Source organism: Dipteris shenzhenensis, chromosome 10 (genome assembly GCF_047967505.1).
Source record: "Dipteris shenzhenensis isolate YYH24624 ecotype China chromosome 10, Dip_SZ_1.0, whole genome shotgun sequence".
NCBI classification, from domain to species: Eukaryota; Viridiplantae; Streptophyta; class Polypodiopsida; order Gleicheniales; family Dipteridaceae; genus Dipteris; species Dipteris shenzhenensis.
This window is the reverse complement of record NC_141605.1, coordinates 19,177,025-19,249,113: the sequence shown is the minus strand read 5'-3', so window position 1 is coordinate 19,249,113 and position 72,089 is coordinate 19,177,025. Positions and strand designations below refer to the sequence as shown.

Genomic DNA, 72,089 nt, shown 5'->3' with positions numbered 1-72,089 from the left:
TAAGGGAAAAACATTGACTTACTTTTACAACTCAACTATCCTCGAGTACAAATGATGCAATTTATAGAGATAGCATGCCCTCATCTGGACAATACAAAGAAAATTTGAACATTGGCATGGTTCATGTACTTTATGTCAAATTTATTCATGGCATGTGTGTTCAAGATAGCAAAGAATTGGTTGCATTAAACATATTTGATCAGGCGACAAACAAAGTGCTTGATAAGGTTTTGATTGATTACATGCAGCCAATTCTAGATATAAAAGATCATAGTGGCATGGTCTAGTAGAGCAAGACTACTGGAAACTTAGTCACAAATGTACTCCACCAAGACCTAAAGTACTCATTAGCCATAGGGTTTTGGGCATTTGAGTGGGATTTGAGCAAGGACTATGGTAGTGTGAAGGCCATCCAGGCTTTGCTAGTGGTCGAATAGTGCAAGATCACAATGGAGGTGTAGCTACATAGAGGTTAAGGCAATCATGCAAAACTAGAAGGCCAACAATGTAGGCATGAGTTCAATCGTTTTAGCAATTTACAAATATCTAATGACGATTGACCAAGTGATATATAGGTAGATATTGGAGGCAAAGACCTTTGGGCTCGAAGCATGTGAAAGATCGCTACCACCTTTGGGCTTGAAGCATGTGAAAGATCACTACCACCTTTGACCAAGCTCACTTGGGAGCCAAGAAGGACTTGGTGAAGCAGAAAGAGAATTGCAAAGTCAAGGATAGACTTAGTATCTAGAGTAGCTTGGGCCTTCAGGATCAAAGGGGCCAATCATCATCTAGATGGAGGAAATGAGCGGTCACCCCCTCCACTTGTTATGTGACCAAGTTGACTAAGTGAGAAAAGTCCTTAAGGAGGAACGGGATCTATTCAAGCCATTGGCAACAAGGATTTCCCTCTTCACCAAGGTTTGAGATAGAGGAAGCTCCTCTATTCGCACCTAGTCATCCATCAAATCAAGGGGAGTTTGATCAAGAATCTTGCATCAAGATAGAGATTCACATTTCTTTATAGAGTCATTTTCCACTCTATCCAGAGATGAGAGTGCCACCAAATAACCCTTTAGAAGGTAAAATATTGGAGCATGGTGAGGAGGAAGAGGTGTAGGGAATTGGCATCAGGAGCCAATTCCTAGGAGGAAACTCGGGCTGGTGGCAATCGATCAAAGGCCAAGAGCCTATTGCCCCAATTTTTGACCGAGATCGACAACCAACAAAAACGATTCTTGGCTGTCAACAGATGGGAGAATGGTGTAGGGAGGACACATGTCAGATTTTGATTCATTAAATTGGAAGCGTGGGTGGAGTGCTCGCATCTATGGCAGGTGTGACACGTGTCTTAGTGTTGTCCTTGTGGTGGCAGGCCATTTATTGCTTGCACCCCCAAGCAGAGTTCAGAGGTCCAGACCTAGTCCACATGGTGAACAGATAGGCCCATGAAGGCATGGTGATCTCTAACAACTATCATGAGGCAATAATCATTGTAAGCCATTGGATCATCAGTTAGATTCTCTGCGAGTGTTTATTGCCCGGTCAATTTTATCGGTTCTGCATTATTTTGGTAGTAGACGTCTTGAGCACACATTCGAATGATGAAAAACTTTTGATCTAACGACTGGGATCACGATTTTGCCAACCCCAATCATTAACGATAGTGATGATCATCATTCTATGAGAATATGGATATGCTTTGGTAGTTGGAAGTAATGGTTGAAGACTATCCTTGAAGTTTCCATGATCTCAAATGGAAAGAGGTGAAGGAGAGGGCTTGGCGGGCACAAACATCAAAGATTGGATTTAGGTCTATTGAACTGCAGTTTTAGAAGACTAAATGGGAGCAAATGTTTAACTCTTTGGTTCCATCACCCAAGGCTATCTCCAAAAAAGTGCTCGGTTTTAACCCAACCCGATGCTGCAAACCTAAGGATGGAGTGCTTAGGTGCACCGAGTCGAGGTTAGCTATCATGGGAGAACCATGTGATGATGAGAGAACACCGATTCAAGCACACACTTAAGAATACTGAATGGAAATGTGCTCGATGTGCCGACTCACACCCATTGATTGGTGGTGACACCGCAATCTCTTGCACCTCCCCTTAAAAAATGGTGCTCAGTTAAGTCTCCACTGCTTCCTTTCAAGGTCGACACTCAGTGACCACACTTAGTCATGGGTCCATGTTAGCATAACCCAAGGGCTAACATTTCACCTCGGCTACCCTTGGCCGTGTCCTCATAAACTAGAGGGACTAGCCGCTACTTGAAACATAGAGGAGGCAAAGAGGCTACAAGGTTTAGGTTGTGTAGTCATCAATGATAATGCCTTCGTTGGAGTGGAGGTCGGGGATGAACTGGATGAGGAGAAGGGCCAACATCATCCATTATAGAATCTCGGGGAGGAGAACATGATTGCTCAGCCTCAAAATGGTGCCCCTTGGGTGGCCACATATATATTTCACTGATGTCCATAGGAGGCCACATGGGGTTGATAAGCCACTCCATGGTCCATGCCTTAGCTATAACTGGATCTTCATAGGGCTCGTTAATGTCCAGTTCCATTGCAAAATTGGTTGTGTAGCACTAGACGTGGCTCACCCGATCCTACCAGTTAGTACCACGATCTTTACATAGGTTGCCTATAGTATCCCACGTTGACTTTGTTTCGGTCACATGACTACTGACAAGCTTTTTGAGATCTTGAAAAAGGTTAGCATAGTATGTAGGAAGCTTGAAAATAGATGGCTTGGGAAGTTGGCAGATTTGAGTGACGATCAACCTGCACTTTTCTTAAAAATTTTGTGTTGAGGTTGAGCATGCTTGTCAAAGAAATGGTTGAATGCCTTGATTGCTTGGTCATTCACCGAGACCACTAGCTATACTAGCATGAGGACACCTTGATGCATTGAGTGTGGGGAGAAGACAACTCCATTTCATTGGTCTGTGGAAAAACCAGTAACTAATATGCAACTGCTCCTGACTCAAAACTTGATGCAAAACTTCCATAGTTGGAATTGCAATGAGGACACCATAAATGACCAAAATGGGCTCGGCTTCCTTCTTGTACACCCACCTCCCTTGTATCCACCAAAATGTTCACATGTATTGCAGCATCTTAAAAAATGTAGGGCATGCTGTAGTTGCATGTTCTCCCCTATGAGGTTCATCATCTCATCCTTGGCCTTGGTAGAGCGTGCTTCTAGCTGGTCCACCTTGCACTACAAGTTACCAAAATCTATCTTTATCTTAGTGTGGGCCTGCTATGGTTCAGAGTAATTCTGGAGCATCTTCTCATACATCATGTTTCTTCCATCCAACTTCTCTAACATGGACTTGCACTTGCACTCTGTAGACAAATCTGCCTTGGTCCATTGTTGCAAGCTTCGTATTTGTTCTTGAAAGAACCTAGAAATATCCTCCCGGTACCGCATTAGAAGAAATAGATTATGGTTGAGTACATAGGGAGGGATCTAGTGGTTTGCTAAAAAATCCAACTCCTGCATTGCATGCACCATGTTCTCCCTAAGCACCTGCCACTAGCTCTTGGTGGCAGCTCTATCTCGATGATTGTTCTTAGTTAACAAGGGGTCTAAGGGGGATGGTTTTGCATGGGGTAGGCTCTATAGAGGTGATGTGTGTGGAGGCATAGTGATGGTGGCCAAGGTGGTACCACCCTTCTATTGCTCATTTTTTTGTGAGGGCTTAGCATCATCCTTGTTCCGCTCTGTTGTCCCTGATGTAGACATGGCACCTCTTGGCATCTGCAAACTTTGTAGCTTTAGAACACTTCTTCATCTTAAAGGCCTTCTTTAGAAGCTTAGAACTAATCCATAGATGTGTGTCATTGATGAATAGCCTATGGTACTTTTCATCATAGGATTCCAAGATCTCCTGTGCTAGCTATTCATCCCAAAATTCTTTCCTTCATAGGCTAGAAAACTTTAGCAAATGATTCGTTAGCAAGATTCGTGTGAGGACATCCTTAGAGAAATCCTCAATAGGGTGTGGAAGAGATACACGAGAGGATCTCCTTCTCTTTTGGTGATGGTTGTGCTCTCCCCTCTCCATGACCATGAGGATAACGTAAGCACTCAGTGAGAAAGAAGAAGACGGAAGGAAAGGATGGGTAGTAGAGGAAACAAGCTTACACAGTAGAAAAAAAAGGAGTAGAAAGGGAAATAGAAAGCTTGGTTGTAGAAAATAACAAAGAGGTAGCTGTTGTAGATGATGACAAAGAGGTAGAGTAGTCGTATACTGAGAATGCAATTGAAGATGATAACTAGAGCCCCTAACCAAATGTAGTCGAATGAAATTTGCAACTAGACATCCCGCTATGATCCTCCATTTCTTTAGCATGATGATTTTGCATTAATATGCCTACCATGTTAATACTGCCACATGGTGGTATACAATACATCTCCTCTACTATGACCAAACAACTCATTGGCATTCTGTTTTCTATGAAATTCACCAAGGCATTGTCAACTCAGTGGTTTGTGTTCGAGTTTTGTCTTCTAAAGAACTCGCTTCTTGGAATGTATTTACTTTTGTTCCATTGTATAATTGAGAGAACACATTGCCTTGTAAATCTTTGAGCTGAACTATCCTATTGTCAAAAACTTCAACTAGCCGGTAGTGGTCCATTCCATCCCATCTTGACATTTTTTTTGATAGGCCGCAACTTAGAATTGTAGATTAACATGAGCATACCCTTCTTTCAAATGCTTAGGCACCATGTGCCTATCATGCCAGTCCTTTCTCCTGCATTGTATCACATTAGGAAAAAAGGGAGCTCATTTTGGGGCCTTTTACGGTTTGGAAAAATAAGCTCTCAACCAATCAATAGAGGGCCAATGTAACTTTGGAAATTCACGAAAATAAGAGAAAATAGAAAAAAGAAACAATACTTTATGTAGGTACAAGTGTGCTACATTAATGTGGAGATTGGTTTTTTATTCTCACAAGATCTTTGGACAAGAAGATAGAATCTAGTCTGACATTTTATCTGACAAGGGCCTTCCCACTTCCACCTTCCTTTGAACTTTGAAATGTTGTGCCGCCTTTCCTTCGAAAGGTCTACCATTCTACACCACTGCCTCATTGTGCATCAGCCTCTTCTTTTCCAAAACTGCTCCCTTGATCCTGTTTGGCATAGAGTAAGATGTTTCTTGTCAACTGTCTGTCTGCCCACTTTCTATTTCTTGAAACTTCAATTTGTTATCTTGTTTACATTACTTTGCTATTGTTAAAGATTCAAAAGGTCTCCATGGTGAATAAAAACCATGGCCGTTCTTGTGGAAGACGCTCTGTGAATGATAATGCTATGAAGGCACAATTATACCACACATCCTTACCCCGTCGACCTACTTCTTCTATTTCTTTGGTAGAGAATTCAAGTACAGTCAAAACGGAAGGAACTTGGGAAAGGTGTAGTGTTTCAAAAGGAGCATGGGTGCTCATGCAACCTAGCAAAAGAAAAAGACCCTAGACAAAAAACATTTTCTTAGCGTCATGGAAGGGAAGAGTACGAGATTTTAAAATCACCAGAGGGAAGATATCGGTGAAAGAAGTTTTGATTCAGCATGTGTACATGCATAAAGAACTTGTCTTGTGAGACTATCCAAATAATCTTCTGCAACACAGGCCTAATTGTATATTTTTCTATTGTGGTTTTTTTCTTTACGAGGTGTATGGATTTTTAAGATGAAGCTTTCTTTCTTTGCTTATTGACATTCTTGTGTTGTTTTATTTTAGATTTATACCCTTCATCGTATGAGACATGGCAAAACACATCGATTGTATTCTAGGATTTATAGATGTTTTGCATGGATCGATAGGAGAACAACAATACCAAAGTCGATGTGCAACAGAGCTAGCTCAATCGGGTATATTTTTTACTGATCATTTTTATCAGTTGCTAGACAATGCTAACACACATGGTGTGTTAAGGAAACAAGACCTTCCGGCATGGAATTCAGTGGATTGGTCTCAGCCACATTCTAGTGTTACAGAGGCATATAGGGACAAGCTTTTCAAAGAAGTACAGAAAGCTCTGAGGCCCAATATTGCCACAAGGATAATAAAAATTTCTTTATGCATGCCTCTCACAGTTTTTGTGGACTTGTTTAATACCTTTCCAGTGAAGGTTTCAAAAACAATGTTCACAGCTAAAGCAACAAGTTCGGCATGCATGCCACAATTTTTGGATAAAGGTTGGGATAAGAAGACATGTAGTTCAGTGTTTTGTGAGGTTGTCCAACCTTCTATGCAACTAAAGTACATGGTTGCATCACAAAATTTTATTTTTTCTTTTTATTATAAGCGCAGTTGAATGCTAGGCACAAAACTAGTCCCAATGGATCAAGATGAAGATTCTTTTGGTGCAGAAAATACACTTCTTGATATTGATGTTGTTGAGAATGGTGATGTGCTAGTCAATATCTCATTAAGAGAATGTTGCTCCCTAGCTCAATTGCACAATGACATTCTATTTGAGACAGAAGGTTCTATTTCAAACGACTTTTTATTTATCTACAACAATAAAAAGGTACACCATCTGATTTATCCTAGTCTCATTAAGCAGTCTCATTAAGCACTGCTATTAGTTTACTTTACCCTATTGATTCATATTGCTTTCTTGCAGGTGCTCAAAAGAAGAGAGAGCTCAATAAAATGCAAAGACATTGAAAATTTGAAAATTGAGATAACACAGACTCCATAAACAAAGGTTTTGTATTCAATCAAGTAAAATTTTGTACAGAAGTGTTTAGTTGTACATGTAGAACATATTCCTGACATCCATTTTCTATTTATGTACAACTTGATCCAGAGGCTGCTCTACATGGTCCAAGCTCTCCCTATCATCATTTTTTGGAGAATCTATTTTCTGCTGCTCCATCCTATCCTGTACAGTATGTTGGTGCTGCTCCATTGTCTCCTCTACTGCCCCTAGAGCATCTGTTTGCTGCTACTCCATCTTCTCCTCAACAACATCAGCAGTAGGTCCTTGCTCCTGTGGCTTCTCCTCATCAGCACTAGGTCCTTGTTCCTATGGCACCACATCAGCTTCATCTATGGCATCAAGGTGTATGACACCTTCTTGTACTTTAGAGCTCTCACCCAACTCGAAAGTAGCTGGTACAATAAGTTTGGGAGAGGCATAGCTCAAAAGCTTCCAAATCGTATGAGCTCTGAAATTATATACATAGTTTGAGCTGAAGCTATCTTCTTTCATCTGCAATGGCATATGATGATTTAGAACACTTTGTATCACTATCAATTATCTTCAAGCTAAATGAAAATTATTTTTTCTTACAAGGTCTGGCTGTTCTTTCTCAAAATAGCTTGAAAGTAGATATTTGGCACTGATCAGGACTTTCCATCTGCAGCTACTTGAATCATCTTGTTGTGGTGTCTGTACAAATGGAAAGATATGTTAGAATCTGTTAACATCTGAACAAAATAAAATTATTCAATAAGTTTAAAGGCATAGCATGAAATAGACATTAGTAGAGGGAATGGCTTTTTACCTCTAGATTTATTGGCTCTATTGAATCCAAAAGAGAGACATTAGGAGGACAGTCATCCAATGCATCTAGAAGCCTTCTAATACAACTGCAATACATATAATTTAGTTAGTATGATATCAAAATAATGAAGTTTTAAGTTCAAAAAGCACACACAACACTTACAATTTCAGCTCTCTGTGTGTGTTTTTAAGAGAGTTGAATATAAAGCATTGCTTCTGCTGGATGTCAATAGAAACAAAACTCCAGTGGTCACTGCGTAAGGAAAAAAGCATTAGGAAATCAAAGGCTACAAAAGTTCTCAATCTTAAAGAAGAATCTTAAAAGAAGCAGTCACCCACATACCTGTTATGGTATGGAAGTAGCAAAACATCGATAACTTCAAAATTGCAGTGTTTGAACCAGTTGGAAATACCGATGGGAGTAACCTTTACATCTCTTAACTTAGAAGAAATGGCAGGATCAATAATATGGACTGTATGCTGTATAGAGGGGTGAAGCCAGCTTCTCATCATGCTGCATAGGACCAAAAAATAATTAGGGTAGGGTATAAAGGAGGTACAAGGAGGATTTTTTCACAAAAAATGTAAAATAATAGACACTTACTAGAGCATTGCAAGAATGATACTATCTGAGCAATACTCATTCTTATGAGCCAATGCTACTAAGCATGGTTTTGTCAAGTCAAAATCATTCACTGAAAATTCATCCTCAATGTGGACAACTATATTAGGGCCCAGCTCCTACAACCTTCTACATATCTGCAGCTCCCTCTTTCCAGTCTCCACATCTATAACAGATTTTGTTTCTTTTATTTGCTACTTCAGTGACTCCTCATAAGCAGCCTACCCTCTGGTGTTCTTTGAGTGGGTTACTTCAACAACCTTAACCTCATCTACCTTCAACTTCCTTGTAGGTGGAATTAATAATATTTCTCTCATCTTTATGTCCTGCCATTCCACAAGATGAACAAGCTTATCATACCTCCATCTCACTCTGGACAAAGTGTTGAAGTCTTTGGCCATCACAGTCACCCTATGAGCATGGGCTGCTACCAGCATTGCATCTTCAAAATATTTTTCCAAGTAATCCTCTGCCATTTCCTGTCAGGAAAGAATGGCAGTCCTGTTCCACCTGAACCCAAGGTTTCAACTATCACATATTTCTTTCACCAGTCTTTGAAAAGGTGCCTTGGGGATTGCAAAGCCTATAGCTTTCTTTAGCTTCCTAATCTCCCTTAGCACACCTACACCATGATTCAATCTCTTGGCCTTTTGCTGGAGCAGGCTCATTGGCTTACCCTTCCTACCATGTGCAGCCCTTCCCTTTGGAGGCACACTAAATTTCTTGGTACCTGCCCCAACTACTGTTGTTGTAAGCACTGGCCCTTTGCCAGCTTTCCTTGCAGTTGACTTGGTTCTTGCCATCACTTTAACAAACTACATACAAAGCAATGGAAAGAGATTACAGCCATGGAGAACATGGTATGACACAAAAAGGCAATCACAGGGGTGGATGAAGCAACATTGAAAATTTTGCAATAAAACACGATATGGAGAGTTTGAAATTCCTAACAGGTCCAAATCACATTTTCCTGCAAATACCTAAAGTGACATGCTGGTGCATTTCTACAGTGATTTCTCTATCTTTACAACTAAATACAATATGAATGGAGTTTATGCAAGAAGAGTACAGCCATGGATAACTATGGAAGTCACAAAACCAAAATGACAGGGGTGGATGAAGCAACATTTCAATATTTGCAACAAAACACGATTTCGGCTGTTTGAAATTCCTAAGGCCTTCTCCTCGCGTTTTCCTGCAAATTCATGAGATAGCATGCTGGAATATGCCTTCAGTCATTTGAAGGTGTTTGCATGTCCATGCAGGATGGATTGAGTCTATGGAAGGCAAGAAGTGTGCACCGACTGAAGGAAGAACCCATAAGTACAATTTTACCCTCACATGCAATTATCACACTTGAAGATTTGCATTCCTACAGTGATTTCTCTGTCTTTATAACTAAATAAAATATGGACTGAGTCTATGCATTTCCATGCAGGATGGATTGTTTCTATGGTAGGCAAGAAGATTGCAGAGACTGAGGGAAGAACCCATTACAACTGACCTGAAATCTATATGTGGGTGTGCTGTGCTGCTGATGAGTACCCTGTGCTGGGGATGAACCTGTGCTGCTGGTCAGGATGCTGATGTTACAGAGTAGGGAGGTAGGGAGGCAAGAGAGCTGAGACTGGAGGGCAAGAGGGCTGAGACAGGATAGATTAGATAGGAGGGAAAAGATAAGTGCAAAATACAAATAAGGTAGCTACTAAATCCCACACGTGTGGAATGTAGTCATTTTTCACACGTGTGGAATGGGACCCAGATTTCTTGGAGTTTGAAACTTGGCACATGTGAAAGGTACACTTTATGCCTTGGAACTTGTGCCATTCATGATTTCATAATCAATTCCACAACCACTCTTCCCTCCCCTGCCTCCCAATCTTTCATCCCTGCCAAGACCCTCGCATCTTCCTTTTCCTTCTCTCTCTGATCCTTTCCTACCCAAGACACTCCATCCAGACTGCAACTTGCCTGAAGACTACTACCACTGCTAGATCTCCAGGTTACCTAGAGTGCAGAGTTCAAGCTAGTGAAAGAGCAGGAGATTCACCAGTGCAACAGCATGGAAAAGGAAAAAAAAGGTCAGAATTCTAGATTGTTTTCAATGTTTTGTGACATATATTTCTTCCATCCATTGGATTTTTGATGTCCAAATGTCTTCCTCAGCTCCCTTCTTGTTACATATTCAATTGATACTATCCAAGAATGTGGTAAATAACCCATGAATTTGATTGGAGATGGATTTGAATAGAACCTAGAAATTTGCAACAAAATGCGAGGAGAGTGCTTTATACATCTCTAGGTAGCCCATATCGCATTTTCCTGCAAATTCCTATTGTTGATACATTCCTCATGAAAAGCTTCACTTAGCTCCAGCCTTTCTCTTGCATATAAACTCATACTGTCCAAGAATCAATGAGATGAACCTAGCGTTTGATTTGACATGCATATCAACAGAACTGGAGAATTTGCAACAAAATGCGAGGAGAGTGCTTTATATTTTCCAAATGGTCCCCCATCGCATTTTCCTACAAATTCTTGTGTCTCTTTTGGTTATCACTTCTACCTCATTGTTTTGCTATCTTTGGCCCTGTGGAATTCTTCCTTGATGATGAGAAATGTCCAGGAATCAATGAGATGAACCTAGTGTTTGATTTGACATGCATATCAACAGAACTGGAGAATTTGCAACAAAATGCGATGAGAGTGCTTTATATTTTCTAAATGGTCCCCCATCGTGTTTTCTTGCAAATTCCTGTGTCTCTTTTGGTTCTCACTTCTACCTCATTGTTTTGCTATCTTTGGCCCTGTGGAATTCTTCCTTGATGATGAGAAATGTTTTTGCTTTGGAACAGTTGACTCCCAGGCCCCACCTTTCAAGAGGAAGCTGGACCTTTTGCTGCTATTATTAGACCACAACAATCACCAAGTGAGTCATGAGAGCTCATGAAGGAATTTTGTGGTGATATCCTATGCATTCAATGATTGCATATATCAGCATATAGAATTCAATGTATATGTATTTTGGAACAGGCAAAAGGAAGAGACTGGAGCATAATGCTGATTCTTCCATCACAAAACAAAAGGAACCAGAAGAGGACAAGTCTCCAGATTTGCTCCTATTTGAGTTTCTTCACAAATGCAAGGCAGAGTAACTTCCACATATACCACAATATTTTCAACATGGAGTTCACAATGAGCTCTATACTGGAGCATCACAAAGATTTTCTTTCAGACCATTGGGATACCTTCAAAGAACTGAGAGAGGCAGGAAGAATTGTGGAAGGTGAAAAGGTTTTTGTGCATATAAATCATATTGTCTCCATTGACAGGCTGAGGTACCATGTGAATAGAAGATTTGACAGCTTGCCTGATCAATATAAATTCAACTGTAACTTACACACCAGAAAGTGCAGAGTGCTTGAGGAAACCATGGCATTCCTTATGTACATTGTCTTTAGTCAGGACTCTTTGGATGAACAAGGGCAGGAGACTGAAGAAGAAGACACATCTAAAGTAGAGGAAAAAGAGGATGTTCCTTTGGTAATAGAAATGGCAGAGCAAGAAGAAGATATCAACCTTCAGTATGAGGGGCTGCAAGTGGCTGCTCTTGACCTTGTTCAACTGAGGACAAAAACTCTTAGGGGAGCACAACCAGTTGAAGATTTTGATGTTCAGAGCAGCAACTATGCAGTGCCCATGCTTCCAAGTGTCTTGATTGGTGGAAAAGATTATGTTTGCCTCCATGATATAGAGTGTATGTTCAATTTGAGGGAGGACTATGCCATTTCCCTTATTGCCCAGGCTTCAAGGCTTGACAAGGAGGTTGGCATAGAGGATGACCATTCACTACTGGCTTTGGAAACAATTTTTGATCCTGCAGAGGCCCTTACTTTTTATTTCAAAGAGGCTGAAAAGTTCCAAGAGCCAGATGAAGTTGCCTTCCAGCTCACACAGGAAGCTATGAATCTCTCAGCACTATACACGGAAAAGCTTAAAGAAGAGGCTGGATTGGAGGGGAGAGGAATAAATCTTTAGAAAGATGAACTGCTTGTTGCTAATGAAAATGAGAAGGTACTTCAAATCAAATACTTTGTCTTCTGCTTAAATGCTTTGTAGGTTGTGTATTGTCTCACTCCAATCTTTTGATATGTGGCATGTTAGAATCCAAGAGCATGTGCCTAGCGTGCCCCCCGCCAAGACCGCTAGCACCTCATGGAAGTGCACAACCTTCATGGCCACTACGGAGGCTCTGGCATGTGTGTATGGCAGGTCCCCACCCCTGCCATAAGGCACCCTTGCCTAGCCAGCCCTCCAACCTCCACAAAAGGCAAGCTTGGGGGAATTGAAGATAGGAGGGGCAACTTGGACTATTTATGTCCCTTCATCTTCCACACACCTTTGTATGTGGGATAATTCAACCCTTTCTCCTTCTTCTTATCCCCTTTGTCCATGAGAGATTTGCACCTCCAACACCCCCCTCCAATCGATCATGGAGAGAGGTGGCCGGGGATCAGACCCGGGCTCTGATACCATGTTAGAATCCAAGAGCATGTGCCTAGCGTGCCCCCCGCCAAGACCGCTAGCACCTCATGGAAGTGCACAACCTTCATGGCCACTACGGAGGCTCTGGCATGTGTGTATGGCGGGTCCCCACCCCTGCCATAAGGCACCCTTGCCTAGCCAGCCCTCCAACCTCCACAAAAGGCAAGCTTGGGGGAATTGAAGATAGGAGGGGCAACTTGGACTATTTATGTCCCTTCATCTTCCACACACCTTTGTATGTGGGATAATTCAACCCTTTCTCCTTCTTCTTATCCCATTTTTCCATGAGAGATTTGCACCTCCAACATGGCAGCTACAAATTGAGGATGACACATTCCTCTAGAGATCAAGTGGAAGCAGGCCGGTTGGGTTTCGCAAACTGTCAAGCCTAGCTCATTATATTCATGATCTAGGCAGTGCTAAGATCTTGATTTACCATAGGTAGTTGAGCAACAATGGAGAAGCCATTGTTTACTTCTTAAAATGTTTGTCCAGGGTTTTAGGTGGACATGATCTTTCATGGCAAAAGGAAAAGATCATTTTGATAGAGAGGTTGTCTGCCATAGATATATTTGGAGATTATGTGAATAAGCAGGCCTCTAGGGCCTCTTGCTTTTTGTCTTACACTTCTTATGCATTAGCATGTGGTGTTAAGGAGCCCAAATGTCAAGAGGGCTATGGAAAACACAAGCTCATAAGCTTTTGAGAGCCACCCATGATTGCATCAGGCGACAAAATCCAAGAAGAAGAACACGTGGAGACAGCTGAAGAAAAGGATACCCCTCCCAAACAAGCAACAGAGGAAAGCATTGATAAACAGATAGTCGACATCAAGCCAATAAAGAAGAAAAAGACTCCAATCAAGATCAAAAAGAGAGTTTCGATCGGCAAGCCCTAGGAGGAATAGGATTTAGTCATCAAATATAGCACAAACATTATATTGAAGTTGAACTGATTTGTACAAAGTCTTTGATGTCTGGTATGATCTTGTATAAATAAACAATAAGTTGAAGATGAAATGATTTGTACATTTAGATAGAGTGGTGTCGTTAAATATTAAACAAACAATATATTAAAATTGTGAACAAATTGTATTACGTTTAGATCATATGTTTCACAAAAGAAATACTGTTGATGGAGTCTCAAATCATATAGGCATAACACCAAGAGTCACTTGTTCCACAAAAAAAAATTCTACTGATTGAGTTTGAAAACATGTGGACATAACACCAATAAGTTACAAATGAGTCCTATTCATGTTTACTTGTCCATTTATGCTTTCTAAATATCTTTGATTCCCTCCATTGTCTATGTCTCTCTACTGCCATTGAATTGTCTAGAGTTTGTCTTCATCTTTGCTTTTGGGCTAGAAGAAAAGCAAGCTTGATTTTGGAGCTAGCAACTTTTCTTTTAGCATGCAACCTCTGTAGTATGCCTCAGTAAAACCATTGGAAGACTTCCTTCAGACTATTTGCCTTCTGACTCCCTCCATAGTGTTGTCTGTGTCTGAAAAATGCATTACGTGCCATGTAGTGAGACTTCTCCATGCCTTGGGTAGACCAAATTGCTGGGCATCCATACTTTTTGACAAAATAGGGAAGGTGGTTGTAGATGATATGCTGTAAGACATAAGAATGCATAGTAAGTAATAAAAAAAAGAGGATCACACTTAAGTAAAAGAAGAAGATAGATTCTTACCATGTAGTGAGTTATATTGCAGGCTGTCCATGCGTCTTTCATTGACTTCCCAAAATGTTTAATTGCCTCTTCAAAGTTCTTGAAATCACTCTTTGTCCATGTTACTTTGTCATAGAACATGAAGAGTTGATCAAGAGACCTCCACACCTCTGCCTTCACATTTCGTGTTTCCCCATCTGCCTCATGATCTTTCACAGCATTATGGACTTGCTTCCACAATCCATAATTAATCTTTGAAAATGTTCTCCCTTGCCTTACTTGCTTATTGTGTTTGGGTCGAGACAAGAATCTTCTTGCCTTAACACCACCAATAGAGGGCTTGATTGGTACCTCCTTGCCATTGGTAGACTTTTTAAAAATCCTTTGTGATTTGAACATCTCCTTCATGCAGATCTATATCGAATAACACTTTTTCCAATGCTTGAAGAGCATCCTTTCTATTTTTTTTGGACAGAGTTTCCAAGCAAATCCAATATATAAAAATACCAATTTCTCAATAATTCGACATAGACCATGCAATGTGCAGATGTGAACATTACATAGTGGAATGTCCAGAATGGCCTTGAAGTCAGGGTTAACTTTATCTCTATTAGGTGCTCTCTTCCACCATTTGGAATCCATTACTTGAGCTGATTCTTTGCAGTAAAGACAAGGAGACTTTGAGTTGCCTCCTTTACTAACGTTATACATGCACTTAAGTGTTTTAAGATCCCCGGCCATGTGCCACTCTACTTGAAAATCACCTTTTCCTACAACATGGAGATTCTTGCCTTGAACTTGTCTTTTGATTATTCTTGGTATTTCCGTGTGGTGAAACAACCAATCTAGTGTTTCATGGTCTTCTGTCTTCACCTGCCAGATTATAGAAAAAAGTCTTACTATAACAGATTTGAAAACAATGACCAAAATCAAGTATAAAACAAAAAATGATCATATCTGGAACGAGCCTAACCACCATATGTGTTTCTCCAACTGCACACTAAAATACTTCGAACTCGCTTCAATCAATGATGTATCAATTGCTCCATTCATCAATGTAATAGTAACTCTTTCCATTTTCTTTTCCTTTACAACCTCACACTCATCCAGTTTGATAACAAATTTCAAAATGCCTTTGCACTCCTCAAATGTTATTCCATAAAACTCGACCATTCTTCTTTGAAGTTGTTGTAGATCTACAGTTATATTGTTCCAAGGATCATACATAGTGGTTCCTTTACCACTATCAAATATTTCTTCAATATGGATATATTGCCCAATAAATTCATCTATACTTTCATTCAAATGACCTCTTATCCTCCACACGGTTGCTGGATTTGGCAGTAAAACTCGTTTAATCCTTTGATCTTTCAAAGTTGAGGATATCGCATGGAAAATCGAACTATATCCCTTCCTGCTAGCTCCACTAACATCAAGAGCCTCTTGGATTGTAGTGCCATCAACTTGATTATTGGATACAAAGTCCTCTACAACATTGTGTTTGACTGTTTTGTATTTTTTTTCCTCAATCAAGCCTTTTGCTACACCACAAGAAAGCAATCCTTTCATTTGTTTAACAGGAAGAAGGTTCGGATCCATATTTTCTTTTGCAGGCTCCAATAATTTCCTATAGTAACAACACAATATGCCTATATCATTCAGCACCTCCATTCTTTTTTTGCGGTAAGGGACGAAATAGATATAGTCATTTGAGAGCCTTTTTGAGTATACAAAATGATAAATTTCAATCTAACCTTGCTTCCTGAATTCATCGCTTGCATCCACTAGTCCCAGCCTTCAAATTTGCAATGTTTTTAATCTTCCTGCTACGTAGTCTGTCTCCAAGCACGGTTCTCTTCTTTCTTGCTCTTGTCAACTCTTTTTAACTCTTTGAATGCTCCTCAATTTTATTCTGCAACTGCTGCTCCAATTTTGCATGAATGGCTATCTCTGCATCTTGGCCCCCTTTTCTTGTAGGTACATCATTTTATATGTTTCCACAAATGCAGACTGCACTGAAATATAACCAAGAAGTCCATTTTGTCCATCGCCGGCAAACCTCAGTAATGTGGTGGGATTGACAAATGGAGGTGTAGAGTTTTTTACTTGACATTTTGGATATATGCTTCCATCACACCATAAGTCAATATGTTGAAGCCCTTCTCTTCTCATATTTTCCCGCTGTTGAGCATTCAGCATCCTATCCTTTCGTCTTTTTTGTGCTGGAGCATATTGTTCTTCTAAGTCGATGTGAAGATGGTGTAATCGCTTCTTCTGAGATAGTGACTCACTAGTATCGGCCATTTTTTGTGCTTCTAAGGTTGCGAAGTTTGCTTGTCAATCTCATAGTCGTTTTGTAACATGAATCGTGGAAGTGTGGCAATATCCATGTGAATATTTTGAAAACTTGCAATCACCAACTTCAGTGATGGATTCTTTATGAAAGGCATACACGCGTCGGCAAAAGAGATGCGGAATCTTTGGTAAACAAAAAAAAAATCTAAGGAGATATTTAATGCAAAATTGTGTTAGTCAGACAAAAGATTATCTTATTCCTTTCTGAATTGACAGTTCTGTAGTCCTTACTGACAGTTCTGAGCCACGTTTCCGTATTTTACTATTTTTGAGGTCTTTTAGGAGAGAAATAAATAAAAAAATAGTGAATTTCTTACAGGGCCCCAAAATGAGCTCCCTTTTTCCCTAATGCCAGCTATGATTAGGCTGCTTGGAGGCATAACTCAGCTGTGCAATCACCCCTTGATTGCTTCCAACTCATCTAAGTGATGCTCAGTAACAATTTGGAGATGAAATAATAAATTCTAAGGGAACAACTGCTTCCAAGCCAAAGGCCATATGAAAGGGTATAAGATTGGAAATGACCTTATAGGCAGTCCGATAGGCCCACAAAGCATAATATAGTTTTGTTTTCCATTCACCCTTAGCTAATTCTATTGTCTTAGTCAAGATGAGATTGTCTTTTTTGTTGACTCGGCTTCACCATTACCATGAGGATAGTAGGTAGTGTATGATTTTGAATTCTTTCTTAAATGACTGCATCACATCATGACATGATTGACTGGCAAGACGATTGAGACAAAAAATACACTCATAGCTATGAGATTCCCACCTGTTTGCATCTCAGAAATGCCTTTTCTAGATATTCAAAATTATCTATTTCTAAGGAATAAACACAGAAGTAATCTAAATAAATGGCAATGAGCCCGGTGACATAGTCGCAAAAAGTTTCAACCATAAACTTCTAAAAGGTTGATGGGGAATTCCTCAATCCAAAAGGCATAAATTTGGTTGCATAGGCACCCCGTTCTATGATAAAGGTAGTCTTGGACTAATATTATGGGGCCACTATGATTTGATTATAGCCATTGTAACCATCCACAAATGAATACATCTCATGTCTTGCAACTTGATCTAGAATTCCATCAGTGAAGGGTATAGGAAATAGATCAGGGACTGTTTAGGCATTTCATTACACAAACTCGGAGTTTGGAATTTTTCTTAGGCACCACCACAATAGGAAAGTGCTAGTGACTATGATTAATTGCATAGATAACCCTAGCACACAGGTTTTGTTCCAACTCGGATTTTACTTATCTAGCATAGTTAGGATTCATTTTGTACCTCCATTGTTGGATTGGATTGGCATCTATCACTAAAGGTCTCTTGTGTTGACAAAACTCAAGAGGGATTCCTTGTAAGTCTATGTAACTCCATGCAGATACATCCCTATATTTGACAAATAGTTCTCTTATCATTTTGAGTTGCTTGTAAAGAAAGATTGGCACTTACTAGTACCATGTAGGGTGGTCTTCTATTCCTAGGTTCAGTTCTTGTGTTGGCTTTGGAAGAGGGATAATTTTATTGAAGATATGATTATATATTAATATATATTTTCAGTTTCACAATAATGATAGAATGTAGTACTTTTTTATATATTTTCTTTTGAATTGTGAAGGAAAATTGTAAATCCTAGTGAAACTTTAAATTTTTTTGCATAATAGTTTCAAATTCTGGCGAATGTTTCAAACATTTAGTTTTATTAGGACATACAAACTTTCAATGCCAATATAAAAGTTTATCTTCTTAATGAAACAAACTTGAAAAAATAATCCATGTTCTGGAACCAACTGTTCAATACCGAGTCTAGTCATAGTTGATGGAATGTAATGTTCAGTTCTTCTTTGATTCCTCGGAATCATCATCTTGAGGGAAGGCCTACTTCATGAGGTTGATCTTGAGGGAAGGTGTGTAGAGATCATGCTCAACATCATGTGATCATATGTGCATAACACTAACCTAATAGAGTGCTATAAAGGAAACGGTTAAATGCCATAACCCTAATGCTAAATGGGTTTGTATATATTCTACATTTTCAACTAAATCTACTATACATTTAGTCATTTGTGGTGTGCTCTCTAGATGTGCCCTCTCTCCTCATCTCCACTCGTCTCCTCTCCCCTCTTCATATTTTGTCAATAGTCAATGCTGGCATCTCAGCAATCTCTGATTCCCGTTCAATATCTTTAGTGAATTTACTTGGCAAGGGAACTTTTTATTTGGCACTCTGCTCAACTTCTTTTTGACATCTATAGCCACTTGGAAAATTTCAATCTCACCCACAGGAAGGATTTGTAACTCCATCAATTGTGATCGTGACTCGACATCCTAAGGGAATGGATCTATGACCTCCAAAATCTTTGGTTGACAACAACTTGGAACCTTTGTAGAAATGGCAATAAACCAACAATAATCTTGAGGGGAGGACTACCCATGAGGCATACATATGCGATGAAAGAATCCATCCTGAGTGCTATAAACCCAGCATGTGTAGATAGACTGAAGATATCTTTTCATCTTTTGACAAGTCTTGGCAAATTATGTGGAACATTCCCATTTTATTGTTGGATGAGAGGATATGATCTTGAGTTGGAGTTGCTTCCATTGGAGAAGCACTCATGCTTTGAGGTGATCTTCTACTTGTAGAACGGCCAAAAGATCTTGGTACACCACTGTTGTGCATTGTAGTGGGACTTCATTGGTGTTGTCTTTCATTGCCTCATTGTTGTGCACTAGCAATTGGAGTTCAAGCTTGGAGATGACTATCTTTTGGGATTGCATCTCATCCCTTTTTTCTTTATACTTATGGTAAATGGATGTATATGCCTTTGTAAGCTTTTCATTTGCAAGGTGACCTCTTTCCTTGTTGAGGAATGACTTCAATGGTATTGGACCATTGGTCCAAGTCTTGTGCTTGAGAAGTGCTGGCCTCTTTAGCGGTAGCAAGTTGGTCCTTTAAGATTCAGCAGCACCTTGTAAGATCTTTAATGCTAAATGTGCGTATTGCCAAATACCATTGCATTCCTTCAAGCTTTTCTTGGCAATCGTGGAGCTCTTCTTCTTTTTGGATTAGAGTGAGTCAAGCTTCCTCCATCTACTAAGCATGTATGGAGGTCAAGTAGTCATAGGAGGTCTGTAGGATTGCCATAACTTGTACTACTGCTATCAGCTGTATTTGGCTTTGGTGAAGTCTGGAGGTCACATCCCTCATTGCCTTCTTCATGTGCAATTCTTCAACCTCTTTCTCATCTATTTGCACTTGTAGTGCCCTGACCTTTATGGTGATTCCATGGAATTGTTTTTCAATTGTTGCTACTACAGCTTATTTTTCCAATTCTCGTGCATGTCCCCTCCTTGGCCAAGCTAGTGAATAGTTCTGACATTTGAAGCATTTGGCTAGCTCGATGATGGAGAATGACATACGGTGATGAGGATTGGTGATACTGCTGATATAATTGGTGCCCATGTAGCCATCCTGATTATTCCATAGTACTTGTTAGGGGTTGTTCTAATGGTAAGTCAGTCACTTGGATACAATGGTCCCACTACTCTAGGTGTAGCTGAGCACATGATTGAGAGGGCATGGAGGGTGGGGAGAGACCCCAACTGAGATCAGCCCCTGATCATACTATTCCATGATGCTCAGGCACAACTCTTGGCTTTACGATGCAGGTCAACCCTATGAGATCAGCCAAAACTGTCTCCATGGATGAGGATCTCACCCCACTACAAGTTAAGGAGAGGTGCTCCCTATTGTTGCAGCAGTGTGATCAGGCTCATAAGGAGGGGAATTGGATAGTAGTCTGGGATGGATGACTTTTTATAGGTCCCCATTGGGCATCAACCCCCCCTCCCACATAGGGAGGAGGGGTCTATGAGACTTAGATTAATTCGAGACCCTATCCTACACCATTTGGAACTGTAATGGTACCTTATGGTTAGAACCAAGAAACATCTTAGAATCCTATATAGGTTGAGACATAGTCTTTTACACAAAGACACATCAGATTCCAGAGCGCCCACTACCAGTGGTTAGTGGGTACACATGGGAGTCTGCTTACAACGATGAGACTAGGGACACAGGAGGAGTACATGGATCAGAAGGAGTAGCAGTTCTCTACAGATCAGGGTGGGATAATACACCGTGGTTGATTCAAGGTGAAGAACTAGTGATATGCTGGGAGAACTTTGATTTTAATTCTACTCATTGTGCTATGATCGACCTACTTGCTGCTTCGGAGGTAATTAAAAGGGTGTCCTTCTTTGAAGGGTGGGATGATCCCCAAGCTTGGGGGGAGATTTGGTGCATCTGCCTATTAATTCATGTGGATAAGCTCATCTTGAATGCTTTATTCTCAATCTCACTACAAAGGTTTCTAGGCCTCAGTTATGGTTGGTAATGTTTCGACTAAGGAATCCATTTGTACCTAATCAACCTTTTGTGCCTCCTTTCAAGCTTCAAATTGTAATTCTTTTTGGTCTAAAGATAAACTATCAACAAAGGATTGCAACTTTATTTGGTGTTGAACATTTGGCTCAAGTATTGAATTCTCCCCACCCTCTCCTTCTACCTATCTTGGACTATCGAGAAACTTGGGATGTCTGAATTTTAGTCTTAGTGTGATGACATTTTGGATCCTTCAATTTGATGGAGCTTACAAACCTTCGACCAAGGCTGTTGGCATGGGTGTGAAGCTCACTTCACCGAGTGGTGAGGAGTATTGTTATAGCAAGTCTGCACCTGCAAGTACTTGTAACCAAGCTGAGTACTCGACAATCATTTTTGGGCTACAAAAGGCGCAAGAACATCGCATCAAGCAACTTGAGGTGCAAGAAGATTCTCAACTAGTGTGTGAACAAGTTAGTGGAAGGTGGAAGGTGTGGAGCAAAGGATTGGTTCCATGACATCAACAAGCATTAGAACTGTGCCAACAATTTGAAGAGGTAAAAATACAGCATATAACTCGAGCTCAAAATATAGTTATTGATTTCTTGGCACGTGAAGCTTGTACTTCAATCACGCATGATGCGAGTGGAAGTACCACCCCAACAAAGCTGCAAGCCACAAAGGAGGGTGATTATTTGTAAGGAATGCAAAGGTTGTGGTCATCATGAAACTAAGTGTTGGGCATATTTGATACGAGTTTACCGACTTCGAAAGATCATCAGAAAGGTCCTCAAGGACATTGCTCAAAAGAAGGATGCCAAACCGCACACCCCTTGAAGAAATAGCATGGCGACTATAAGAATTGGAGGAAGCTGAAGGTGATGTGCAAGCTCTCCAACTATTGACATTTGTCATGGCATTCCTATTTGCCTTGATGACAAACCTCATGCAACACCGTGTCTCTAACCCTCGCTTGTAAAGATGGATGCGATATCATGAGGGTTGGCCCTTTTAAGATTGTCTATGAGCTATTCTATGCTAAAAATTCTTCTCGAGTAGTATTTCACAATGCACCAGTCACACCCTACCCTGCCTATGTGTGCTTTGTGCATGTATCTTCACCTGATTTTCAGTTCAAGCCACCTCTTTCCATTGTTTGCCCATAGATAAGCCTCATTTCTTCTCTCTCTTTTTCATTTTCCAAGCATGGCTGACATTCCCGTGTTTTGTGGATGGGTTGAAGAAAATCCAAATGAGTATCTGGTGCTGAATGTTTGGCTCAAGTATTGAATTCTCCCCACCCTCTCCTTCTACCTATCTTGGACTACCGAGAAACTTGGGATGTCCAGATTTTAGTCTTGGTGTGATGACATCTTGGATCCTTCAATTTGATGGAGCTTACAAACGTTCGACCAAGGCTGCTAGCGTGGGTGTGAAGCTCACTTCACTGGGTGGTGAGGAGTATTGTTATAGCAAGTCTGCACCTGCAAGTACTTGCAACCAAGTTGAGTACTTGGCACTCATTTTTGGGCTACAAAAGGCACAAGAACATCATGTCAAGCAACTTGAGGTGCAAGGATATTCTCAACTAGTGTGTGAACAAGTCAGTGGAAGGTGGAAGGTGCGGAGCAAAGGCTTGGTTCCATGACATCAATAAGCATTGGAACTTTGCAACCAATTTGAAGAGGTAAAAATTCAGCATATCCCTCGAGCTCAAAATATAGTTGTTGATTTCTTGGCACATGAAGCTTGTACTTCAATCACGCATGACGTGAGTGGAAGCACCATCCCAAAAAAGCCGCAAGCCACAAAGGAGGGTGATCATTTGTAAGGAATGCAAAGGTTGTGGTCATCATGAAACTAAGTGTTGGGCATATTTGATATGAGTTTACTGACTTTGAAAGATCATCAGAAAGGTCCTCAAGGACATTGCTTAAAAGAAGGATGCCAGACCGCACACCCCTTGAGAGCTTGGTTCTCCACCTACAAATGACCATTGCCCAAACCCTCTGAGCTAGAAACTCCTCTAGTATGGGCGAACTTCCACCTGCGAGAAATTGAAGAAAAAACGTCTGTGGTGGCTGCCATTCCCCAAACAATGCATTTTTTGCCATTTTTTCTACTGCTCAATACTCCCTGCTTGCTCTGCCATTGCCTGAGCCCTCTTAGCAGTAGATGGGCGACCTCAAGACGAAGATTTTGAGCTATTTTTCAGCTCATTTGGTTCAGTAACGAGGGAGAAATCATCAAAACTTAGGTTCAGACTGTAGCAACTCTCCCGGGCAAAAGTGCACACCATTTCATCCAACCTCTATGCTGGACCCTCTCTAGTATATGAGCTTTCTTTTGCTTCATAAAGCCCTCTTTTCCTTGCTTTGAAGAGTGAGCTACAAGCCCTCCAAGTTCAGCCTTTCAGTTTTGATAGTTTTGGACAAGTTTTTGAAGATAATGCTACATAAAATGCTACTCTAGCATTTCTGGTTTTTTGAATCTTTCAATAACTTCAGTACAAGTGTGGCTTCAGTTTTGTTTTGAATTGCTAGACCTGGTTTTGATTGGAAAGTATTCATTTTAGCCACTTCTATGAAGCATGTAAGAAGAAGCATCATTGATTGAATATTGGTCACTAGTCTTTGCTACATCAAGTGCTCATATTTTGGAAGTCTTTCAGTTATTTTTTGCCTTGTAAGAGAGATAGACACTGCCCAATATCTGGGTTAGACCCGCTCATGGCTACCCTATTGAATCTAGAGAAGTTCAATGGAAAGGGCTTCCACACATGGCAGATGAAGGTGAAATTGGCATTGATGAGGGAGAACTTATGGGGACTTGTTAAACCGACTCCTACCGCTTCTTCTATGGCCTCCAATGCTAGAGAATCCTCAACTCTGACACGACCAACAAGGGATCCAGCTAGAGAATAAAAAGCATATGGTATCATTGCTCTTGCTTTAGGAGATGATTATATTCACCATATCTCTGACTTGGAGTCTCCTTCAGAAGCTTGGCAGAAGCTTGACATGATTTTTGGTGCTAGCTCTCACATCTCTAAACTATCACTTAAAATCTCTTTCTTTGAATTGAAGATGGCTAGTGGTACTACTTTAGCAGCTCATGTCAACTATATGCGGAGTCTTATGACTCAATTAGCTTCTATCAACTCTCCTATTACTCCAGATGATGCTATGGCAGTGTTACTTAAGAGTATGCCTGAAGATTATGATCACATAGTTACCACTTTGAAAAATCTTCCTAATCCTAATCTTGAAGGTATTATCTCTGCTCTCTAAGAAGAAGAAAGGCCTATGGAGCTCAGGAAAGGCAATGACACTGTTTATGCTGTAAAAGTTCAGAAGGGCAAGTATACCCCTTGCAATCACTGTGGAAAGACAAATCACCTTTCAAAGGACTGCTTCAAAATTAATCCATGCAAGCACTGTGGCAAGAACAACCATAATGAGAAGTTTGGCAGAGCCAAAGCAAAGAAAGAAAATGCAAATCTACTTTCAGTTGATGAGCCTCCACAATATGAGGCATCCTTTGAAGATTATGCAAAAGAAAATGCAAATCTACTTTCCGTTGATGAGCCTCCACAAGATGAGGCATCCTTTGAAGATTATGCATTTTAAATCATCAAACTTCTGCCAAGTGCCTATCCCAATGCCTTTTCTTGGTGTCAACAAGCTTTCCCATTGAATTGCATAACAATCCATTTGTTTTCTCAACCAAGCCATTACATTGGGGATAGTATGGCATGGACATGCTATGATTTATCTTTAGTTTATGCACCACATCTTCAATTAGTTCATTTCTAAAAGAGGTTCCTCCATCAGTGAGAATTTCCAAAGGACAACCAAAGCGTGAACAAATTTGATCAAAGAGAAATTTTGCAACTGTGCTTGCCTTGCTATTGACTGTGGCCTTGGCCTTTGCCCATCGAGTCGCATAATCTGTGGCCACCAATTAATAATGCTTGCCTTGAGATGAGCGAGGGAGTGGTCCCGCAAAGTCCATCCCCCACCTCTCAAATGGTCCATATGCTGGAATAGGCTTCAAGGACCCATGAATCAACTATTGCCTTCCAAACTTTTGGCATACTTTACAACTTCGACACCATTCATATACATCCTTATGGAGGCGTGGCCAAAAGTATCCTGCATCAAGAATTCTCATAGCTGTGCTTTCTGATGCAAAATGACCAGAGCATTCATGACACATTTCTAGGATTCTCCTAGTCTCCATGGGATGGACCACTCGACGGAGCACCTTATCTTTTCCCAATTTATAAAGAATGTCATCAACAATAGTATAGGGACAAGCCTTCCTTACCAATCTCTGCTTCTGTTGTGGAGTTAACCCTCGAGGAAACATGCCTTCTTCCACATATTTCTGAACATCTTGCAGTTCTAGCCATCTAGTGTCTACCAAAGAAACCACCCCCCGGTCTTGTACTACAATGGTTTGAGTAGCTAACTCATCTGCCCTTTGATTTTCTTTTCTGTTTATATGAACAAACTTGCAAAAATCAAACTGACTACATAGTGCCATAGCCTTTTGATTAAGCTCCTTCAAATGAGGACTTCTTGTCTTGTAATGCCCTTGCATTTGCTTTATAATAAGATGAGAATCTCCTCTTACTTCCAATTCTTTAACTTGACTTTGAAGACAACCCTCCAAACTAGGAATCAAAGCATTATACTCAGCTGCATTGTTAGTTGTGATACCTGGAAGCTCTTGTCCTCTTTCCCATACCTCTTGACCTTCAGGATTCATCAAGACTGTCCCCCCAGCTCCTTTTTGGCATGAAGGACTAAAAGACCCATCGAAATACAAAACAAAAGCTATTGGTGGTGTATCCCTTTCATCTTTAATGTTCTCCTTACATTTCTTTTCTTCTCCTAGATCCTCTCGTCCTGTGAGCAAATCTACCATAGTGGACCTAGTGGTATTTTCAGTGACAAAAGAGAAAGAGAACTCTTGAAGCTCTGACAACCATTTTGCAAATCTCCCCCTAGGATTAGGCTTGCGAACTAGATATGCTAATACAGACTGAGAGGTAAGGAAGAAAAATGGTCGAGGTAATAAATAGGAGCGAAACTTTCTTATGGAAAACACCAAAGAGAGAGCTTGCTGCTCCATTTCTTCATAGCTTGTTTCCACATCTGTAAGCTGTCGATTGGCTTAATAGATGGGTTGCATTCTACCTGCCTCTCCTTTTTGTAGCAATACAGCACCAACTGTATGGAAAGATACACTTGGATTTACATAAAAATCTTGAGACCAATCAGGGGGCTTCAATATTGGGCCCTTACTCATGGCCTCCTTAAGTTGCTGGAAAGACTCTTGTTGCTCCACACCCCATTGGAAAGAAACTCCTTTTCTTGTCAACAAGTTCATGGGATGCACTATCTCTGTGAAATCATCACAAAAGCATTGATAATACTTGCTCTTTCCTAGAATTCTGCAAATACCAGTGACACTCTCAGGACTTGGCAATGCCATGATTGCTTGAACCTTGTCAGGATCCATTTGTAGGCCTTCTTCAGACACATTATGCCTCAACAAGACTACTTTTGTTTGAGCCAAATGACACTTGCTAGGATTTAGACACCCTTTTGCTTCATCAATCCTAGCTAAGGCCATCTTTAACTTCTCCATGTGATCTATGCACCGAGAATAAATGCAAAAATCATCCAAAAACACCCTTATGAACTTTCCCAAGTAAGGTTCTAGGACTTGACTCATGAACCTTTAAAATGTAGCTGGTGCATTGGTTAACCCAAAAGGCATCACTCTGTAAGCAAAAACTCCCCAAGGTGTGACAAATGATGTTTTCTTTTGATCTTCCTCCTCAATACGAATTTGAAAGTACCCAGAATACCCATCACATATACATCCTTATGGAGGTGTGGCCAAAAGTATCCTGCATCAAGAATTCTCATAGCTGTGCTTGCTGAAGCAAAATGACCAGAGCATTCATGACACATTTCTAGGATTCTCCTAGTCTCCATGGGATGGACCACTCGACGGAGCACCTTATCTTTTTTGAATTCATAAAGAATGTCATCAACAATAGTATAGGGACAAGCCTTCCTTACCAATCTCTGCTTCTATTGTGGAGTTAACCCTCGAGGAAACATGCCTTCTTCCACATATTTTTGAACATCTTGCAGTTCTGGCCATCCAGTGTCTACCAAAGAAACCACCCCCCGGTCTTGTACTACAATGGTTTGAGTAGCTAACTCATCTGCCCTTTGATTTTCTTTTCTGTTTATATGAACAAACTTGCAAAAATCAAACTGACTACATAGTGCCATAGCCTTTTGATTAAGCTCCTTCAAATGAGGACTTCTTGTCTTGTAATGCCCTTGCATTTGCTTTATAATAAGCTGAGAATCTCCTCTTACTTCCAATTCTTTAACTTGACTTTGAAGACAACCCTCCAAACCAAGAATCAAAGCATTATACTCAGCTGCATTGTTAGTTGTGATACTTGGAAGCTCTTGTCCTCTTGCCCATACCTCTTGACCTTCAGGATTCATCAAGACTATCCCCCTGGCTCCTTGTTGGAATGAAGGACTAAAAGACCCATCCAAATAAAAAACAAAAACTATTGTTGGTGTATCCCTTTCATCTTTAATGTTCTCCTTACATTTCTTTTCTTCTCCTAGATCCTCCCGTCCTGTGAGCAAATCTACCATAGTGGACCTAGTGGTATTTTCAGTGACAAAAGAGAAAGAGAACTCTTGAAGCTCTGACAACCATTTTGCAAATCTCCCCCCAGGATTAGGCTTGCGCACTAGATATGCTAATACAGACTGAGAGGTAAGGAAGAAACATGGTCGAGGTAATAAATAGGAGCGAAACTTTCTGATGGAAAACACCAAAGAGAGAGCTTGCTGCTCCATTTCTTCATAGCTTTTTTCCACATCTGTAAGCTGTCGGTTGGCATAATAGATGGGTTGCATTCTACCTGCCTCTCCTTTTTGTAGCAATACAGCACCAACTGTATGGAAAGATACACTTGGATTTACATAAAAATCTTGAGACCAATCAGGGGGCTTCAATATTGGGCCCTTACTCATGGCCTCCTTAAGTTGCTGGAAAGACTCTTGTTGCTCCACACCCCATTGGAAAGAAACTCCTTTTCTTGTCAACAAGTTCATGGGATGCACTATCTCTGTGAAATCATCACAAAAGCATTGATAATACTTGCTCTTTCCTAGAATTCTGCAAATACCAGTGACACTCTCAGGACTTGGCAATGCCATGATTGCTTGAACCTTGTTAGGATCCATTTGTAGGCCTTCTTTAGACACATTATGCCTCAACAATACTACTTTTGTTTGAGCCAAATGACATTTGCTAGGATTTAGACACCCTTTTGCTTCATCAATCCTAGCTAACGCCATCTTTAACTTCTCCGTGTGATCTATGCACCGAGAATAAATGCAAAAATCATCCAAAAACACCCTTATGAACTTTCCCAAGTAAGGTTCCAGGTTTTGACTCATGAACCTTTGAAATGTAGCTGGTGCATTGGTTAACCCAAAAGGCATCACTCTGTAAGCAAAAACTCCCCAAGGTGTGACAAATGATGTTTTCTTTTAATCTTCCTCCCGAATACGAATTTGAAAGTACCCAGAATAGCCATCACATACAGAATACATCTCATGCCCTGCTACTTGGTCTAGTATTTCATCTTGGAATGGCAAAGGAAAATGATCCCTCTTAGTGCATGCATTCAAAGGACGAAAGTCCGCACAAACTCGCCATTTATTTCCTTTCTTTGGTGTGACAACTACAGGAGATATCCATTGTGAATCATCAACAGGAAAGATGAATCCCGCCTCAAGTAGTTGTGTTACCTCTTTCTTTAGTGCCGCAGCTTGGATCACCCCCAATCGCCTTAAGCGTTGCACAACTGGCTTGCTTTCTAGCTTCAACTCAATCTTGTGCTCCACAAGAGAGACTGGTCGAACCTGTGAATATCTTGTTGCAAAGAGACATGGAAAATCATCTAGCATATCCAAGTATTGGAGCTTCTCACTACCTGATAGAGAATCACCAAGAAGCTCTTCATTGCATTGGCGTCATTTAGTGTGCTCCACATCCTCCACATGAAGTGTCTCTATAGGATCTTCTTGCACCACCACCTTGTTCCTTCCTGACTCATCCCGATCAGCACCAAGAAAAAGACCAAAGGCCACTCCTTCCATCTCACCCTCTGAGTTGGACTCCTCGGAGCTACACCCTGTCTCTTCTTCTTCATCGGTTAAGTCAGAGCTTGAACTCTCTGATTTTGAAGACTCCTCCTTGACAACTTTCTTTTTGCGGCTTCTGATGTTGTAGCGCACCTTCTTATCATTTCGCTTCAAAATCAATTCTCCAGTATCCCACTTTTGAATAGCCTTCACCTTGTGTAGCCAAGGCCTTCCCAAAATCAATGGATAGGCATGTGCATCTGGCTTGGTAGGGATCACCTGAAAAGTAGTCGGCACAGAAATTCCACATACATCCACTTCTAGATTCTTCACAACTCCCAAGGTCTTAACCCTAGTGTTGTCAGCCAATTTGATGCGATAAGGAGAGGTAGTACTAGAGTATTTTAAATCAGCATCTATCATGGTCTTCTCACTCATGACATTAATCGATGCACCTCCATCAATGTACACATTAGAAATCACTTGACCATCAATGATCACATCAACCACAGGTACATCATCACCAACATCTATATCTACCTTTTGAACAATAGGAATGGCACTCTTCTTCTTTTTCTTCTTTGACACTCTTGTGCTTGCTAGTTTTCCCCATTCCTTCCGTAGTTTTGGAGACAAAGCAAGTAATTGACCAAAGGTGATATGAGCTTCCTTTTCTTTAAGGTCGGACAACAAGTCATAGCTTCCAATTCCTTGTCCTAAAGGAAAGTCTGACTAGCTAATTCTCCTTCTAGATGCCTTCCTTTTCTTACTACGGTGTTCCTCTTCCTGATGTTCCTCATCTACTTCTTCCTTGCTTTCTTCTTCTTCTTTTGCTTTACCATGCTGCCGTTTAGCCATCATTACCTCTCTTTCCTCATCCCCTGAAGAAGCTTCTAACAAGGATACTTGTTTTTCTTCTTTCTTTCTCAATCTAGGACACTCGGGGCGATAGTGACCTTTTTCATTACATTCATAGCAAGTGACCCCACTCCTATCTCGAGGCCTATCTTCACTTTTTGGTGCTCTAGGTTGTCGTGCATTAACCAAATGCAATTTTAAATCAGCAAACTTTGCCATCAATTGGGAGATATTATGATCTAACTCAGAGGACTTTGGTACCTGAGGAGTGACCATTACCTCCACGTTAAAAGTTGAAGCTGTTGAAGACACAAAAGAGGATTCGATCTTTAGAGAAGCTTCTTTCTTGATCACAATGCGAAGTGCCTCCACGTATGTTGTTGGATCTTTAATCATTACTTTTGAGCGAAGACGAGGCTCCAAAGCCATAACAAATTTGCTCATCTTTAAGTGCTCCATCCCTGAGAGACTTTGAGGGGCCGATGATGTAGATGCCACAGCTCTCAAAGCTGCCCTTTCATACTTTGTCCATAAAGTTTCATATCGGATTGCCAATGTAGAGACTCACCCTCTCCTTGATAGAACCGGTCCAACTACAACATCAAAGCATTTGGCGACTCCACTGCCCCAAATCTCTGCTTCATTGCTACCACCACTTGGTCCCAGTCCTCCTTGGTACAGTCCGGCAAGGTCTCATGCCAACTCAAGGCTACACCTTGAAGAAAATCAGGCAAAATCTCTACCTGATCCTTCATGGACCATCTAGAAAGCCGGCATCCTCGAACAAAATCTCGAAGATAAGACTTCGGGTCTTCCCCTTGGGTCCCTCGAAACACTGGAATCTTCACCATGATGAAACACAAAAAGGAAACACCAAGATCCAAATAATATCCCAAACAAGATCCGAACAAGATCCCACAGAGCCTTAGTATACCAAGACCAACTTATTATGCATAACCACTTGTTGAAAACCCTCCACAATGTGATCCTCAACAAAATCTTCAAAAATAAGTGACCAAACAGCACCATGAAAACATTGTGTATACATGCATTCTAGAATCACCCTTCTCACAATAGGAAGTGCACATAAAAGCTTCAAGATATTGTACTCTTCATCATTTGCATAGCAAAAGAAGTTTAAAGCATTAAGAATCACTACTCCACTGTTATAGTCGAAAACTACCCAAAGACTCAACTCTTCTTCACACCAAGCTGCCAGTGCATGGAACAATCCCCAATCTATCATTGTGCCTGCTGCCGCCATTGTCAATTCACCAACATATTCAACAGTGCAAACATAAAGGATATGATCATGGTGACTGTGCGAATAGCTTGCGCTTGCACATCACCTTCACAATCTTCAAGTTCTCTTAAACGGGTTGCAATCTCTTCTAACAGAGTTCTTCTAGGCATCTTCTTTATCTCATCAAAACACATGCCTCTTCTAGGCATAACATGCAATCAAGTACACCAGAGACCGTTTAGTAAGGTGGGATGAATCCAATACCAAACATACTTTGAGAAATTTAGCATCAGTAGGCCATGTAGGGTATCTGGTACCTTGTGTTGGTAGTAATAAGGTGCTTTGAATGACTGTACTATCGAGAATAATGTTGAGTGGGCTCTGATGTACAGTGATGATACTGTACTTGCCAACATGTGCATCATTTGGAGTGGTAAGGATGGAGAAAGTCCCTAATGTATGTGGTCATTGTAGGGCTATCCTCCAAGGATTTTAGGCTCTCATACAAACTGCCCAGACCTCTTTCCTCTAAGTAAGATGTTGCTACCTTGGAAAGAACATAAGTCGATGTAGGTGGTGTGACATGAAGTTGGGGGTAATAAACTTCACGCACCTCTTCACTTCCTGCTACTTTCGACCTGACTGCCAAAGATATTTATCATTGAGAATGGGACATTAGAAAGAAGCCTTTATGCCAAGATACCACACCATACTTTCCTCCCTTAGATGAGAATGAAGATGGTAACATCCCAAGTGATGTTGTAATCAAGCATAGGGAGAAGGAAAGGATCAGCAGAGGATGATAATCTCAACGAGCCGGTCTGCACCAAAGAGAAGAGCGATACATTGTTGAAAGAAGATCTTGTGGCTCAACATGACATGAACTGATATATATCAAGGAGTTTGAAGGGGCTGATTGGGTCGGATGGGTAGATTCTGAGGAAACATTGCACCTCCTTCATAGACACCCTTATACTTAGCTCAAAACACTCTACAAACTGTCATTAGACATAGAGGCCTATAACTTTCAGTAGAGACATGATATCAGAGATTCAAGCACACAAAGAGATGTGCTTTCAGATGTGCTTTGCGCTGATATAAGTTTCATTGAAAACAGACAGACGGTTGAAGAGATATGGACAGTTTACTGAAAGGGGGTAAAAACTATCATGAAAATAGACTGTCAGACACAAAGACTCATAACATTTTGCAATAGTATTTGATTCAAGATCTAAGTACCTAGAGACATGATCCTTAAATAGAGCTTCGCGCTGATATATGTTTCATAAGAAACAGAGAAGCGGCCAAAAAGTTATGGATAGTTTACTAGACGGGGGTAAAAACTATCATGAAAACAGACTATTAGACACAGAGAATCATAACTTTTAGCAACAATATCTAATTCAAGATCTGATCATACACAAACATGCCCTTAAAGAGAATTTTGCACTGATATAAATTTCTTTACAATCAGACTACCGAGCAAAAAGTTATGGGCAAAACACTAACAGGGGGTCAAACTGTCATGAAAACTGTCCTCCACCCAGGTTAATTTCGTCTGAGCAGGATGCTCCCTCAAGACTCCACCTTCATCAACGATCAGCAGCCAAATAGAAAGGACTTTTAAGGCTTTGAAAGAAAGAAAAGGGAAGAGACACTCAAGAGAGAGAGAACCTGAAGTGACCTTCATTACAAATAGAGTGAGAATCCACTCCAACACTACAAACACAAGGGAGAAGAAGAGGTTTCATACATACAAGAGGGAGCGGAAGCTCCATGACTACTCATAGAGAGAGAATAAACTAGAGAGAGATGGACTTAAGAGTCTACATAAGAGAATATCTACAAGAGGGAGAGAAGGCTCATGGAAGAGGCTTGGGAAGACTAGAGCTATAGCAACATGAGGCCTAATGGTGGAAGAAATTGATGAACAAGGGAGAGGAGGGCTCTTTTTATATAGATTTTAGTACCCTCCTTCACCCATTTACAATTGCTGCTTGTAGATTTCTTTCCCCATCAATGACATAAGCCCGTATGTCCCCATCCATGTCCTTTTTGGCTACTCTTGCCATGTGTCCTATCAAAACATGCTCAAGACTCTTGAAATATTGAGAAATTCAAGAGTCTCCTCACATAGCCCATAGGGACCCTCTCTTTTCCACATGTCCACATCCTCCTTATTCAACATAGGAGTTCTAGAAGGATTCCTCTTGACTTCACACTCCTCCACATGCCTTCCACATGCTTGGCATGTGGCCTCTCTTATATTATTGGAACACATGGACATGAGCCCACCTCTTTATATGACTCACTCTTCCTATTTTCTAAAAAACTCCATAATATCCCATACACAAATAACTCTCACCCCATACCAAGGTATTTATAATTCATACCTATGGTATTTATAATGAGCCATTCCACTCATCCTCTCCATCCCATACAATATCATAGAAAATAGAAATAAGTGAGAGCCGCTAGGCTATCACTTAATACTCAAACTCTTATCAAACATAGAGAAAAACAATACCAATGCCAAATTAAAAATATCAATTTTTGGTGTCACAGTGGCCACACAAGTTCCAATGATTGGGCCTCATCAATGGTTGTGTAGGCCGGTGGTGGTGGCATTTGTTCTTCTTGGTCATGCACTAAATCCTCCTCAGAGCTATCTCTCTTGACCACAAATGCCTGTGGTCACCGTGGTTGAGAGGATGCAGATGGCTACGAACTCTGGAGGGGTCTTGTGGTTGAGGCAGTGGGCTCTTTCTATGCATCCTCTTTAGTGGCAGCATTTTTTCTGAACCTGCATCCATGTGCATGTGGTGTACCATTGATCATTATATTAGTTGGCATGCAGTTATGACCTTTGTGTTTGTTTGTGAGAGATCTTATTTTTATACATGCTTTGAGATTGTGGAATGAAAGTGTGTGGCACAATTATTCATACAATCATCTGCGTGTCTATGCAAAAGCATGTGAGTGCATGTGACCACTATCATAGCTAGGTAGGGACTAACTATATGCTTTTTGTTGTTGTTGGGATTTCATAGGGAAGCTAGAACTCAGGCATCACTTCTGAGCCCTAGGTTGAAATCGATTGGTGCTACCTATATGTGCAAAGATGTACATATGCAAGTCAGTGCTCGTGATACAATCTAATCCTAACTAAGGAAGACTTGGGTTTCCCAAATCTTCATTTTTGTTGGGGATGGCTTGTGTTTTGAAGTAGTAGTGCTTCAGTCAGCTCCCGTTTATTGTTGTGTTGAATTGGACTCCATCCAATGTTTCTAGCAGCACAACTTCAATGGGTTTCATCTTTCTTACTCGGTAGGTCCTTGACCTAAATACTTCAGTTTCCCCTTGTGTACTTTGGCATTGTATAACAAGACCAAGTCACTTTCCTTGGTGTCTTTACCTTTAATATTTTTGTCAAACCATGCCTTTCTTATGCGTTTTTTGTTGTCATGGCATGGTAGGTGACTAGTCTTGTCTCTATATGATTTTCCAACTGATAGAGTCTTTCTTTCAAAGATTTATGATCTCCCATGTGTTCCTGTACTGCTATGCATAGACTTGGTATTACAAATTCTAGTGGGACCATAGCTTCAAGGCCGTACACCAATTTAAAAAGTGTATTCCCTGTACTAACCTTGAGTGTTCGGTATGCCCATAACGATGGGTTTGGTTTCTCAGCCTAATCAGAATTTTGTGGTTCTACTACCTTGGTGAGGATAATGAATAATAATTTGTTGGTGAATTTGGCCTATCCATTCCCTTGGGGTAGTAGGGTGTGCTTTTTCTATGGATTACCATAAAGCCAAATAAGAGTTCTTGGATTACCTCATTGAAAAAATGTGTGCCTCTATCTAACATAATTTCAATAGAGCATCCAAATTGGGTGATCACATTCTCGTATAAGAATCTTACTGTGTACTTCTGGCATCTGCCTTTTTGACTGCTTTAGCTTCAGCCCATTTTGTAAAGTAATCAGTGGCCACAATGATGTAGTGTGCTTGTGTTCCCTTTGCTACTGGATGGATGGGACCCAGATAGTCAATCCCCCATTTTTCAAATGGTTTTTGTGCAACAACTATTGTTAGGGGATTGAAGTCTTTGTGTTGTGGTTTAGTAGTCCGTTGGCACACATCACATCCTTTTACATATTCATAGGCGTCTACCCAAAGTGTTGGCCACCAATAGCCTGTGAGAAGGACTTTTCTTGCTATGGCTTCCCCTTGGAAGTGTCCTCCTACAATGCCTTCATGGACTTCACTTAGGATTGGCATGATCTCATGAGGCATTACACATCTTCTTAATACATGGTCCTTGCCCATCTTGTATAGTTGTCTTGCAATGAGTTGATAGGGTGTAGCCTTTGAATTAGTTTTCTGGAATCTACTGCTTTCATTTCAGGGGGTGGTCTTCTTGCCATTAAGTACCCAACATTATCTCCACACCAATCTAGAACAACATCTATTTGAAATAGTGTGGCATCTAGAAAGTCATCTTCTACTCTAGTAACTGCTTCTCTCGTCTTGAAATGAGACATGTGATTGGCAATGTAGTGTTGGGCACCTTTGTGGACCACTATTTTGAAGTTTAATTCTTGAAGCAAGAGGAGAAATCTGGTTATTCTTCCTGTTGTACATGGACGGCTCACAAGATAAAGCAATTCTTAATGGTTGGTGTAAAAGACAAAATCATTTGCTAGTAGATAGTGCCGAAATTTCTTAACACTATACACCATTGTTAGGGCTTCTCTCTCTGTGGTATAGTTGATCTCCGCATCATTGAGTTGTCTACTTGCGAAGTAAAATGGGTGGTCTTTCTTATGTTTACTAGGTTGACAAAGCACACTCCCAATTGCATAACTGAATCCATCAGTATGAACATGAAAATCAATATCCCAATTGGGAGATATAAGGATGGGTACTGTGATTAGGCGCCACTTCAAAAGCTCAAAGGCTTGGTCACACTCTTCTATCCATAAGAATTCCACTAATAATTTGTAAAGTGGTCTGGCTATCATGGCATACCATAAGATAAATCTTCCATAATAAATAGCATGTCCCATAAAGGCCTGTACACCTTTGGAATTTGTAGGAGGAGGCGATTCCATGATGATTTTGATTTTGTCCATGTCAGTTGCAATCCCATGTTGAGAAATGATGTGTCCCAAAACAACTCCGTGGCAGTGACCATGAGCTAGAATTTTATTGGATTTAGGGAGATGCCATACTCCCTACATTTGATTAGTATTGCTTCAAGACATTTGAAGTGGTCTTTTTTGTTCGAGTGGATGCACAAATTATCCAAGAACATTTGTAAAAACTTATTCAAAAATGACTTGAAAGGTGTGAACATGACTCGTTGGAATGTGGCCAGGCATTACAAAGGCCGAATGGCATGACTCTATATGCAAAAATACTCCATTCTATAGAAAATGCTATTTTTGATTGGTCTTTAGGAGAATTTTCACTTGGTTATAGCCACTAAAGCCATCCAAGAAGCTATATATTTCAGAACCTGCCACCTTTTCCAACACTATTTCTATTAAGGGTAGGGCATAGTGATCCCTAATTGTGGTAGCATTCACATTCTTTTTAAGTTTACGCATATTTTGAGCTTCTTGTTGCATTTAGGCCCAATGATGATGGGTGAAACCCAATCAGTGTGCTCTATCTCATAGATGAACCCGACATCTAAGAGTTTTTCTAGCTCATCATAAAACATGGTGCCATACTTAGGATTTGTGTGATAAGGTCCATATACCTTAGGGTGGGCACCTTCCCTTAAAGGTATTGTGTGTACTGCCATGTTTGGTGAAATTCCTTTCATCAATTTGTATGACCATTCTAGGCAATCATGATATTCCATTAGGAGTGCTTTGAGTGTGGTTTCATCTTCCTGTCGAAGCTGTTTTCCAATGAAAACTAGTTTTTCTTCCTCCCTTTCAAGGGCAAGGTTTATTGTGTGAGTCTTTGCCGATCCCTCATAGATTGGAGTTTCTCCAATGCTATCATTTTTTTGAACTTCAAATTCTCTTAGTGGTCTTGGAATTGCTATGGGATAGTGCTGTTGGAACACTGAAAGGAAAGAGTGGAGTGGACACAAAATCAGAATACTTGCTTATAGAAAAGAGATCCTTAAGTAGGCACCTCATACAAGGTCACTGACATCACTGATGACCTCAAAGCTCTACAATCATCTCCTCAATCTGCTCCTAGATTCACTCAATCATCCTATGTGGCTCTCCACCACCTAACTGTGCTTGTGGGCACCTAACTGTGCCTCTAGCACTCACACATAGAAACATAAGGTGTGCCTGAGGCATACACCTTGAGATATCCCAACAAACCCCCCCTCAAGGAAATGCCTCAGGCTATGTCAAGGATACATCTAGTCTCATAGTTTCTCATGCCATCTCATGGTGGTCAAAAATTAATCTATGGCTAGGTTCTCATGCTAGCAAGGGTTCCGTTGGGTGTAAGGTAAAAGGGATACAAACAGACCTTCCAATGGTTATCTCCCCTGCATGTACATGCACACAATGTCTGCAGGAGGTACCATGGAACAAAACATACACATGGCCTACATCATAAGGTGACCAGAGGTGTTTACAAAACACACAAAACACAATAGTTTATTTGCATTCATTTTGGAGGACTATCCAGGCTGAGTACCTTGACATAAAAAGAGAGATCTGGAGCATACATAGAGATGATTTAAAATGCATAATCTTCAAAGGATGCCTCATCTTGTGGAGGCTCATTCACTGTAAGTAGATTTGCATTTTTTGTCTTTGCTTTGGCTCTGCAAAACTTCTCACTATGGTTGTTTTTGCCACAATGCTTGCATGGATTTACTTTGAAGCAATCCTTTGAAAGGTGATTTGTCTTTCCATAGTGATTGCAAGGAGTATACTTGCCCTTCTGGAATTTCTTAACATAAGCAGTGTCATTGCCTTTCCTTAGCTCCATATGCCTTTCTTCTTCTTGGAGAGCTGAGATAATGCCTTCAAGGTTAGGATTGGGAAGATTCTTCAAAGTGCTAATAATGTGATCAAAACTTTCAGGCATACTCTTAAGTAACACTGCCATAGCATCATCAGGGGTGATAGGAGAGTTGATAGAAGCTAACTAAGTCATAAGACTCCACATATAGTTGACATGAGCAGCTAAAGTAGTATCACTTGCCATCTTTAATTTAAAGAAAGAGATTTTAAGTGATAGTTTAGATATGTGAGAGCTTGCACCAAAAATCAAGTCTAGCTTCTGCCAAGCTTCCCAAGGAGACTCCAAGTCAGAGATATGATGTATGTAATCATCACCCAAAGCTAAAGCAATTATACCATATGCTTTTTCTTCTCTTGCTGGATCCCTTGCCGGTCGTGTCGGTGTTGAAGATTGTCCAGCATTGGAGGCCGTAGAAGAAGCGGTAGGAGTAGGTTTGACAAGTCCCCATAAGTTCTCCCGCATCAATGCAAATTTCACCTTCATTTGCCATGTATGGAAGCCCTTTCCATTGAACTTCTCAAGATTATATAAGGTAGCCATGAGAGGGTCTAACCCAAATATTGGGCAGTGTTTATCTCTCTTACAAGGCAAAAATTGTTGGGATATCTCAAGGTGTATGCCTCAGGCACACCTTATGTTTCTATGTGTGAGTGCTAGAGGCACAGTTAGGTGCCCACAAGCACAGTTAGGTGGTGGAAAAGCCACATAGGATGATTGAGTGAATCTAGGAGCAGATTGAGGAGATGATTGTGGAGCTTTGAGGTCATCAGTGATGTCAGTGACCTTGTATGAGGTGCCTACTTAAGGACCTCTTTCTTCTTCATTCAAAATGCAAGTACTCTGATTTTGTGTCCACTCTACTCTTTCCTTTCAGTGTTCCAACTTGGTATCAGAGCCTTACTGGCCACCTTGATCCCTATCCAAGTTTGCCTTGTACCCTAGCTAGCTCTGCCACGTGTCACAACCTCCTTCATCTTCTTCCCCCAACTTCATCTCTTGCAATGACCTGCTGATCTTGAGAGACTCAATCCAGCACATCCATTCATCCATTTCAGCAATGCTTCTGGGAGCTTCCTCCTAACATCAGGTCGAACTCACTGACCGGCGGAATTTGAAGAAGAAGTTGCAGAACTGCCCCGTTTTTCTTTCAACTATCGATTCCTTCTCCAACTGTAGCTGCTCATCCACCTAACTGTTGGCAAAATGCTCTCATAGGAGCCTGCGCGACTTCATTACGATCCTATCTGTGGAGTTTGGAAGCCTATCTTCCAGTAAACAAGCTGCTAGAAGCATAAAATCGTGTTTTTCTGCACGGATTTGACGATTTTCTGCTCGACGATTTGCGTATCCATTTCGCCTGTCTTTTGGGCTGCTACTGGGTGACTTCATGACCTTTCATTTCATGCCAAAGTCCCCTTGAAAGCTTGCTATAGTGGCTCGAATCTGGAGGTCAAAGATTGCTGCAGTTTTCTTCACTTACTTTACTTGCTTAAGTCAAAGTTTGACTTCAAAGCTGACTGCAGCTTGACTACAGTAAAATTCCAGCTAGTTGCTGCCCGTTGTTCACATGTCTTTGGTTGCTATCGATTTGGACTGAGTATCTCACACATTGATAATTTGCTTTGAGCCATTATTATTCAAACCATAGTAAAAACATAGTCAAAGTTCATTTTTACTTCTTGATCAAGATGCATTCCAAGGATAATGATTTAAGCTTCAAGTTTTCTGGAACATCATTTCATACATGGCAAACTAGGATCAAGTTGGTCCTCATGAAGAAAAGCTTATGGAATATTGTAAATGAAAAAGAGAAGAATCCTCAGGATCCTACTCAAGCCACTGCATCGAAAGTTCGCAATGACAAGGCAAGAGCCAAAGCAAAGAAAGAAAGTGCAAATCTACTTTCAGTTGAGTCTCCACAAGATGAGACATCCCATGAAGATTATGATTTTTAAATCATCTCTATGTATGCTCCAGATCACTCTTTTTATGTCAAGGTACTCAGCCTGGATAGTCCTCCAAAATGAATGAAAATAAATTATTGTGTGTTGTGTTTTGTGAACACCTCTGGTCACCTTATGATGTAGGCCATGTGTATGTTTGTTCCATGGTACCTCCTACAGACATTGTGTGCATGTACATGTAGGAGAGATAACCATTGGAAGGTCTGTTTGTATCCCTTTTTGTTTACCTTACACCCAAGGAAACCCTTGCTAGCATGAGAACCTAGCCATAGATTTATCCTTGACCACCATGAGATGGCATGAGAAACTATGAGACTAGATGTATCCTTGACATAGCCAGAGGCATTTCCTTGAGGGGGGGTTTGTTGGGATATCTCAAGGTGTATGCCTCAGGCACACCTTATGTTTCTATGTGTGAGTGCTAGAGGCACAGTTAGGTGCCCACAAGCACAGTTAGGTGGTGGAAAAGCCACATAGGATGATTGAGTGAATCTAGGAGCAGATTGAGGAGATGATTGTGGAGCTTTGAGGTCATCAGTGATGTCAGTGACCTTGTATGAGGTGCCTACTTAAGGACCTCTTTCTTCTTCATTCAAAATGCAAGTACTCTGATTTTGTGTCCACTCTACTCTTTCCTTTCAGTGTTCCAACAAAAATAACTGAAATACTTCCAAAGTATGAGCACTTGATGTAGCAAATAGTAGTGACTAGATTTCAAACAATGATGCTTCTTTTTACATGCTTCATAGAAGTGGATGAAATAAACACTTTCCAATCACAACCAGGTCTATCAAGTCAAAACAAAACTGAAGCAACACTTGTAGTGAAGTTATTGAAAACTTCAAAAGACCAGAAATGCTAGAGTAGCATTTTATGTAGCATCATTTTCAAAAGCATGTCAAAACTGTCAAAACTAGAGAGCTGAACTTAGAGGGCTCATAGCACACTCTTCAAAGCAAAAGAAAGGGGGCTTTCTAAGGCAAAAGAAAGCTGGTATACCACAGTAGATCCTCTGGGAAGGAGAGGCGAAAAAGCGCATCAGGTCGCCTTCACCTTCTTGAACAAAGTCGACTGGTTTTTCTCTGTTTTCTTCTTCAATATGCAGCCATTGCTGCTCAGATTTCAGCACAAGGTAGCTCTAGGTATGAAGAATCTTGCCCTGAAAGGAATTAGACAAAGACGGAGCAGGCGCAGAGAAAATGTAGGAAGAATAATCGACGACTTTCGTACAATGGCGACCAGCAGAGCGTGTAGTTCTTCAATTGCTTATAGCCCGAAATTCGCCCCAACAAGAGGGATCTCCAGCAGGAAGGGCGTGGGAAATGGGTGAGAATCGGAGGAGAACAAGCTCAAGCAATTTTTTGGAAGAAGAGAGAGAGATAGTGAAGAAGAAGAAGAGGAAGAAGATGATGATGTGGCAGAAATGGGCTCAAGGGGGATCAAATGGCTCTAATACCATGTTGGAACACTGAAAGGAAAGAGTAGAGTGGACACAAAATCAGAATACTTGCTTATAGAAAAGAGGTCCTTAAGTAGGCACCTCATACAAGGTCACTGACATCACTGATGACCTCAAAGCTCCACAATCATCTCCTCAATCTGCTCCTAGATTCACTCAATCATCCTATGTGGCTCTCCACCACCTAACTGTGCTTGTGGGCACCTAACTGTGCCTCTAGCACTCACACATAGAAACATAAGGTGTGCCTGAGGCATACACCTTGAGATATCCCAACAAGTACCACTTGCATAATTCTTAAAGTACTTCGGCACTTCTCTAAGCTCAGCCTCTGATGGTGTTGAACTAGCCTGACATGTGCCATGTGTACTGGGGGGTGGCATAGTTCCATTTACCAATTTGTTAGGCTCTTTTTTACTTTATTTTTATGAAGTCTCTTGATGGAGCTTCATCCACACGTGGTTTATACTTCCAAAACTTCTTACGTTGGAAATTGTGGGGTAACTTTTCCACTAGTAAGGTGTTCCTAAGTAAGGGTTCATTTGCTGTGCATACTCCTTCCAGTCCCTCAGGAGACCATTCAAGAGGCAGTGATTCTGATTTTGAGGGAGTTGGATTTGCAAGATACAATTCGACGATCCTTTTTTGGACTCGTTCAAATTCATTGAAGTGTTTGGCCTTGGCTTTTCTGCGATTTCCTCCTTTAGCTTTCTTGAGGGATCTTTTGCTATTATTCAACTTTGGAGGTTCAATTTTTGGGAGCTCGATTGCCACTAGGGCATGAAGAATGGCTAAGTCATTGTCATAGACTTGATCTTCAATTTCAACATTCTCAGCCTCAGTTTCAAGGTCCCAAGGGAAATTGGATTCATCATTGGTATGGGTACCTTCTTCATGTTCATTATCCCACTCACAGCCATAAAGAATGGCACCTCTAGATCGATTGGTTCTTTATGTGTGGGTGGAGGATCTAGCACCTTAGCATCTATCTGCAAGAAAATGGGGTCTAATGAATGGTAGCTATCGATGGTTGCCTTGAATGTTTGTATCCAAGTATTGACATTGCTTTGGGAATTGCCTGCTATGGCATGCTGTTACAAGGGAGTTGATTTGTTCATCATTGAAGATGTGTCATCCAACGCTCTAGGCACAATTGGTTTTATTGCTCCTGTCCCCACATTCACCCTGACTGCGGTGTCATGATTTTGGATTGTCAGTCTATTAATCCCTAGTCATGGAGGACTGATGCTTCCCATAACCAAGGACGTCCCAGTAAGATTTGATAGGATTTTTTTGTGAGATCCAAGATTGTGAATTGAAGGGAAAAGAGGACTCCTGTGACCTTTGTTGACACGCCATTCACTATTCCCAAGGGTTTAGCCCATGAATCATCAGCAAGGCATATGTTGAAATTAGCCTTTTGCATTGGTGGGAGACCCCGTTCATCATAGAGCTCCTTTGATAGGACATTTACACCTACTAAACCATCAACTATGTCTTGGACTTCATTATATGCCTTGTGGATTAAAGGCACATCGATGTTGCATATGTCATCTCTCTCACCCATCCGCACAGGGATATCTTCGATGTCATCCATAGGTGGAGGGGGATTTGTGAGTTCAATCTAGCCATTGAAACTCTCCTAGAGATTGGGACAATTCTGTAGGAGGATTCCGATGGGAATGGATATAGGGCAACTCAGGATGCTAGAGAGTGCGGCTCCTTCAAGTTGACGTGGCGGTACATTATGTTGCAGAGTCTATTGTTGGAGTAGAGGTGGCTCGAGTATAGTATCAATACTTTGTGGGGCCAATTCATGGATTGGATCTTGAGCTTGTTTCTCAGCCTCAAATTAAGCTTGTTCCTTTTGTACCCATTGTTGAAGTGCCTAAAAATGAGCCTTCTCCACCATTGAATTTGGGTATGGAGCTTATTTTATTTGAGGCTCGGGAGTTGATGTGGATGATTTCGGTTGCTCATTGCTTGGCGGAGGTGGAGGCACTTGTGCTTTATTTTTAAGAAGTCGTCTAGGTTGGATTGGAATGTTAGTCTTTTTGCAAGTGTGTAATTACATTCATAGGTTGTGATATTATGCTTGCCAGCCCTAGACTTTGATGGTAAACCCTAATGATGCCGATTGGGATGTTAAGCTTAGCCTTTGTTTGTTATGGGACCTTATTTTTCATGGGACAATCCATACAGGCATGTCCTATGCCACAATCTCTAAAGAGTGGTTGGAAAGTGGAACTGCCTGAGGAGCTAGATTTGGTGCTCTTGGATATGATCGTGGATTCGGATTCCTGAGTAATTGTGGGACTTGTATCTGAATAAGAATAGGATTTAGCCTCGAAGCTAGGGATGCTTGTGTAAGTGCCAGTTGCCTGTACATTGGCATGGGTGCCGGTTGGTATTGTTGAGGTCACGGCGGGTTGTTGCGCATGTTGAAGATGCAACTATTTTCATCATGGCCATTGCCGATGCATATATGGCACCACAATCTTGGTGATGGATCTGCTTGGGTAGTGATCTTGGCTCTTAGGACTGGGCACTCATTTGCCATATGATTGGCCATGCAGTGTGGGCACCAGACATTTTCTCACCATGGATAAGTCTGAGGTGGCGGCTGAGAAAAGTGAAGCTTTTGTTCCATGGCCTACAGCATGTCTTCTTTCAACTTCATGGTCATGGCCTCTAAGTGATCTTCTCGGGGGGGTCACTATGTATAAACCCTCTATATCACGTGCGTTCAAGGCCTATATTTAAAATCCCTTATCTGCAAATTTTTTCATTAATAAAATGTACCCCTTTTCTATACAAATCTGTAAATTTTTTCCAAAACTATTTTAAATAGTCCCTTACGTATATTTATTTCTGTAAATTTTAGGAATAAAAAATATCCTTCTGTTGAACTCACGTGATAGGGTTACATATGATGAGTGACCCCCCCGAGGTGATCTTCATTTGATGTTTCAGCAATGGACTTGGATTTTTCCTTTTTAGAGTGCTTATCTCATGCACTGGATCTGCCATCATCACTGCTGGTGTTAGAGTCGATCATGCCATCCTTGATGTCAATGGCTGTCGCATGAGTAGCACTGAACATTATCTTTTTCATATCCTTGCAGACTTTCTTCCTTATTCTTGCAATGAACTAGGCCGTGAGGTACTTTGCATGGGGCGTGGGTCACATTTGGTGATTAATCTTTTCATCTTGCCTAGGTACATGCGTACATCTTCTCAACGGCCTTGTTCGATCTTGCTTAGCTAGAGATCGGGATCATCTTGTAGTCTCTCCGTTTGAAAGCGCCTTTTGAATTCTATTTGAAGCAGGTCCCATGTGGCTTGCTCTTCCACTAGGAGGTCTAGGTACCATTCAAACACTTCATCGGTTAAGGCAAAGGGAAACCAGGCCAGCTTGGTTTCATTGGATTGATCTCCGCCCGCTTGGCATGTGGCATCAAAATGCAGTAGTAGGAACCACCCAAAGCTTCCATCTCCATCTTTCCATAGAGGTCCGTGTGAACGAGCTCTGGAGGAGCCTTTGCCCTACTGGCCTCTTTAGGAAAGGGATGGGGATGCTGCTTGCCCATCATGCAAGCTTCACATACATCGGGCAGATCTGAAATTTCTAGTAGGTCTGCAATCATTCCACTTTTATGCATCTCCTTCAAAAAACTAAGGTTTAGATGACCAAACCTCTCATGCCACAGGTTAGTGTTCTTCACATCTGCTCGAGCAATGGAAGCTGAGAGTTCGTAAATGTTGTTGTGCCGTGTACCTTTACCAATGACCTTCCCTTGAAGATCCAGAATCTGGGCACCATTCTTATCGAATTGAACTTGGGGTCCCGATCCGTGATCGCAGAAACAGACAACAAGTTTCTCTTGATATCTGGCACATAAAGAACATCGGACAACTGATTTGCAACTCCATCTGACTTGAGAGCAATCGTACCTTTTTCTTTTGCTGGACATTTTGCATCATTGCCCACTACTACCATGATGTCATTCCCTACTGGCTGTGGAGAGCTATACCAATCCTTCCGACTGGTCATGTGGCGTGATGCACCACTGTTAATGATCCAAGGTTCTTTCGCAGGTACATGAATTGTCTCCATGCAAATCTCTTCAATGGGGACAAACAGCTCTACTGGTACTGCCTACATGGTATTGCTGCACTCTTTCTTAACTCTGTCCTTCTCATATGCAATCTTCTTTCGGCACTCATTCTGCTTGTGCCCTACCTTGTTGCAATAGAAGCACTTGATCTTCTTCTTTCTCTTTTTATCATCAGAAGAAGATGGGTTACTAGAGTCCTTACCCTTATCTTTCTTTGCTCTGGTCCAGAAAGCCGAATCTTCTCTAGTCCTCATCTTTTGATGCATCGCCTCCTCTAGAAGCATCGCGTTGAAATCCTCAAAGTTGAGGGGTGGATTTCTATTCTACGTATTCAGCACCATAACAATACCATCGTACTTTGGTGGGAGAATCCATATGCACCTTCGTGCTAGATTCTCACTGGTGATGGTGATGCCAATCGCAGTCATCTGATCGTGCAGATTCTTCACCCTGGTGATGAACTTCTCTGCTACTTTAGACTCAGACAATTCTCGTTTGCGAGTTGAGTCTCTAGATTCTAAATCCGTGTCTGATTCATGGTCTTGTACTAATTTTTCAAGACCGTCCATGCCTCCTCCGCTGTGGTGACATGTTGAATTAATGCCATGACGGAATCACTAACACTGCAGACAATATAACACAGCGCATCTGCATTTCTTCTTGTCCATGTGAGAATCTCATCCGCAGTTGGTACTATCTATTGTCCTGCATTGGTTGGATCCGTCTCGCAACCGGCCTCACATCCACCCCAGTAGCAGTGTCCCCAATCTCGTATGTGCTTAGGATGGTCTTCATCTTGAACTTCCAAAGTGGATAGTTAGAGCCGTCCAACTTTTTGCTTTCACTGAATGATGGGATTCATAGTCTTGCGGGCTTGGCCATCTCTCATAATCTGCTTGCAAATAGAAAACACACTACCAAATCTTCTTGCTAGAGTCCAGGCTCTGATACCATGTAAGAAAATAATAAAACGTCTATGCTCAACAAATAACAAGATCTCATACGCAAGAGAGAAAACAAGATAGTGTGGAGAATCAAAATTTTGATTACTATAGAACTGATACAATAGATGGCGCTACCTCCCAACCATGCACTCCTGTGAAAGAACCTTCGATGGCATGCTGGAAATAGTAGAAGACGGAGGCTGGATGCTAAGGAATCAGGGTTGTTGTAGCCAGTGATGAAATGGGCTTCACAGGCTTGCTCTTATATAGCCACCAGTCATAGGCAGTTAGGATCAATTGGGTGACCGACCTAGTCCACCCAAAATGGTCGTCGGTCCCAAAATACGCAGAGTGGAGCATTGATATCTAACAGAGTGCAAGGAAGCATGGACACTTGAGACAATTGCTTGGAATACTAAAGTAGAACTCAACACAATGCCCCAAAGAGTGTGGGCTTCATTCCATTATGGGGTATTTATACAAGTTGGAGAGCTTCTCTATCTACATGTAGGAATTGTAAGACATTCTCTACGTACATGTAGAACTTGCATATAGAAGTTTATTGGCTCTTTCCTACTGCTTTCGTACGAAGAGCTAGGTTTTCTCAATATGCAGGGTTCCGAGGCTTTTTTTCACCTACAGATATATTAGAGTTGTCGATTGTAGTATACGTGTAGAGCTTAGGACCTCGAGTCTCATGTTTTGGTGAGAGACGTAGGCTTAAGTGTGGCAAGCAAACAAAGTGCATGCATGTGTAAAAGGAACATGTATCATCATGATTGAGGTAATGAAGGCTTTCGCCTTCAGTGGGGGTTGCAAGGTTTAGGAGGAGTTTAATGGTTAGAAGGAGGTTCTAGGGTTAGAAGGAGGTTCCAAGGTTTATAAGGAGGTTGCAGGGTTTAGAAGGAGTCCAAGGTTAGAAGGAGGTTCCAAGGTTCAGAAGGAGTCCGGGGTTAGAAGGAGGATCCAAGGTTCAGGGTAGTGTACATGGTGGAGAACTCGTCTCCCTCATAGATCATGGAGTTTAAGGGATGAGGAACAAAAGGTTTAGGGGGAGCATAGGAGTGGGAGAGAAAGAAGGTGTAAGAGCATGGGGAAAAGAAGAGATAGGAGGGAGGAGGAGGAGGGAGGAGGAGGGAGGAGGAGGAGAGAGGAGGAGGTGGAGGAGGGAGGAGGAGGAGGAGGGAGGAGGAGGAGGGAGGAGGAGAGGGAGAGGATGGGTTGCAAGGTTGGAGGAGAGGGGAGGAGGAGTTGCAAGGTTAGGACATGCTTTTGGACGTGGAGTGCAAGGAAGCATGGACACTTGAGAGAAATTCTTGGAATACCAAAGTAGACTCAACACAATGCCCCAAAGAGTGTGGGCTTCATTCCATTATGGGGTATTTATACAAGTTGGAGAGCTTCTCTCTCTGCATGTAGGAATTGTAACACAAAGTTGTAACGCATTCTCTTTCTACATGTAGAAGTTGTAACACAAAGTTGTAACACATTCTCTTTCTACATGTAGAAGTCCTATGTAGAATTTGTAACACAAAGTTGTAACACATTCTCTTTCTACATGTAGAAGTCGTATGTAGAAGTTGTAACACATTCTCTTTCTACATGTAGAAGTCGTATCTAGAAGTTGTAACACAAAGTTGTATCACAAAGTTGTAACACATTCTCTTTCTACATAAGTTCATGTTGGCATAGAGTCAACAAAATCCCGGATCCATTTTATTACCCGTCCTCAGGTTAAGGCTGATTGCAAGCATGTACCTGGGTTGGCATGCTTTTAGTCTAGTGGCTGTGGAACTTGTGTCTTGTCAGTCGATCCTAATGTAAAAAGTAAGAGGCGCCACCCAGTGAAATGGTAGGCATAGGCCCACAAACTGCACTATGAACCAACTGCAATGGCTCAACATACCTCTCACTAGCTGTCTTCCTCACAAAAGAGGATCCTGACTGCTGACCTTCATCACAATCATGACATAAAATTTGATAAAAGAATGCCTTCATCACTGCTACTATCAGTGGAAACCTTGGCATCCATGCCTTGAAGCTCAACATGCTTCTTCTCCTTCTTCATGTCATTCTTAACCTTTCTCTTCTTCTTGGATTTCCTTAGCCATTTCCAGCAATACTTTTTCATGTGGCCATACTTTCCACAATAGAAACATCTAAAACAAGTCTGAGAGCTAGACTTGCTCTTGGAATTCCCCCTTGGACATGACCTGTTTCTACCAAATGATCTACCTTTGTAGTGCATATCAAGGCTGTATTTCAGCACATCATGGCATTTCAACCCATCATGCTATAACATGACACTATCATGGTCATACATCTGGCATATATGAGTATAGAACTCATATGCATGGTAGTCTACACCCTGTACACCATCTTGTACCTGCAAGTAGACTAACTTCGAGAGTGATGACTGAATGATAGAGCATGCTTGCTCATCCGTGTCATCCCAATCACTCTGTTTAATGCTATTAGGCTTGACGCCTTTGCATTGAATGGGCTTATGCTACCTCTTTCGCACTAACAAATCATAAATCTACTCTTTCCAATACTGAAAGTTTGATCCATCCAAACTCTCAATATCAAAGAGGGCACTACCAACTATAGATGTCATATCTGTGGCACAATAGCTCACAACCAAAGAGCAGTATAGTGCAATAGGCAACCCAAATGACCAAAAATATAGTGTTGTCCAGACCAATTAGGTCTCCAAATAAACTGGCTGATCCAATGCTCAAAAGCACTCAGCCATTAAGAGGCATAAACAAGAATACATGCAGCTCAGTAACCTACCAATGCCTAGTAATCCAAGTAAGAAATGCACTGAACCAAATGAGCAGTTTTTCCTACTCAACCAATGGCAATAGGATCCCAGCTCAACTATCCATAAACATCAGTGCAGCATCCACCAATGCAAATCCATAATGCATCGAAATGGCATTTACTGCATCACCAATGCATCACCTCAAGTGCGCAATCCTTTGGCAACAAAATCAAGCATTCACCACCTGCCAAATGTGCCAAAGTGACTTGCCAAAATGCCAATAATGCCCTTGGACTAAAGTGAGATCCCAATCACTTTTTGTAATTTACTGTTGTGCAAGAGAAATCACATCCACTTTGGGCAAGATAACATGATGTCCTTGTCTTTGAACAGTGATATCTTTTCACCAAAAGGTCAGATGCCAAAGCTGTAAATAGCAAAGTTGTAGCTTGTAGAAAGATCTACAACTTGTTAGTTGAGCTCAAGAGCCAAATCCTTGTGGATTCTCAGATATTCTCACCTGAAAAAAAGCTTCCTGCACATTGCTATTGCTAGTCCTAACACCCTTGTACTGCATCAGGCTTAAAACAAATTACAAATCGATCATGGTAGTGTCAATCTCCACCTTGAAGAAAATTTGTAACTAACCCTCGTAGATGATAATCCTTCAGGTGTGTAGGATAAATCGAATCCCATAGCAAGCAGCGTTGAGGAACAATCTCATTCTGACACAGCTCCTAGCGATGATTTGTTGCTGCCATCTGTCGAGGATGTTGAGCAGCAACTTACAGCAGCATCCTTTTTTTGCAACAAATGTCCCCTTTCTTTCATAGGCAGCAATTCTTGTAGTAGCTTTCTTCTTCCATGGATAGCTCAGCAATTCATCAATTCATGACAGAATTGAGTAGTGATGGATTTCATAGACGTTTACATATTGGTGGAAGTGAAGACCCAGGTAAGCACGGTCATCATGATCAAGAGCACAACCAGCAATCCCATCAACGCCAATCTAGAGGTGTATCCCACAGCCAGCAATCCGATAGATCAGACCAGTTTGCTGATATGTTGTTTTGATCTACCATCGTAGAGGTAGCTCAAGGTTCTTACAAGAGCTCTCTATCAGACCTTCCCCTTCTTCTTATGAGCTACCAAGCCCAAGCTTGCTTCAACTTCTTGCAAGAGCTTTCTATCAGATCATCCGCTTCTTTGCCTTCACTGCAGTTCCAATTTGATCGATGAACTGGGCTGCTCCTCTCTAACCTTGCTAGCCACACTCACCAAGCTCCCCCCATGCTCTCACCAAGCTCTCCTTGGCTCTGATACTAGTCGAGGGAGAGGAGAGCACACACTCAGGAAGGGATAAGAGACACCGTATATGGTGGAGCAAAAGCTACTCCAACTTATTCCTCTATCATATATATATATGAGTATACATGGGCACTGTACAAGTGGGTGGGCACACTGCCCTTAACCCAACATTAGGTTTTAAGATAGTAGATTAGCTTGGACTCATAAAGAGAATCTTGAGATGGTGCAAAGTGCTTGATTGATATTACTTGAAATGAACCTCCCTTTTATAGGTGAGGGTACTTACATCTATATGCTTGCTCACATGTGGGATATCTCCTTCATGCCATGTGGCAGCTTGCCCTTTACTCATACCTTTGCTCACATGTGCTCATGGCACCACAACTCTCAGCAGAGATTAGTACCTCTCAAATGAGTTTGGAAGTTTCGTGCAGGAGCATGGCATAAAGCAGCAATATTCATGTAGTCATACCCCACAGTAAAATGGACTTGCAGAAAGGAAAAACAGGCATATTGGAGAGGTATCTTGTGCCATGCTTAACGAAAAAGATCTGCCAGATTATTATTGGGCTGAAGCAATTGCTACAGCAATCTACATAATGAATAGGACTCCCACTGCAACAATACATGGCATGATGCCAGAGGAGAGGTATACTAGTAGGAAACCATATATTTCCCATTTGAAAGTTTTTGGTTGCATTGCCTATGTTCATGTGCCAAATGAGTTGAGATCCAAGTTGGATCCAAAAGCTGAGAAGTGCATCTTTATTGGTTATTCTCTATAGCAGAAAGGGTATAGATGCTATAACCCTTCTACTCGTAAGTTTATAGTGAGCAGAGATGTTGTTTTTGATGAGATGAGTGTGAAGAGGGTGGGAGAGAAGGAGTCTCACTTGCAGGCTGAAAATAGTTTTTCTCTTCTTAGTTGTGAAAGCCAAAAAGAACTCTATGTTAGTACAAAAGGAATAGATGAACTCTATATGTGGGTCTCAAACCAAACTCAACTAATCTAGGTGGCATACAGACTGAGCCACTAACTAGAGTACATGAAGATAGCTATCATCCAGCTATTATTCATGGGCGGTGTACCAACTGCATCTGCACCTAACAAGTCAGTGACATAAATGCACAACAGTCACCCTGGCATATCATGAGTGGAGCTCGATATCTCAACACTCCCCCTTAAGCTCAATCCCAATTCCTGCACACCAAGCAGGTTTCTAATAGACGATCTACCAGTGGATAAGTGTTTTCTTTTAGAAGTGCTGCAGTCACTTGGAGCAGTAAGAAATAGCCTACAGTTGCCTTTTCAAGTACAGAGGCTGAATATAGGGGTGTAGCAATGGCTGCATGTGAGGTAGCTTGGTTGTGTAAGCTACTTTATAATATGCATCAGCAGTCTATAGGTGGGCCAGTTGTCATTTATTGTGACAACATGATTAGTATACACTTGGCAAATAACCCAGTCTATCATGCTAGAACAAAACACATTGTACTACCAGTTCAATCAGCATCAGTGTATCCATGCAACTGTATCTAAACCCCAGTCTCATAAAATACTCCATACTGCAATGTGGACTTCACATACCTTAGTATGCATCTAGTCGCATCCAAATGCGGCTTCCTTGGAGCCTGCATAAACTGATTTACCAACCCAACAGCATAGCTCAAATCTTGCTTGGTAATATTAAGTCATATCAATCAAACTTCCTACTATGTGTGTGTACATAGTAGGGTCTTCTAGAAGCTCACTTGCATTTGCACTCAGCTTGACATTCTGCTTGAAAGGAACTGAAATAGGCTTACAGCCTAGCATTCCATATTTGGATAGCATATCCAATCCGTACTGCCTCTGCAAGAGCCATATCCCACTTGTGGATTTAATCACTTCAATGCAAAAGAAGTAACGTAGCTCCCCAAATCCTTCATCTCGAAATTCTCCTTCAATAGCATTTTCACATGAAGTATATCTTCATCATTATCACCTGTGATGATCAAATCATCAACATAAATGACAAGCAACATAATGCCTTTCTCTATTTTTCTCACATAAAGTGAGAAATCTATGATGGAAATTTGAAAGCCAATAGTGACAAGATACTGTCCTATCTTGTCAGACCATGCTCTAGGTGCTGGCTTCAAACCATACAAGGCTTTCTTCAACCTGCAAACAAACTCAAGATGAGCAGCATGCACATAACGTCGTGGTGGCTGCTCCATATAGACCTCTTCTTGCAAATCACCATGCAAGAAAGCATTCTTCACATCCATATAATGTAAAGACCATCCCTTCGATGTAGTCATAGCAATGACTGCTCTTACAGTTGCCATCCTTGCAATCGGATTGAATGTTTCTTCATAATCAATGCCATATGTCTATGCATACCCCTTGACAACTAATCTTGCCTTGTATCTGCTCACAGAACCATCTGCATTGTGCTTCACCTTCTAAACCCACTTGCAGCCAATTGCATTCTTGTCTTTAGGCAAAGGCACCAATTCCCATGTAGCATTTGCTTCCATGGCATCCATTTCTTCATCCATTGCTTTCTCCCATTTTTATTTTCCCATGGCTTGCTCAAAATTAGAAGTGGGTTATGGTTCTTGTATCACTTTGACCATACAGGCATAGTGAATGGCTGTAAATCCATCATATTTCAGCCTATCCATAGGATAATTAACTCTGATAGACCTGCGCAAAATAGGCTCACTACCACGTGCTCTCAAAACATCCCTTGTCTTCCTTACTCCAGGTGTAACAATAGAACCTTGGAATACCCAACTCATCATCAAGGCTCTGTTCTGAGCCACTGGATTCACCATACACATAAGAATGACCTACATTCACATCAACCATGGGCTAATCTACTTTCTCTTTTCCTTTTCATGATACTTGCTTACCACTATCTGCATTGCTTTGAGGAGATTCTCCTGATCTCAATCATTCAGTTCGGTTGCAAGGATGGAAATCGTAAGAGCAGTCATTACTATGGCTACATCAAAGGGATGGTCTTTTGTTAGCTCTTTCCTACTGCTTTCGTAGGAAGATCTAGGTTTTCTATGTTTGCAGGGTTCCGAGGCTTTTTGTCACCTACAGATATATCGGGATTGTCGGTTGTAGTATATGTGTAGCTTAGGACCTCGAGTCGTGTTCCGGTGAGAGATGTAGGCTTAAGTGTGGTAAGCAAACAAAGTGCAAGCATGTGTAAAAGGCACGTAAACCATCTTTGTTGAGGTAATGAAGGTTTTTGCCTTCATTGGGGGTTGTAGGGTTTAGGAGGAGTTTAAGGGTTCAGAAGGAGGTTCCAGGATTTAGAAAGAGTTCCAGGGTTCAGAAAGAGTTCTAGGGTTTAGAAGGAGGTTCCAGGGTTTAGAAAGATTTCCAGGGTTTAGGAGGAGGTTCCAAGGTTTAGAAGGAGTCCAGGGTTAGAAGGAGGATCCAAGGTTCAGAGTAGAGTACATGGTGGAGAACTCATCTCCCTCGTAGATCATGGAGTTTAAGGGTTTAGGAAAGCATAGGAGTGGGAGAGGAAGAAGGTGTAAGAGCATGGGTGAAAGAAGAGAGAGGAGGAAGGAGGAGGAGGGAAGAGGAGGAGGGAGGGGGAGGAGAGAGGAGGAGGAGGAGGAGAGAGGAGGAGGAGGAGGAGGAGGAGGGAGGAGGAGGGAGGAGGAGGAGGGAGGGGGAGGGTTGCAGGGTTGGAGGAGAGGGGAGAAGGGTTGCAAGGTTAGGACATGCTTTTGGACGTGCAGTGCAAGGAAGCATGGACACTTGAGACAAATGCTTGGAATACCAAAGTAGACTCAACACAATGCCCCAAAGAGTGTGGGCTTCATTCCATTATGTGGTATTTATACAAGTTGGAGAGCTTCTCTCTCTGCATGTAACACAAAGTCGTATCACAAAGTTGTAACACAAAGTTGTATCACAAAGTTATAACACAAAGTTGTAACACATTCTCTCTCTACATGTAGAAGTTGTAACACAAAGTTGTAACACAAAGTTGTTACACAAAGTTGTAACACAAAGTTGTGTCACAAAGTCGTAACACATTCTCTCTCTTCATGTAGACAAACTTGTAACACAAAGTTAACACTTATTTCATTAATTTTGGACTCATATGTCTACTTTTGGACTATTCCTTAAAATCCTTCCCAACTGAAAAGTTTACTTCATGAAACTGTCATTCGAGAATCAAAAGTTTACTTTCTGGCACTATCATTTTCACATAAGACATTTCAAAATATCTCTCTACAATGTTGTACAAATAATGCAAAAACTACTATTAAATCCTAAATTTGTATTTCTTGTTTATAAGAATCATATTCTTAAAATAAAAAATCCGAGTTATTAGTTTAAATCCATGAAAAACCATGCTATTGAGGATTCACAACATTTTAAAAATGTATACATAAGAGACCTGTAAGACTCTTTTTACTTTCAATGCATAAAACTATAACACTCTTGAATATTCAAGAAATTAAAAGGTTTATATACACATGAGACATGATGGAAGCCTCTTTTGTACTCCAAAAAATAGCAATAGCTATGCTTGCAATTTTACATTATCATGTCATAAGTTTTACAACAAATATTGCTCTGGATGAGTCTTTGTACAAAGGATCTCCTGTGGCCTTTTCAATAATTTAATTTTTCCTTTACAATGAGTTTAGTACAAATGGGCGATCCAAACATTTGCTTGTTTGAATGTCCTTTTCTATCATGATCACAGAAATGAGCGATCCAAACATTTGCTTGTTCAGAATGTCCTTTCTGTCGTCACTTGTCGCTTGGGTGCCATCTTCATTCACTCTCATCTGACAACCACCACCACCTTCACTCTTTCTCGATATTTGAATGGTGTTATCATTGGCATTCTTCATTTGCGCTATCTCCTTCTACTTCCTCCCAGGCGAGCATCTTTGTGAACTCTGTAATGTGCGTAATAATTGGTTGCGGTAATTTTATTTTGTCTTCTACATCATACCCCATGTGCTTCTTTGTTTTCTTTGACCTTGATTTCCAGGATACTATGACTGTCTCTGTGGAAAGTCTTGAAATTGCTTCATGGTTTGGGACCCATTCCTTTTTCAAACAACTACTATACAATGTACTGTTATCTTGGTTCTCCTTCCTGCCCCTTGGCTCATACCATACCGTTGTAAATGTTGTAGCTCTCCCCCAGTCATCCATGCTCACGTCAACTACTTTCGCAACCCAAAACTTCACGTTCTCATGTTCATCATCCGATGGTCGAACTGCAACAAAACAATGGACATCTATGTCTATTTGTGGCACAAACTCTCTCTTCTTGGGTCCACAATATGGACGTGGGAGCAACGATTCAAACTCATTTTCAAAGAGACCACATGCTGGACGCAAGTCATTACCAACATTTGGCCAAAATAAAGGCCGTTCTGCCTTAATATCATCTTCTCGCATTTTTGCAAGGTCCTTTATCAATTGGTAGGTCTTGCTAATTACAATAGTAGTGTGCTCCTTCCAAGAGGGCTTCCAATCAGGAAATCTCCGGAGCATTTCCTCTTTGTATGCAATAAAAGCTTTTAAGCCTTCTATTTCACCTTTGGATTTCTCGCTGAATTCTTTTATAGGAGCCCATGTTGGATGCATTTCTTTGCTCGGGATTGAAGTTAAGAGAGAGTAAGATTCTTTAGGTTCCCATTTTGTATCAAGAGAATAGTGTTGCCATTGCATCACTGGTTTTTCATCCTTTAAGAAAAATCGAAAATAGTGTGGAGCGCTATGACCAATCAGGGCATCACCACCTTTTTATATGAAAGGTAGAATAAAGCACTTCCAATCATACATCCTCTCAACCATTGAGCATATTGTTCCTTCCTTACGGCCACCAACTTGCCTCCCACATTTTCTTATCAAGTCATCCATTGTCTCCATGTCCTTGTGTTTTAGTTCTCTTGAAACTGTGCTAAATACCTGATCGATATCCTCATGTGTGTGCCCAACCAACAAAAACCCAACTTCAATCTCATTGAAGATTCTATGAGCAATTAGCATTGAGCAAAATGCAAAGAAGAGTACATTCTTATTCTCTCGTCCACAATTGCCTGCTTGTATTCTCAAAGTTGCTGGTAGGCAACCTTTTTCTGCATGTACATTGTGAATTGCCTTCATAACGGATGTTACAACTTGATTGCTATCGTGTAGATGCAAGGAATCAATCCATATGTCTGCAAAAAACTTAAATCCGTGCACTAACACTCCACATAGATGTGTCTTTAAAAAGTATTTGCCTTGTAGCTTAGGTGGAGTGTTAACGAATCGAGGTAATGTTGTTGTATTTTGATCCATACCATCTACAATAATGCACATGTACTCATTTGGGTGAGAAATAGCTTGCTCCTTCCAAAATGCATATTTTATTCTAGAATGTCGAACAAGTCCATGATGAAATTCTCTCTTTCTTTTGTAAGCTTCTTGATGTTGCACTCTCAAGTGCTCGCTTTAGATCATCACAGTCGTTGCACTTTGACATTTTTTGCCTCTTTGGGATTTTAACATGTCCAAAGCTTTTTTTCCAAAGAGTATACAAAGTATGAAAAGATGCCGATGCATGCCCTCTTTGCCTCTGTGTTTCTCCAATAGAGTTAAATACTTCTTTTTTGGTCAAACCTATCGGAAGATGCATTTTTGATAGGTGGGGTTGCGGTAAAGCATTTTCATAAATGTAATCTTTCAAAATTGCTGTTGCCGCAACCATTGAGGCTCTTGTTTTGGGCCTTCCTATGTTTCCATGAATGTTAAATTTAACTCCATACTTTGCTTTATTAGCCAAATTCCAATATGTGCCATGTGATAATCCTGTAATAATGCGATATGCATTATTGCATATACTTTTTCCATTTATAAGAGGCCTTATTTGATGTCCTGAACTTCGCCTTCTCTTATCATTTACAAGAAAGCAAGACAATCTCGTGAGTAGGTATTCATTTCTTCTGCTTCCTTTCCTTTGCCAGACATGTTCTCTACAACCCTTGATGTCATGTAAGTTAATGGATCGCATACATGTATGCTTACAGCATGTAGATCGCATTGCTTTTAGCATAACATCTTCATTCATTACTCTTATTCTCTTTGGTTGCTTTTCTGGATCTGCCTGCACTCGTTGTCTTTTCATGCATCTGTATGTCCGTTTTGGGACCTTCTGTACATTCTTATTTGGATTTGTGTAGTTCTCCTTGTAAGATTTATTTGTCATGTTGTTGTCATGAGATGTTGCATCCTTGATCTTATCACTCTGATAGTCAAATACTGAATATTCCTTTGTTGATGTCATCCTTGCTTTTGATACATTCGTCAAACCATTTGTAACATTTACAAGTTCACAATCAAAGTCAAACACCGAATAGTCCTTTGTTGATCTCATCCCTACTTTTGATACAATCGTAGAACCACTTGTCACAATGGCATTAGAGTGTCCCGAATGATCTTCAAACTCATCTATTCCTGAGAGAACATCACTCATTGATGCACTTTCTATGGATTTCATAACTCCATAGTCAGTGGTGATAGAGTGTCCAGAATGATCTTCAAACTCATTTATTCCTAAGAGAACATCACTCATTGATGCACTTTCTATGGATTTCATAACTCCATAGTCTTGAAACTCCTCTACTCCAGAGAGAACATCACTCATTATACTATTGTGCATGATTTCCATAATTCCATAGTTACCTGCTTTGACTCCAAGAACTTTATCAGTATCCATGAAGCCATCCATGCTTGAAGATATAACACTTTTGACATCTTTGCCCAAGTTCTCAATGTGCATGAACTCATCCACCCCGGATAAGGCATCACTTGTGAAATATTTTTCTCTCTCGATACCAATGAACTCATCGACTTCTGATAAGACGTCAGTGCTATAGTTGAGTGCATTGGAATCATCCATCTCTAAAGGAATAGAGCTTGGTACATTGGCATATTCTTTCAATTCTTTGATGTTGTAGTATACATTATGTTTATCATTAAAAACCACATGCCGAGTCTTTCCAATCTTTAAAAATTACATGCTCCATCTCAAATCCTTACCTACCTCATAGTAGGGACCATCCAATGACATTGAGTTATCATCCATACCATCATCAGTAACTTTTTGAATTCTCATCTGTGCAAATGTCCAGTGTTCAACTTGTTCAAATCCCAAGACTTGACCTTCTGCTACATACTTATTTGTAAATGATAACATTTGTAAAATATCTCCCACTCTAAAATCCAAAGATATGCACTTTGTATTCCTGATGACATGTGTTGGATAAGTCTCATCTCTGTCCCATGCAATAAATGCTTTGTTGGAAGTATTATAGGGCATAACATCTCCAAGGATTTCCATATCCCCACACTTATGCTTTAGCTCAACATGTGCACTAAGAATCCTTGATACGATAACCGCCACCTTATCTTCGCCAAGTCTTCTAAAGTGACAAATAGAATTTGGATCACTTTCATGGATTGTAGCAAATGCAACTACTTCTCTTTTGCAACATAAAATCACCTCCATCCCGGAATAAATTTTGTAGCCATCTCCTTTGTGAGTTTCCTTTGCAAACAAGCTGTAACAACCATTATAAAGAACATTAGTCTCTTCTCAATAATCTACTTTATTAATGATTTAAAAATCCAGAACGTGCTTGAAAATTTAATTAGACACTAACCAATAACAACCGTAAACCAATAACAATCCTAAACCCTAAACCCTAAACCGTAAACCAAAATAACCCTAAACCCTATCCAATAACAACCCTAAACCCTAAACCCTAAACCCTAACCCCCAAACCCTAAACCCTCAACCCTAACCCCCAAACCCCAAACCCTAACTCCCAAACCCTAAACCCTAAACCCCAAACCCTAAACCCTAACCCCTAAACCCTAAACCCTAACTCCCAAACCCTAAACCCTAAACCCTAAACCCTAAACCCTTAACCCTAACCCCTAAACCCTAAACCCTAACTCCCAAACCCCAAACCCTAAACCCTAACTCCCTAACCCTTAACCCTAAACCCTAAACCCTAACTCCTAAACCCTAAACCCTAAACCCTTAACCCTAACCCCCAAACCCTAAACTCTAAACCCTAAATCCTAAACCCTAAACTATAAACCCTAAATCCTTAACCCTAACCCCCAAACCCTAAACTCTAAACCCTAACCCCCAAACCCTAAACCCTAGCTCCTAAACCCTAAACCCTAACTCCCAAACCCTAAACCCTAAACCCCAAACCCTAAAACCTAAACCTTAAACTCTAACTCCCAAACCCTAAACCCGAACCCCCAAACCCTAAACCCTAAACCCTAAACCCTAAACCCTATACCCTAAACCCTAAACCCTAAACCTTAAACCCTAAACCCTAACTCCCAAACCCTAAACCCTAAACCCTAAACCCTAACTCCCAAACCCTAAAACCTAAACCCCAAACCCTAAACCCCAAACCCTAAACCCTAAACCTTAAACTCTAACTCCCAAACCCTAAACCCTAACCCCAAACCCTAAACCCTAAACCCTAACCCCCAAACCCTAAACCCTAAACCCTAAATCCTAAACCCTAAATCCTAAACCCTAACCCCCAAACCCTAAACCCTAAACCACCAAACTCTAAACCCTAACCCCCAAACCCTAACCCTCAAACCTTGAACCCTAAACCCTAAACCCTAAACCCCAAACCCTAACTCACCAAACCCCAAATCCTAAACCCAAACCACGAAATCCTAAACCTTAAATCCTATGAGTGTTTTCAAGTAAGATCATTTATTTAAGTAATAGTTTTAATTAGAATTCATAAGTAATAGTGGAATTGATAGTTGGGAGGGTGGTGGTGGGAGAAAGGGAGAGTGGGAAAGTGGAGAAAGGGAGTGTGGGAGGGTGGTAGTGGGAGAAAGGGAGAGTGGGAGAGGGAGTGGGAATGGGGGGGGTGGGGGTGGGGGTGGGGGTGGGAGGATGGGAGTGGGAGTGGGAGAGGGAGTGGGAATGGGGGAGGTGGGGGTGGGGGTGGGAGAATGGGAGTGGGAGTGGGAGAGGGAGTGGGAATGGGGGAGGTGGGGGTGGGGGTGGGAGAATGGGAGTGGGAGTGGGAGAGGGAGTGGGAATGGCGGAGGTGGGGGTGGAAGTGGGAGGGGTGGTGTGGGAGGATGGGGGAGGGAGTGGGAGTGGGGGAGGTGGGGGGGGTGGGAAAATGGGAGTGGGAGTGGGAATGGGGGACGTAGGGGGGTGGGAAAATGGGAGTGGGAGTGGGAGTGGGAGAGGGAGTGGGAGGATGGGAGTGGGAGGGGTGAGGTGGGAGGATAAGGGTGGGAGAATGGGAGTGGGAGTGGGAATGGGGGGGGAGGGGTGGGGGTGGGAGGATGGGAGTGGGAGTGAGAGGTGTAGGTGGGAGGATGGGAGTGGGTGGGAGAATGGGAGTGGGAGTGGGAGTGGGAATGGGGGAGGTGGGGGTGGGGTGAGGGTGGGAGTGGGAGGGGTGGGGTGGGAGGATGGGAGTGAGAGAGGGAGTGGGAATGGGGAAGGTGAAAGAATGGGCGTGGGCATGGGAGTGAGAATGGGGGAGGTGGGGTGGGAGGATGGGGGTGGGAGTGGGAGTGGGAATGGGGTGGGAGTGAGAATGGGGTGGGAGGATGGGAGTGGGTGGGAGAGAGAGAGAAGATAATCTAATAGAGAGGCCAATGGGAGAGGAGATAATGTTATAGAAGGACCAATGAGAGAGAAGCACTTAAAACCCTAGTTTTTCTTATATATACTCTCCTTCTCTCATTGTTTCTCTCATTTCAACAAGGAAGAGCAAGAGGAGAAGCAAAAAGAGGAGGAAGAGCAAAAGCAAGCACAAGCAAGCACAAGCATCGATTTCAACTTTTTTCCAGGTACTTTTTTTAAAATTTGTATTCTTTGAAATTTTATTATAGAGAGAGAAAAGTGAAGGAAAGATTTTTAGAGAGAGAATATAAGAGAGAGAGTCTTGCTGCCTCGGCAGCAAAAGAGAGAGAGAGAAAGAGAGAGGGAGAGAGAGGAGAGAAGGGGGGGGAAAGAGAGGGGAGAGAAAGGGAGGGGGGAGAGAAGGGGGAGGGGGGAAGAGAGGGGAGAGAGGGGGGAAGCCGCGAGGGGGGGGAGAGAGAGAGGGGAGGGGGAGGCCGCTACCACGGCAGCGGAGAGGGGGGGAGGGAGGGGAGGGGAGGGGAGAGGGAGGGGAGGGCTGTCGCAGTGCGGAGAGAGGGAGGGAGAGGGAGGAGGGGGAGGGGGGAGAGAGAGGAGGGGGGGCTGCCGCAGCAGCGAGAGAAGAACGGGGGGGAGAGAGAGAGGGGGGGGCATGAGAGAGAGGGGAGGGAGAGACAGAGAGGGGGGGGCCGTTGCCGCAGCAGCGAGAGAGGAGGGAGGGGGAGAGAGAGAAGGGGGGGCAACGAGAGAGAGGGGAGGGAGAGAGAGAGAGGGGGGGCCGCTGCCGCTGCCGCGGCAGCGAGAGAGGGAGGGGGGGAGAGAGAGAAGGGGGGCGGCGAGAGAGAGGGGGGAGAGGGAGGGGAGGGGAGGGGAGAGAGAGAGGGGGGAGCCACGACAACGAGAGAGGGGGAGGGGGGGGAGAGGGAAGGGGAGGGGAGCGGGGGCAGCGAGAGAGAGGGGAGGGGGAGAGAGAGAAGGGGGGGCAGCTGCCGCTACCGCGGCAGCGAGAGAGGGGGAGGGGGGGAGAGGGAAGGGGGGGGCAGGGGCAGCGAGAGAGAGGGGAGGGAGAGAGAGAGAGGGGGGGGCCGCTGCCACTGCCGCGACAGCGAGAGAGGGAGGGGGGGGAGAGAGAGAAGGGGGGGCGGCGAGAGAGAGGGGGGAGAGGGAGGGGAGGGGAGGGGAGAGAGAGAGGGGGGAGCCACGGCAGCGAGAGAGGGGGAGGGGGGGGAGAGGGAAGGGGGGGGGAGCGGGGGCAGCGAGAGAGAGGGGAGGGGGAGAGAGAGAAGGGGGGGCCGCTGCCGCTACCGCAGCACCGAGAGAGGGGGAAGGGGGGGAGAGGGAAGGGGGGGGCAGGGGCAGCAAGAGAGAGGGGAGGGAGAGAGAGAGAGGGGGGGCCGCTGCCGCGAGGTAGTCGATAGAGCGAGCGAGAAAAAGCGAGCGGGCCCAAAAAAGTGAGCGATCTTTTCCACAATCCCTTATAGAGGTAGCCAACATAGCTCTGTGAAATCCACTATTTGGGAAGAATCTCCAAAATGAAACTTAACCTACTTTCCATATTTGGGAGAGTAAAGCAAGTTGATAATATATTATAATTATCTTGATAATGTAACTTGGACTTGGTAGCATAGGAGAGACTAAAGCAACTAACACTTTTCCAACAACTCAATTCTCATATCCTTTAGTGAGTCTATTGACGATGACTTGCACAATTTATTGATATTTCATAGTCCCTCATATGGCTGCAAGTTGTATATTCATGCCTATGAGTCTCACTATATACGCATGTCAAAAGCTTTTATTGATTTGCTTTCTCTTCATCAAGATCCTAGGTATTCATTTGCCTCATATAAAGTTGCAAACATATCTCACGCCTTTTTTAATGTTTTCATTGTATTTAACTATCCAAGCACAACATCTTGTACATTTTGCTTTCTCAAATGGTAATTGTATTTGTCCTTCCTATCCCATTTAAATTGTGCATGTGAAATACATTGTGTCTATGAAATACATGTTTCTTGTAGTTGACATGATTTGGGTGTCAAATGACTTGTATACAAACCCGAGGTCAAAAAGTGATGTTTTGGACTAACAGCACAAGAAAAGATACAAAATTGATTAGAATTATCTCAATAATGTAACTTCCAATATGTGTCATTAGTAATCAAAATAAAGTGAAGTGTCACTTCAAAACGTGGGATTGCATCACATACACAACAATTCTTCTGCATTCAAAATGGGTTTTATTTTCCTACAATCAAAACATCCACATTGCTTGAAATTATACTTATTAATAACATTAATACCACTTCACCCATATGTGGGAGAACCCAAGTATCATTTGAAAGCATAGGATTGCATAATACATAGAGAAATATTACCACATTACTGTCAGCTCACCCATATGTCAAGAAACCCAAGTGTCATTTGAAAGCATAGGATTTCATAATACATAGAGCAATATTACCATATTCAAAATGGGACTTCTTCTCACAAGTATCACCAAGCTCTCATCAAAATGGTTTTTTAAATCATATTCTACTCCTCTTGGCACTCATCATCAACAAAGTAAATGCGAGCTCGTGACCTATCTGAATGCCTCTCATCGTATCTTCTTTTAGTTGACATGAATCTTGCCATTTCTTCTGCATAGCATGGTAACAAACTACAATCAAACATACATTCAATGAAACCATAGTAAGTCAAAACGTTAAAGACACAATAACAACAATCCAAAAATATCCAAATGTCATCAAAGAAAGATCTAAGTTCAGTACCATACTAATCATCATATGGATTTGTGATGGGGTCCACTCTATCTTCATCCCCATCACCATCATGCCCTGACCTCACCCGTTTCTCGGAATGGTCTGCTACAAGTGGCTCAACAATGGTAGCCATAATACTGCTATCTGAATCAAAAGAAAAACAAGGTCTACCAGTAGCCTGACAAGCACGCATGAGAGGAGCTGTGCCACAACCCATCTCTAAAACCAATCCTCCTAGAACACATAAGAGAGACAAAAGGCACCCAACAAAGTAGCAACATCGCTCAAGTCCACCTCGAGCCATCTGAGAAGACATAGGCACTATTGTCCTCTCACTGAGAGGCACATAGTGAGTCCATAAATCAGATAGCGGATCAATGGAAAGGTTTTGAAATAGTGGAACACTCTCTTCCAAATAAATTGATGGAGTCTTCTTAGCTCTACATACTAGAGCCAACATAGATGACTGCATCTGTGAATCATGCATAGAGAACCACATACCAAAGAATGACCTTAGCCAACAAGTATCATAGCATGAAAGACTACATGTGACCACACATATGGAACAAAAATGAAATATATGATTTTACCATCAAAACCTAGCATGCATACTACATGTAACATGGCATCTATCAATCCCACATAAAGAAACACATTAAAAAGTTCATGAATGTAGCATTACAACACACCATGCATGGAATTGTAGCATACCTTAAGAGTTATACCATGGTATTTACAATATCCATGTGGAAGCTTGTCATGAATGACTACACGTCTGACAACTTCCAAGCCTTGAACAAATGCAAAGCGCTCCATCCACGAAATACAGTGTCCTACAATCAAATGACACTATCTCATACAAGAAAAATGGGAATAGAGGACATATAACAACAATAGTGCTAGATATTGAACCTTACCTGCCATAGGACATATAACTGCCAGCCAACCACTATCTGATAATGAAGCTGCTGCAACGGCAAGCCCATAACGCACATGGTCCTCCAATAAGAGGTTCCAAACTGGGATGGGTTCTCTCTCATCAAGTGGAAATCCAGTGGGAAAGTCAACCAATATAAAATCCGCAGCCCACTTAATCTTCTTACCCAACCGCATGTAGTCTCGATCAGGGCTAACTACATTCATGAAAAACTCATGCAAAATAGTATACTTTTCATTTTTCTTGGACTGTGAAAAGTCCATGCCCATGGTTATGTAATCACCCACCATACAAGCATATAATGGAGTGATACCACGAGTCGATAGACTATCTGGTGACTGTGCCTTATGAAATACATAATGTTGTACCAACTTTGTGATAGATTGTGAACCTACATGGAAAATTTTTATCAAACAAAACCAAAGGAAATTTTGAAACACCGATAGTAAGAACAAAAATAAACTAGAACCTTACTTGCATGCTTCATTTGATCCTTATCTTGCCTTGGTGGACTAGATGGCTCCTCATCTAAATGGATAGGAAAGAATAACATTAGTATACTATTCCAAACCCTCATCATAAACAACATTAGAAACTCAACATGTATGTATATTTCTTACCTTTCTTTTGAGCTTGTTCTTGTTTTTGTTCTTGTGTTTTTGTTTTTCTAGAGCTTCCCCCCATTTTATCCTTACTTTCTTCAATGTCCTTAGATGAGGCATATTTCTTGTGAAAGTCTCTCTCACGCACCAAGACTTGTCCCTTGGGGAAGTCTTTCCACCAAGGACAATTTGCAAGTTCCCATTGAGAGTGATTGTGCATGCCAGGAGGATACATACAAGCAGCATGACCAATTTCCACCCAACTCTTGCACAAATTTGGAATCTCTAAGATCTTTCTCTCTCTTGCCAAATGAGCAAGATACCTACAAATCAACAATCACTAATTATTTGGACCTCCTATATAAAGAAAGGTTCACAAAAAATTTGAGACAAATAAAAATGATTGTCAAGTTCAATGTTGTTATAAGCTTCACAAAACATATAGAAAAGCACCATCATTAAAACTAAAAGGGACCAACCTGTAGACGACCCTGTGAGCAGCCATGTCCAAATCAGAGAGACCGTCTGCTTTCTTTCCTCCCTTACTCTCAATCTTTGAATCCTTTGATCGTAGAGCTAAGAACAAATGCTTTCTTCCTTCTAATTTTATGTCCTCCATGTACTGTTGCATTGTGTAATCTTTTGGTGTCTCTAAAGGAACGCCCATGGTTGTTACAATCCTCAAGTCATCAAGAACTTTCAAAGCCTGGGTCTCTACTTTCTCAAGAAATATCTCTCTATTAATCCATCTACACAAGTGAAAAACATAGTATTCACACAACTAAGACTTATGGCACTTTTATAATATATACAAACACTACAAAATAAGTTTATTTATGAAAGGAACAACTCACCCTCTATACTCCACATCCCCCACAGGCATGAAATACATATCCCTCATTGGTTTAGTAGCCTCCAACAAGGAAAGAAAAATGATTTTTTTCTCCAATCTCAAATCAGACTTTGCTATGAGTTGCAGCTTCTCCAAAGTTACACAAGAGTCCAGACCATCAAATCGCAAGGCAAATAACTTTTCCAACCAGGCCTCACCCAAGCCTGGATCTATGCAATTCAAAACCTATCCAAGCATTGCATGTTAGATGCATAAAATGATTAAAAAATGTAACAACAAGAAGAATTAAACCCTCACCTTTCCCATCCTGTCAGCAATTCTCTTTTGAATTAGGACGCGTTGCTTTCCTTCAGCTTCTGTTCTTTGGTCTATAGGCATCTTTGTGGATATCTTATCAATTGCTTTTTTAAGCTCTGTATTGTACTCAACCTACAAAAAAGATTTCCTTTTATAGAAAGAAAAGGAATGAAAGAGAATAAGCACCAAGAGAAGTGTAGCATTAAACCTGAAAGACCAATCTTGCAAGATAGCCTCTTGTCAATGGAAACCAGGGCCTTTTTCCTTTACTCTCATGAGCCCTCCAGTTCTCTATGGATTTCACTTCATTAGGAGACAATGATTTCATAAATATCGTAGGATCACACTCACAAATGTTGTGTGCATTTATAAGTGTGTCTCGGAGGCTAGGTTTGACGATGGCATGCTCATTCATACTACAAGATACATCAAAAGATTAGTTCGTTTGTACAAAATAAAAATAATGAAGGTAAAGAATTATACAAGACAAAATAATGGAAGAAAAAAAGGTATCAAAGTACTTACGAATTCATGCGCTGTAGCCCAGCCAATAGAGCAATCTCACTTATTTTTCTAGGATCAATTATTGTGCAAACCACTCTTATGTGTCGTTTTTTGTTTGTAGGAAAGATATCCTTTATAACACTCATCCAAGCAGTAGTCCTATGATTTCCCTCCCAAACAAAAAACATCCTTCTTGACATAAATTTAAATTCATGACTTGATAGCAAGTCATTCTCAAACTCTTCATCAACATCTCTCCAAGTGGGAGACCACCTCTCCATCATATCATCTGTCAGTACTACCTCCTCTCCATCACTTTTGCAAACGGACACTATGAAAGATCCTTTCTCTGGAAGGTAGCCCTCCACTTGGAATGCGCTTTTTAGTGAAGACACATCATCACGCAGTCCTCGTACTCGTGCATAGGGGATCAACCTACATAATGGAATGCGAGGACAATGATCTGAATCAAGCATCCTGCATTTTCCAATCACATCACCTCCTCCTTCCACTTGCACTTCAGTGTCCATCCAATTCAACCTCCTCCAATGTTGGTCCTTCATCTCTTGGAGCAGAGGATGTATCAGGCTCAGAACCTGTTGCACTCCCTGGTTCTTCTGTCCCACCTACCGATGATTGGGCAGGGGGATCTATTTTCTTTCCTCTTGTTGACTTTGGAGGCAGAGCCTCTTGAGGCTTTTTACCTTTCCTTCCAGTCATCCTGAAATGAAATACAAAAAATAACACCTTTTCATACACTGGTGACATATGAAATGAGATTGCAAGACAATGAAAAATCTAATCCAAGAGCAAATATAGCATAGCAAACTATAGAAAAAATCTATTGTTCACGGCATATGCTATTCTTCTCCAAAACATTCTATGAAGATCAAGAGTTCAATGTGAGCACAACTGTTAAATTTTTTAAACACTAACCAGAGTCATGTTTAAACTATCATTTTGAACACATGCATTTAGGGTCTTTCATAGAGGACTTTCCTCAATCAAGGAGTTCCTCCTTTAACTTGAGGCATGATTCAAGAATGCAGATTTAAAGCAAAAGCATACAATGTGTTGGCAAAATCAACCTTGTGGTCAAAATAACTTGCAGAATTGAAAGCTACATAGATGACATTTATGTCGACCTTATATCTACTTCACTCTTCCTCTTTGAGATCTTATATCCAAAGAGCATTCATATCTAATAAAAATCTTAAAATGTATAGGTTGAATGCAACTGTGAAAGCACACATTAGTAGTGTGCATTTTAGTGCTATTTCTATCAAAATGGACAGCGCGTCAACACGCTGTCCATTTCGGTGAAAAGGGCATATAAAATGCTACCCTAATACAAGGCCAGTATTGAGCAAGACTTGACACAGTAACTCTCGGATCTGGAAGCTAACTTTATTTTCAAGTCACCATGCAGGTCAAGTGTGGTAGAATTCTTGATCCCAACAACCAATCTTATTGTAGTAAGACTGTTGCAAGTGTGGGAGCATGTCAATGTCCTAAACTGTGAAGCTCTTTCTACCAAAATTGACAGCGCGTTGACACCTAAATGCCACCACACTGAAATTCTATTATGAAGCCTAAAAGAGGCCAATTTTGATGCTTGGGATACTGAAATGGACAGCGCGTTGACACGCTGTCCATTTTGGTGTCACAAGCATCAAAATTTCCTTCTTTACTCAAATATGAAGGTGGTACATGAAAGATACAATGGAGGATTTTAGATGTCTTTTTCCATTGAAATGGACTGCGCGTCAAGAGGATTTTAGATGCCTTTTTCCATTGAAATGGACAGCGCGTTGACGCGCTGTCCATTTCAATGGAAAGGGTATCCAAAATGCTCCTACAAAAGCTTAACCCCATGGCTCTTCCAAATGCTTAAGGACTCACTAGAGAAGTCTTGAAAGATTGAAAAATTGGAGGATGAGGATGTGAGGAGAAGAAAGATTCACAATTTCGAAATCAATTTGAGTTGCATGGACAAAAATTGATGAAAGTTTTTTAAGTTTTTGGTATACCCCCAATGCTTTTTAGTATACCTCACTTGACATGATTTTGATCTACTTTCAATGAGAAAGGGCAGCGCGTCAACGCGCTGCCCTTTCTCATGGAAAGTAGATCAAAATCATTGACGCGCTGCCCTTTCTCATGGAAAGTAGATCAAAATCATTGGGTCCATTTTGATCTACTTTCCATGAGAAAGGGCAGCGCGTCAACGCACTGCCCTTTCTCATTGAAAGTAGATCAAAATCATTGGGTCCATTTTGATGTACTTTCCATGGGATGATTTTGATCTACTTTCCATGAGAAAGGGCAGCGCGTTGACGCGCTGCCCTTTCTCATGGAAAGTAGATCAAAATCATTGGGTCCATTTTGATGTACTTTCCATGAGAAAGGGCAGCGCGTCAACGCGCTGCCCTTTCTCATGGAAAGTAGATCAAAATCATTGGGTTGATTTTGATCTACTTTCCATGAGAAAGGGCAGCGCGTTGACGCGCTGCCTTTCTCGTGGAAAGTAGATCAAAAAAGGATGTAAGTAGCTTGGCTAATTCCCAAAAACAAAAGCGTGGGCGAGGGAGCGTGTACCTTGGCAGACGAGATAGAGAAGATGGGAGTGCACGAGACCTTCGTGAGGGAGGTGAGTGGAGCGTGGAAGGTGGAGGCCTTCAACGAAAATCTCTGCCAAGGAAACGAGAATGGAAGGTGAGTGGAGCGTGGAAGGTGGAGGCCTTCTGCGAAAATCTCTACGACCTTCAACGAAAATCTCTGCCAAGGAAACGAGAGAGCCAAGGAGAGGGAGGAAACGAGAAAGCCAAGGAAACGAGAGAGCCAAGGAGTAAACGAGAGAGCCAAGGAGGAAACAAGAGAAGGCGAAGGAGGTGCTGGAGCTACGTCTGGCGATGGAACCACGTGGAGGAGTACTGCCGAGCCTGAAGCACGCTTTGGAGGGGCGCAATCGCTGAGAGATGGGCGCCGAGCTGTCGTGGGAAGGAGACGAAGGGGCCGGGGTCGAGGAATGTGCGGAGGTAGCGTGCAACCCACCAAGGAGGTAGCGGTGACAGAGGCGAGGAGGAAAGGTGGCGGTGTTGCAGCAAGTGCAGGAGGGAGGAGGAAAGGTGGCGAAGGTGAGTGCAACTGAGTGCAGGAGGGAGGAGGAAAGGTGGCGGTGTTGCAGCAAGTGCAGGAGGAGGAAAGGTGGCGAGGGAGGAGGAAAGGTGGCGGTGTTGCAGCAAGTGCAGGAGGGAGGAGGAGGGAAAGGTGTGAGGGAAGTCGAAGGAGGAGAGAAGGCGAAGGAGGAGAAGAGATGGCGAAGGAGGGAAGAGATGGCGAAGGAGGAGAGATGGCGAAGGAGGGAAGAGAAGGCGAAGGAGAAGATGGCGAAGGAAGAGAAGTCGAAGGAGGGAAGAGAAGATGGCGAAGGATGGAAGAGAAGTCGAAGGAGGAGAATGGCGAGAGGATGGCGAAGGAAGAGAAGGCGAGAGACAGCGAAGGAGGAGAATGGCGAAGGCAAGAGAGGCGAAGGAAGAGAGAGATCGGCGGTGAATTTGAAGACAGCAAGAGACGGCGCAGAGACAGCGAGAGACAGCGCGAGAGACAGCGAGAGACAGCACGGAGGCCCTCGGCGATGTTGGTGCCGCCCATGCAGGCGAGGGAGTCGAGGAGGAGCGACGACCGGCATCGGTCATGCAGCAGAGTGCTATAAAAGCAAGAAGAATTCTGTATTGTTCGTGCGCGACAGAATTGCGGACTCTTGGTGTATCATGTTCGTGTCATGATGCGGCGGAGCAGAATGAAATTTACAGGATGCTGTGGATCATGCTTGCGCGTCTGGATCCTATGGATCGAGGGGTCTAATCAATGTGGTGGGCAAAGAAGATGAACCATCTGGGGGTGCAAAGCGATGAGCCATGAGAGTGTGTGAGATCAATCAATGTAATTGCAGCGACTGGAGGTGCGCAGCTACAAGCTAGTTCCGACCAAATGAACGAAGGATTGAGGAAGAAGAAGAGGTTGAGAAGATGGGAATGAATGGAGCAACGAGATGATGAGAAAGATGGATGGGGGGAAGCACAAACCATGTTTGGGAAGGGTGGTGCAGGAAGATGGAGAGGGTGCTGATGCGAGGAAGAAGAAGAAGATGATGAAGAAACTGAAAAAAGAAGAAGATAACATTTAAGGGAAGAGATGGCATCGGTCATGCAGCGGGCGGAGGAGGCGAAGGCGACGACGCTGAGGTGGTCAGAGGAGCCGAGGCAACACCTGCGGATGTAATGCCACAAGCAGGATAGCAAAAAACACTGAGGCTGATGCCTCTGCGATTCGTGGAACCAAAAAGACAACACGGTGTTATCTCTTCAATCTTGACGGTGCAAAAATTCGTCGGACAATCTTTGGTGTACCACGCAAAGTTGGAGAGAACGAGCAGAAAAGATCTGGTTCAC

At 41.8% G+C, this 72,089-nt stretch overlaps 1 protein-coding gene across 1 annotated transcript; it reads right to left on the bottom strand.

Moving 5' to 3' along the window:
- Nucleotides 1–39,650: 39,650 nt before the first annotated feature.
- Nucleotides 39,651–66,082, bottom strand: LOC147897512 (uncharacterized). The gene is made up of 5 exons (XM_087380035.1): nucleotides 66,000–66,082; nucleotides 65,854–65,907; nucleotides 65,360–65,770; nucleotides 65,154–65,275; nucleotides 39,651–39,833 (listed from the first exon to the last, which is right to left on the bottom strand). Exons 1-5 carry the CDS (start codon nucleotides 66,061–66,063, stop codon nucleotides 39,651–39,653), a joined length of 834 nt encoding a protein of 277 aa, XP_087236161.1. The 5' UTR covers nucleotides 66,064–66,082.
- Nucleotides 66,083–72,089: the final 6,007 nt, after the last annotated feature.

Bases quoted from the DNA above. Each gene is read 5' to 3' on its own strand.
- LOC147897512 (XM_087380035.1), bottom strand. From the start codon at position 66,063: ATGGGGGGAAGCTCTAGAAAAACAAAAACACAAGAACAAAAACAAGAA. The intron at 65,908-65,999 runs GTAAGAAATATA...CTATCCATTTAG, and splicing joins AGAACAAGCTCAAAAGAAAG to ATGAGGAGCCATCTAGTCCA. The intron at 65,771-65,853 runs GTAAGGTTCTAG...TTTTCCATGTAG, and splicing joins GGATCAAATGAAGCATGCAA to GTTCACAATCTATCACAAAG.